This window comes from Sinocyclocheilus grahami, unplaced genomic scaffold (assembly GCF_001515645.1).
Source record: "Sinocyclocheilus grahami isolate Dianchi unplaced genomic scaffold, SAMN03320097.WGS_v1.1 scaffold5.1, whole genome shotgun sequence".
NCBI classification, from domain to species: Eukaryota; Metazoa; Chordata; class Actinopteri; order Cypriniformes; family Cyprinidae; genus Sinocyclocheilus; species Sinocyclocheilus grahami.
Genome location: NW_015505184.1, coordinates 2039961 through 2091138, shown reverse-complemented (window position 1 = coordinate 2091138; position 51178 = coordinate 2039961). Strand labels below are relative to the sequence as shown.

The 51178-nt window shown below is 36.5% G+C and overlaps 3 protein-coding genes and 1 pseudogene across 3 annotated transcripts; 3 read left to right on the top strand and 1 right to left on the bottom strand.

Moving 5' to 3' along the window:
- Positions 1-6490: 6490 nt before the first annotated feature.
- On the bottom strand, positions 6491-8552 carry LOC107586364 (cerebellin-2-like). Its single transcript, XM_016273687.1, has 3 exons — positions 8180-8552; positions 7937-8056; positions 6491-7284 (listed from the first exon to the last, which is right to left on the bottom strand). The coding sequence occupies exons 1-3, from the start codon at positions 8465-8467 to the stop codon at positions 7087-7089; spliced, it is 606 nt and encodes a 201-aa protein (XP_016129173.1). The 5' UTR covers positions 8468-8552; the 3' UTR covers positions 6491-7086.
- Positions 8553-11161: 2609 nt separating this feature from the next.
- Positions 11162-16055, top strand: LOC107585911 (neuropilin and tolloid-like protein 1). Its single transcript, XM_016273095.1, has 8 exons — positions 11162-11447; positions 12265-12330; positions 12461-12595; positions 12673-12921; positions 14679-14806; positions 14966-15194; positions 15421-15534; positions 15943-16055. The coding sequence occupies exons 1-8, from the start codon at positions 11420-11422 to the stop codon at positions 16053-16055; spliced, it is 1062 nt and encodes a 353-aa protein (XP_016128581.1). The 5' UTR covers positions 11162-11419.
- Positions 16056-18252: 2197 nt separating this feature from the next.
- On the top strand, positions 18253-38536 carry marchf6 (E3 ubiquitin-protein ligase MARCH6). The gene is made up of 26 exons (XM_016270890.1): positions 18253-18524; positions 19332-19431; positions 21177-21250; positions 22613-22756; positions 22858-22930; positions 23135-23303; positions 24053-24245; positions 24353-24414; positions 24500-24532; positions 24611-24662; positions 25408-25466; positions 25560-25640; positions 25941-26009; positions 26328-26402; positions 26611-26745; positions 26832-26951; positions 27335-27435; positions 29528-29665; positions 30177-30381; positions 30501-30570; positions 31356-31537; positions 31717-31851; positions 34364-34453; positions 35731-35863; positions 37449-37584; positions 38167-38536. Exons 1-26 carry the CDS (start codon positions 18506-18508, stop codon positions 38252-38254), a joined length of 2736 nt encoding a protein of 911 aa, XP_016126376.1. The 5' UTR covers positions 18253-18505; the 3' UTR covers positions 38255-38536.
- A 9855-nt stretch (positions 38537-48391) lies between these two features.
- Positions 48392-50512, top strand: LOC107586354 (ankyrin repeat domain-containing protein 33B-like; annotated as a pseudogene).
- The last annotated feature ends 666 nt before the right edge of the window (positions 50513-51178 follow it).

Below are 51178 nucleotides of genomic sequence, written 5' to 3'. Positions count from 1 at the left end.
TGGTTTTGCTTTGTTTCACAGAACTAATCGTTGCCTGGGTTGCATACGTATGTGTGGGGCGGAGCTATCAAAATAGGGGCAAGACCCTTCTGGGGTCCAGAAATCTCTTACCCCACCTTTAATCTAGATTTAAACAGAGAGAGTGTCAAAACTCAGACATAGACATGCATCATTGGTGCCTAAAACAATCTACAGGTTGATGGTGAGTTGTCACAGTATTGTCAATCGTTTCTTTATTAGAGCATTAGAATGAATTTACAATGAACAATTAAAATTGTTGTTCATTGAAAGTGTTTATTATTTCATAAATATCATGTTTATTGTTAGTTCATTATGAATGTATACAACTTGTAAAATGTATAGCGTATATCTACACTTTAAAAAAATAATTTTGTAAATAAAACCAAGATTATCGGAATATGTTTTACAAGAAAATATTTTAGTCTTTCTACTTCAAAATGTATGTTTTTTTAAATGCTTTACTTGCCAATTATTTGTAATTACGCTAGGCTATTTGTCAAATTTACTAGCAATTTAGTAAAAGTAGTTTCTACACCATTTTTCTTCAGTGTAGAAATTAACAATAACTACAAAAAAGAACTAAATAAATGATTTAAAAGTCAGCCTATTAGGCTTCTTATTTTTTGTGTTTTTGCCAAATGGAGCATGAGTCCACGGTGTGATACGAGCTGTGAAAGTAGTGCCAGTTTCTGTTACCCGGGTGAGCAGACTGATATAATTTTACAGTGGATGATGACGAATGCTAGGAAATGTCTGACCGCTGAATGACACGATTGATCAATTAGAGTATTCCAGAGATCTGTGTAATAATAATGTTACCGTATTAAACCTCAATGTTTCCATTAATATTAAACCAGTAAGCTAAACTGAAAGTATGGGATTTTTCAAGCATCGTCAGCGCACCATGTGCACATCAATGTGACAATAACTAGAAGTGAGGAGCGCGCTCTTCGCTCAGGCTTACTGACTTAATGAGAAGTAAGTAAAGGGTACATAACAGGAACCAGCAGATGCTCTTATTTATTATTTACATACAGCCACTGACATCCTTTAGAGACAGCTTCTCATAAGAGTTGGCATCAAGGTCTACAGCTTACAAGACAATTGGAGGCTCTAGGAACAGAGGACAAATGCTCAAACTGCTCTCTGGTGCAGTCAGTTGTGAGGTTATTAAAGAGTCTCTGAACTGAAGCATTTGACAAAATAACTAAATTACTGAGGCGACGTTTACTTTATTTGAATACTTGACACTCTGCCCTAGACGTTATTTGTTTGTATTGTACTATCGTTCAAAACTGCTCCTCTGAGGACTATTTAAAAAAATCTAGTCTAATATTACAACTGATTGTTGGACATTACTCTCCCAGAGTTGCTGTCCCACACGTTTTAAACCGGGGAAAATTTATGACCAACTTTTTCAACAGATTGGACATAAATTTTATGATGGGCCATACTCTGTTACGCAGTCTGAAAATCACAGCAGATGGGCTACGAAAAACCGCCTTAGATGCAGAAAAGTAAATGCTGTAATGTCAATATGCTCTGGCCAAGTTTGACAGAATAAACCATTGTCTGCGATGGAGCCAGCATGCAAAGTGAACTATTGCATTCAAACAACCTGTTCAGAGGCCATAAAGTGAGAATCTATTTGGGGACAGAGCAAAAGGACAAAGGATACACACTGATATATCCATGCACTGTATTTTTATATTTTATATAAATTATATCAAATTAAAAATACATGTAAATATAATAATGTACATATACATATACAAATATAATAATGTATACATTCTTTTTATTTAAAAAAATCCCATATGACGATATTTAATTATTTACATTTTTATTGTACAATTATTAACCAATGTTAATTATATATCTAATATTTAATAAAAAATTAACTTTAAATAAATGTATATTTAAAATTTTACATTATTTAAAATTATTTAAAACATGAACATGCAAATAAATTAATGATTATCCACTGCTATAAGTATTAAGCCAAAGCATAAAAACAAATGCTGCATGAGAAACATTGTAAGATCAGTCCTGTGCTTATTCAGTGAGCTAATACAGTATTATGTTAGGCTGTAATGAAGATTGATGGTCGTGTTCCAGGTGTAATGGAGGCACAGAGGAGCCTAGCAACTAATTATCCTTTAATTACAATAACCGAAAGCATCGTACCATCAGCACAATATGTGCCTCTTGCAAGCATTTTTGTATTTTCATTTTGTCATCATCTTTACAGTAAAATCATACTGATTGAAAGACAATATCTAATTTCTCATACTAATTTGTTCCCCTCCAGTTTTGTCTCATATCTCACTTAAACTGTGTGCCCCAGCACAGGAAGCCGCACGCTGAGAGCTGTTATCCTGATGCAGCTAAATGCCCGGCAGAGATGGCCGTGGGTTCTTCTGGAGACTTTTCTGTCCCTCTTGCCTGTAAAGGGCAGCTTGGCGTGAGTCTGCAGCGCTTGGGCTGATTAAGGAGCCGCGTATGCCATGTGTCAGTGGGTCACAGATTGGACCGGTGCTTTGCCACTCGGGCTCTCCCAGCATGCGTCCCACAAGGGGTACAGACATCAAAAGGCCCCGTGTTGCACTCATGCTGGAGAGACGAGGAGGCTGTGTCTTTACCATCTGAACGGGGACACACGTTACAGCCCAAAGATAGATGCAGCGACATGAAATCTGCTCCTGTTGATGGCAAAGGATGAGACAAAAGGAGAGCTGGAAAACTGATTTGCATTTGCTTAGTAGGTCGTTTAGGTTTTCTCACCTTAGACAAGAGAAGTAACACGTTTAATTGAGATAACAAATGAGGTTGTGTTTGTCAGTGGGGTGTTAAGCGTAGAATCCGGTCATTAAATCATTCCTGACAGTGCGAAAATACACACAGAAACAGCATTTTCTTCATAGGACAATACGTCTTCAATGCATAATGCTTGCTGCCAAAGATCTGAAGCATTCTAGGATGAGCCCACGCATGAATTTTGTTATTAAAGCTATTTCGGTATTGGAGAAATTAAGTAAAAAAAAACATGTGCCAGACTATAGGAGCCCAGCAGCTCTCATTATCACATCAGGCTTTTCCTCTAGTTGTGGCCTTTCATGTCTAAACTTACACAATTTTCTTGCTCTGCTGGATTCTGTAAGCCACTATGTGATCACGTCTATTTTAGTAGATCAACGTAGGGAAACCTGGAAACAAAATTAGACAATTCATCCTGATTCATCATGCTTATGCCTTGCAAATACACAGCATTTGGACAACTATGTAAACCACTGAAAATCTTTGGGGTTAATATATATGTTTAAAGAAATTAAAACTTTTATTCAGTATGGATGCATTAAATTTATAATTTTACAAAAAATTCAATTTCAAATAAATGCTTTCTATTCATCAAATAATCATGAATTTTTAAACAATAATTAAAAATGTTTCTTGAGTACCAAATCAGCATGTTTATTTCTGAAGGATCAAGACTTAAAGATGCAATAGGGTGATTGTCTTCAGAATTTTTTTTTGTTATGCTGGTTGAAAGTCTCTTCACATCCTGATAGCAATCATTAAGTTAAGTTGTCTAAATGTATTTGTCTGTATTTATATATTCTGTGGAAGGCGTAGGATCAAGAAATGTTCGTCCAATCAAAACGCTCGGTCCGAGCTTTTTAATGTGCTTTCCTACCTGCCTGTCAACGTAAGTATCTGCATACCTCTGCGCACCCTGTTCGCACAGACAGGATACATCATCAGCTTGTTCACGCACACTGTGCAAACAGCGAGAATGGCAGACAAACATCAACGACCCCATCTTCCTTCCTGGTATTGTAGTACTTTTAAAGTTTTCTCACCGGTGAATGACACATGATGTAGCCCAGCGGTTGATCCAGTCCTCGCGCCAGCTCGATAGAAGTGAGCTACTTGCATGAACTGTGTTCCGATTGATATGATCCCTACACAGTGTTCATTGCTCCCTACTCCCTTAGCGGGGGAAATCTGTTGAAGTTTACTTCACTTCGGAACATGGGCTGGAATTGGGAACCGCTGATGTAGAATATTGTAGTAATGTTGTCTCTGGTATTCTGGTCTGTGAGCGTATATGCGTTCAGGGGGCGTGGCTTTGGACGGCGATTGCAGGGAGGGTGGGACTTCGCTTTCAGTGATATCAGGCTAACGTTAGCATTTTCCAAGATCTACTGCACCTTTAATGATGCTGAAAATTCAGCTGTCATCACAGGTATAAATGGTATTTTTAAATATATTAACACAGAAAACAATTCTTTTGAATTGTAATAGCATTTCGCAATATATAATATTTTTATTAAACAAATGCAGCCTTGGTGAGCATAAGAGGCTTCTTTCAAAAACACAGAAAAAGTTATGTATACGGAGAGCTTTACAGTCAAAATTTTAGACATGCTCGGGCTGGATTTCTATTTTATGATCTTAAAAATTTTATTTCAAGGATTTATAATGAAATGCTTAGTAGATGAATTGCTTTAGAAGACAAATTCAGCCCACGTATACATTTTTTTAGAAAAATAAATAAATAAATAAATAATACTTAAAATGGAGTTGGACAGGATCGTGATGAAGCAACAGCCAACAAGTGTCTAGCTTACCAGGCCAAATGCTTAAAAAGCATCCCAGGATGCACCTTAGGGAAATGGATGATAGAAGCCCAGAGCTGTAATCTAGACAAAGGGTGGCTGCTTTGAATAAACTAAAATAGTTTTGATTTACTGAACATTTTAAAGTCACAGCATAATTCCCATTCTTCTATTAGTTTAATTTCCCTGCTCTGGTTCACGTAATTGGGCATATGTGTAGTATGATAATGATAGTATAAACAATTTAATGATAAAGTAGACTGACCTTGCCTCACTTTTGCATATGAATGAGATATAAAAGAATGCCAGCAGGCAGATTCTTCATAAGCCGGTTTAATTCACCAGCACCCAATAGTACAAGCCACGAGTAAAGCAAGAACCAAGTCTATGAAATCATGACACTTCAGCACAGTAATTACAATAATTGAATCATGAGTGTTGGGGGTGAGACCTCATATGACATGTTTCTACACATGAGCAGGATAAATATTGCTAATGATGAAAGAATGTGTGTAACACTCGCCTTTATATTTATATTCAAAGTAAGAGTTCGATATTCTTCAGCAACAAGATTTATATTCTTAAAGGACAAATGAAAGAATTATGCAAAGAAACATTTTCTGCATTTTGTTCCCCAAAACCAAAGTCATGTTTAGTGACCTAGCAGCGACGTGCTGTTGAGTCATGTTTTCATTCTTAATCATCTTTAAGTAAAAGAAAGGTCAGATACAGGCAAGAGACAGCTTTTAGCCTTTGGGCGATGTTTACTTACAAGCCAACTGAAATGACAGGAAGACAGTGGCGAGACAAGGGATTTTTTTTCTTTTTTTAATTTTTAAAATACATTAAAAAAAAATGTACAGTCTGAACATGTGGTCAACCATCAAATAAAATTGCACAATATTACCTAACATAATGACTGGTTACCCTCTGAAATAATTCACACTATGATGTGACATGGTCTTGACTAGTGAAAATATAGCATCTTTTTAAGCTCTACTCTTGGAAGGAATATTTCACTGTTTAACACTTAACACCCACGATCATTCTCGTACCTCATCACATTTGGATTTCACCTCCAAATAATGCTGTCTTCACAGTTTTTAATTGTGCCCATGGTAATAAATTACCTAATTTCCATCCCGTTTCCCAGCCATGCTTTGAAAAAGATATAAAGCTATAAATGTTAAATCTTTAAAGTTCAGTGTTGTGTAAGACAGCATCTTGAAACACACTGCCCTGCCCTAAATGGAGAGACAACAAATCTGCATGGTGTCTATATCTTTCCAGTTTTTGCACATATTGAACTCTGTAGGCGGATGTTACTTTCATCCTTCCTAAAACTGCCCCCGTTGAGAGACTTAATCAGATGTATTTGAATATTATATATGTTTACACTCTTGTTACACAATTACTCTCAAATACAACTTTTAAGATAATAAAATCCTCATGTGAATCTGTAGATATAGTCTAACTACTGAAGGTCTATGCTGTACTCAACTGTAGGTGACATATGTATCCAAAACAAATGTTACTGATAAATGCTGCACTGCTTGTTTTGATGTAAGCATTTAATAATCATTCATATGTGTTCTCAACAAGATTGCCATTTTTTAATGGAGAGCTGTTGTTCAGCACCACGGACAGCGCTGAGTTCTTCTCTTCTTTCACACTATTTTGGGACAGTTCACCCAAAAATGAAATGGTTGCTGGTAGCTTTTGACTTCCATAGTATTTTTTTCTCATACTTTGTAAGTCAATGGCTACCAGCAACTGTTCGGTTGCCAACATTCTTCAAAATATCTTCTTTTGTGTTTGACAGAAGAAAGAAATTCATACAGGTTTGGAACAACACAAGGGTGAGTAAATGATGAAATGTTCCTTTCCCCATGCCTTTAAGACTTTATATACCCTTCTTGCAAGCGAGTCCTAAAATAGTTCTTAAATACATTCCTTGTGTTTATGACATAAGTATATTTACATTCAAGTAATATAAAAATGCAAGATATCATTGCTTGCCAATGCATTAAGCCAAATAACAACGATTAAAGAGAAATGACTGTTTTTTGTACTTACTACGCTCATACTGAACATCAAATTTATAAGGGCTACAAATCAATAAAACGACAAGCACATAACAAAACACATTTCGTGCAAAATATGCTCCTGAATGCAAAAATATAATTGACAATAACAAACCACTCTTTCCCAAAGCAATATGCAGACATCAATTAGTCCTAATATTGCCACTGTCCTACTTTCTTTTGAATCGCACAAATACTTAAATGCATACATACACATACGCACATACATTTCTTCAGATCCTAACAATAAATAAAATAAACTAACGTATTCCATGTTCTCTCTGCTACATTTATTTTTGAAAGCAGATATAGAAATGTCCCTTGGTCTTCAGTCTGGGCCATTTAAAATGGGCTATATTCAATTAGAGAGGGAAAACAAGAAAGCCAGAGAATGTGGAGTACTTCCACCCGCCCATGAGGTTCCCTCTCTCCAGTTTGAGATAGAGTCTGTCTTCACGCTCCAGGTGAAGCAGAACGCCGTTACTTGCTGCCTCTCGGGTCACATCTTGATCACCGGCAAATGCAGATATTATTGGGTATTCATTATGCATCAGATTGACCTAATGACATAGAAGCACAAGATCCGATCACACGCATAACAACAAGCCAGATCTAAACTAAGCTGCACTAAATAGTATCTGTTTTTATGTTTATAACATATATTTTTAATTACTATTAAGTAATAGTGACGAGTATCATTTCCATTTCACTTTTAACTGCTAACACTTGTTAGATAGTCCTTATTCCGATATTGTGACAACCATCAATTCAATCAGTAACTAGTATTATACATACTAGAAAATAATAATGTGGTACTAGTCACTGTTCTAATAGTGAAAACTAACTATTCTGTTTTACTGATAAGAAGGTAATAATTTTTCAAATTTAATTATACAGGGATCTGTGGTTTACGTATTCATATTCTCTTGTGACTAGCTAATGAATTCCAATTGATAATTTCTAAGTTATCACAATTGGCATCTATTTCAGCTTTTGAAAGTGGCTATTTAATGTATATATATATATATTAGTATATAACTAAATGTAGCAGCAGAAATGTCAATACTTAGGCTAGACAGACATGAGTAGTTAATATACGCACTTATCGATATTTCATTGTGTTATAATTCAGTGGCAAACCACTCCATTTAAGTTTCAGTTGTTTATAATTTGTTTCGTATAAAACTCCTGAATGTTAACAAATAGACTCACCTGAATTGTCTGTCGGTTGTAGACCTTCACAACGTGAAAGCTGAAGCTGTAAATGCCTCGCCGAGGAGCTTGAAATACACTCGCCTTAAGATCGAAATGATTTCCAATGTTCACTAGTACCTGCAAAAAGGTGTTTGTTCACTTGGTTAACGTATGTTTTATAAACGTTCTCTTGGGGGAAACATGTTAAAGCCTACTTAACACACAAATACGCGTTGCCTAAATGTGAAAGCAAGGTCTGACCTGATCAAAGTAGATTGTCATGGACTTGTTACTCATTTCTGATGGTTCATGGTTAGTTCCTCTGACTGCAGAAAAAGCCACTTTAGCACCAGCAGCTCGGACAGATATCCCAAACGACGAGGTCACTCCTCCTTCGGCGGACGGGTTCGAGTCACACACAACTAAACATTTTCCTTCCAAAACTACCGGTTCTGTGTCATTCTGTCCGAGGGAAAACGCAACGCTGAATCCCAGAAGAAGGGTGGAGGCCAGTACGGCCAAAGATCCCGGTTCCCTGGCTCTCAACATGACTGTGGAAGACCTCTGCTCTGAGCAAAAAATACTAACGAGCACTCTTAGGAGATCAGTGAAGGCGAAAGCACCTCTCTCTCTCTCCCTCTCTTTCTCTCACATACACATTCTCTCATCCACAAACACCGAGCGCACGCCTTATTTGAAAACGCCCTGAATTTTTACCATGTGCTTAAGTTTCCATTGCGCAACAGTCTACAAACAAGTTCAAATGCAAAATGTATGCATCACAGCTAAATAATAAATAATAAATAAAAAGACTATTAATTAGAATAAATGTATCACTAATTGATGCTTTGACAGCCATAATACTAACGAAATCTAAACTGTAGACAGATAAACTGTCACTTGAAGGGTTTATGCGTTGAATGGATATTCGAACAAACCACATTGAACAGTTAAAAGCACTACTGTATTCAGTATACTGTAAAGGTCTTATTGTACTCATAAACTTCTGCTCAGCATTTATTGATGAAAAATTAATATTAATGTAAATTGATGTTTTGTAAGAGGTCAATGGCTGTCTGGTCTGGTGACATCCCATTGTTTGGTGTTGAGGTGTTTCAAAAACTAATATGATGTGCTATTGCACCATCCAGTGGTTGTGAAAAGATATTAAAGCATAACTTTATATGAAAAGACTTTAAACTAGCGAAGTATTTAGCACTTTAAGTAAACATTTTAATTTGAATTCACACATGCAAAAATTGTGTTAATTAAATGCAATATGCACAAAACGTAAGCGAATGACAAAATCATAACATACTGTAAATATGTCCAAAAGACTGGGAAGTTAATATATAACAAGTCGTTTTGCTTTTTCTTTCAGCAACATCAAGATTTTAGATTAAAAGTTATGAATGTATAATAGAATGTGCACATCTGGCACAAAATGTCAACAAATGTCATGCCTATATGTTTCAGAATTCAAATTTGTTCACACATAACCCTCTAAAACTAAAATATGTTTGAGCTGTAAGTGTAAAACTTTGTATGTGACAGATTCTGTGAGTCACTTCTTACAGTAACAACTTTAAGTCTGTTGTGGTAATATGCACCAGCTTTTGCATGCTGTTCAAATGTGATTACAGCCCATTCTTTAATACACATTTGCTGCAGATTAATTTTTTTATTAATGAAATGACACTTGACAACCACAAATTTATAGTACCATACCTTTTCAATTAATAATTTTGTTATTTTGACACAGTGTGCTAATTGGATCACTGTCTTGCTGAAAGATGAGAGATTTAGCCAACTGAAGCAGGTTCACTTGCAGTATTTCCCTGTGTTATGCAGCATCCATTCTTTCTTCTGTTTTAACAAGATGCTGATGAAAAGCAGCCCCACAGAGAATGCCAGTTTAGCAGAAGGCATTTGGGGCCATATTAGTGTCTTATTTTTCATTTTTCCTCCACATTTCTGTGCTTCTAGTTTCTAGCTTAAACACAGTCTTGTTGTTATGTGCATCTAATATGCAGCAATACAGTGGAACGTGAAACACAAAAGAAAAGGGGATATTTTTGCAGGTTACCTTTTGTCCAGATGCCACAGGACAGAATGTCTGTTCATGTCTGTCTCTTTTCTCTTTTTTTTTATTATCTTTGCGTTGACTGTCTGAACAAGGTGGGTGAGAATGCACAAGCGGCAAGCCCACTGATCATGTTAATTTCAAACTTTTATAGGCCTACTTTTATTTATATTGTTATCAGACGATACAAACACTATGCCAAAACACTAGTAATAAATAATAAGTGATTTTGGAGTTGAAAATTGGGATGATGCACACATTAGCCTAAAATTATTTTGAAGTTACTTGGAGTTTTGCAGGGTATCACAATGTAAGCCTACAACAGGGCTGCACCAGGGTAAAAGGCCCTTTAGAATGGTTTATCCCAAAACCAGACATGTTGTCCTTTATGCAATGTGAATTATCCTGATCCACGAGTTATCACCTGTAATGGCAAAGATGGAATTTTAAGTAATTTGTTCTAACATTTAATAATGTTTGAATATATTGTAGATGTATGTAGCTTAATCCCTGAAATTATCACTTGTTTATGATTTTGGGGGGAAATTAGATGGCAGAAAAACAGTACTTTGTTCAATTAAAAGCCTTAAATGTCACTCAAAAATATCTTGCTTTATCATGCAGCTAGGCTATTAGGCCTAAATAAAATTATATTATCACAAATTTCGCAGTAAAGAAGACCTTATTAAGGTAAAAGCCACTTTATTGCGAATGAAAACGAGGCTGTGTGCTCAGTCAGTAGGCTACTGTTCCCAAGGTCACAAGAAAAAAACTCTGGAAAAACATATTTCTGTACAACTGACTGCCTATCCGTTTCAGCCTTGTTTTAATTCTCAAAAAATGGCGTCTATCCTTACTGAGTGTAATCAATGCACTCATATTCTTTGACAAGTAGCCTGCTACTAAATATAAAAATAAATAGTTTTAAAAAAATCGTTATACTTGGAACTCAGCACACAACTCACATTTTGCACAATGTTTTCATTTAGTCCCATAGCTATTTTCAAGTAGGCTAGTTTAATCATACTCAGTTAGCAAACCATGGGTTAACATCACCTAGACAAACTTCATCTGAGGCAGGGTATCGCATATAGAATTTTCTGGCCAAATATGAATGAAGGGATCGTGTTAATCCACTCTTCGCCTCCGCAGGTCTTCTGGGCACGGATGTGGCGGATTACGCAGATGTGTTCAACCTGTACCATCAAACAAGTCTTCAACTACACCCTGAGTTCTGGGAATAGCGGCAACAATTTGTGCGATGAATCTCATACACTTTGGATCGCGTTCTTTAAGCAGCTTCTTATAAAGACGGACTGCTTTATATCGTAGTTATATTTTATCTCAGTTTCATCCCTCGCTTCGCCACTTCCATTAGCATTTCATGGAATTCAAAGTTGAAACCCTAGGGGAGAATTATGGTGCCGCGGGTGAAACTGCTTGTTGGTGAGTAAATATAATATTGCGCGAGCTTATGGAAACGAACATAAATATAATGTTTCATTTTATTGTCATCGACCGAGTAACCTCTTGAGAACAATACATGCATGATTTCCTTTAAATTTAATCCATATTCCTATTTAATGTGTTATTCTGTTAGCATGTTCATACGAAAACAGGTATATAACTATAATGTGAAAAAGCATAGACAAGACAGACAGACAGCCAGACAGATAGATAGATAGATAGATAGATAGATAGATAGATAGATAGATAGATAGATAGATTATAAACTCAATGTACAGAGTATACTGTACATTGGAGTTATCTTTGACCATGACCCTGGACCACAAAACCAGTCATAAGGGTCAATTTTATGAAATAGAGATTTATACATCATCTGAAATCAACAAAAAAAAGAAGCTTTCCACTGATGTATGGTTTGGTTTATTAGGATACGACAACATTTGGCTGAGATACAACTATTTGAAAATCTGGAATCTGGAATAAAAATATTGAGAAAATCGCCTGTAAAGTTGTCCAAATTAAGACTTTAGCAATGCATATTACTGATCAAAAATTAAGATTGGATATATTTACAGTAGGACATTTTACAAAATATCTTCATGGAACATGATCTTTACTTAATATCCTAATCATTTTTGGCATAAAATAAAAATTTATATTTTTGACCCATAAAATGTATTTTTGGCTATTGCTACAAATATACCCCAGCGACTTAAGACTGGTTTTGTGGTCCAGGGTCACATTTAAGAACTGTATAAACACTATTCTTGTCTCAGATCATTATTCATTTTTGCAGTTGTTGCAAGTCTTGTCAATCTTGGATTTTCTGGAGCACCAACAGCACCACCAAAGAGAGCTATAGGTAATTATCTCTCATTAACAATTACCTCTTAAGTAAGCTAGAAGGGCATTGTGATCGCATGCAAAAGTAGTACTGATTTGAGATTGTTTTTATATATATCTTTTAAAAAAGAAATGCTTTGTCACTTCAGTTAAAAACAACTCAGGTGTGACACCGGCAGGGTTGTGTGGTGCTTGGGACAAAGAATCTGATGGAGGGCTTTTCACATCTCCTAACTATCCTGAAAAATATCCTCCTGACCAAGAATGCATATACATAATTGAAGGTTAGCGAGCTACCATTTTGACAATTTTTAGTGAGTAACATCTGCATATCTAACTAGAGATTTTAATTATGTCATAGCTTCTCCAAGGCAATGCATTGACCTGTATTTTGATGAAAAGTATGCTATTGAGCCATCGTGGGAGTGTAAGTTTGACCACATTGAAGTCAGGGATGGCCCCTTCAGCTTTTCTCCTATTATTGGCCGCTACTGTGGACAAGAGAGCCCGACCTATGTTAAGTCCAGCGGACGATACCTTTGGATAAAATTTGTGGCAGATGGTGAACTAGAAGCTATTGGATTTTCAGCTCGGTACAATTTCACCCAAGGTAAGAGTTGTGTTTTTGTCATCAGTATATGCATTTTTCTCTATGCACCAAGTATTTATCAGTTTCTTTATGCAAGTTTATGCAAAACCTGATGATCATGTCCAGCATGATTTGAGGGTCTTGTGCTTCAATAGAAGAGCATCTGATTGTCCAAATGATCAGTGTTACAAATGTTATGTAATAAGTGACCTGGATGCAGAATCTAAATTGTGTCTTCTTATTCACCTTACATCTTGAAGTTTCTTGGCTTTAAAAGTTTAACATGTTACAGGTTTAAATAGCAATTTAAATAGCAGATTTTGTGGTCTCAAGCTTTTAAACTCCACTGTATTTATTTGGAAACAAAATCTATAGTTATAATATTGGTTTAGTGCAGTTGGTTTATTCTTAGCAAGATCCTCCGTGTTTTGGTAAATGCTGTGTTCTGTGCTCAGGTCAGATGACCATGCATTTGTAGTGCAGGCACACATGCAGCAGCTGAGTGGGGGAGGTTTGTGATGTCTCTGATCCCAGTTAATGAAAGCTTGTCTTCAGAGGAGCACACTCAGTCTGCTCCATGTCCTGAGCTCTTCCTCCTACATCAGCTTCGCCAAATCCTATTGCAAATCTTTATGCATTATTGGGTTGCAAAGGGTCATGAGTCTTTTGACAAGATATTTTTGAATTCATATTTCACATCATTCAATATATAGCAAAAGTGAAAATGGAAGTGAGTTTTTTTTTTTTTTACTAATCGACTGTGGTTTAAGACAGATGCGATGTCCGTCTTTTCTAAAGTTGGCTGGTGTTCCTGATTAAGTGATGTTACTTACATTCTGATTACACTAGTGTTCACTACAGCTGCCTAATAAACACTGAACAGCAGTGCTAATCTCCTCTCAAAGCTAAATCCAGTCAGATTCAGATTTTGATAATGAAGCAGGGTCATAAGAGGAGAGGACCAGCAATCACATATCTGTCCTGTGAATTGACAACCCTGTAATGAAGGAAGCACGCAAAATACATACATCACAGATAGAATGTCTACACACTATGGAAACAAAAACTAAAAATTTTCACATCTTAAAAAAAATTACATTTGTAACCAAGAGATGTAATGAATGATTATATTACAAAATATATATATTTTTAGGCTGCTCTAGGCATTCCATTCAAGATTTTTTTTCTGTTATGTATATAAAATACTGTAAAATATCATTCTGCACATCATAAATCAGAGATTTATTAGAAACTTACATCCATGCATCCGGTTACATTAGCATAAAGAATAATCTTAGCCAAGCTTTACCAGAGGTAAGAAAACACGAGAGGATTACTGTGAATCCCTGAATGATTTTAGATTGAAACCCTAAAGACTCTGAAATATCCTGGTGAATTTTTTTGGAAATGATAAATTAGATCTAGATATACATGATAAACTGGCCAGAGCCTATTACCTGTTTAAGCCTGAAAAACTGTGCATAAATAAAATAAATTCAAACAGGCTCCTGTAAACACACCTACATCTTATTACTTTGATTCCTGTCGCACTGGACAGCCTAATCTGTGTGAGGCTGGTTCAGGGATTATTAATCCACGTACAATCATGACTCAAGCCTCAGGACACCATTCTCATTCACTAATCCTATGTGCTTCAGTTATTATGGTAAAAGAAAATAAATGATTGTGCCGGAAGTGTTTTTTTTTTTATTTAATTGATCTCCTCTGCATAATAAAACCACTTCACAATGATACATTACTGTGCTTTCATGTTGTAGTTTGTGAATTTGAGATGAGTGGGCCAGAGGGGATTGTGGAGTCAATAATGGTTATGAAAGAGGGCAAAGCGTTGCAGACAGAGGCTGTAGACTGCAGGTGGTTCATAAGAGCTCCTCCTGGCTCGAAGGTAAAACTCCATTCACAACTTTATTTAATTTGATTAAAGCCCAGCATGGTGGCTGATCTTGTTACTTTCCACTATGTAAGGACCTAAAAAATATGAATAAGTACAAATGAAAAAAGATCTCCTAAGAACACTGATATAAATGTGTCTCTTCTTGTACAGATCTATTTGCGTTTCCTGGATTATGAGATGCAGAACTCAAATGAGTGCAAGCGTAACTTTGTGGCAGTGTATGATGGGAGCAGCTCAGTGGAACACCTAAAGAATAAATTCTGCAGCACGGTGGCCAATGACGTGATGCTGCTGACTTCATTAGGTGTGATTCGCATGTGGGCCGATGAGACCAGCCGCAGGAGCCGATTCCGTATCCTCTTCACCACCTTCCACGAGCGTGAGTCATTCCATCGTTTTTTTTATCTTAACACATTTCAGTAGCACATACTGTATAGATTTCTTTCTAGCGGTAAAGTCGTGATTTACCTCTTATTTTAACTGCATATTTGGACTAACACATTATTAGTGCTGTACTGAGTCACTTCAGCAGTTTTAGCTGCATGATATGGTAGTGTCTCATGTGGTTTCTTCTATAATTATTATCATTTTGCTCTGCTCTTCAGCTCCATGTGAAGGAGACTCTTTCTTCTGCCATAGCAACATGTGTATTAACCACACATTGGTGTGCAATGGTATCCAAAACTGTGTCTATCCTTGGGATGAGAATGGTTGCAAAGGTAAATAGTCACATGTTTAAAAATGAAATATTAAAAGAAAATAATGGCATTTATGCTGTCACCATTTACTCACCTCAAGTCATTACAAACCTGTTTGATTTTCTTTCTTATGTGGAACACTTTGAAGAAGGAATTTTTTTTTAAAAGTATCCGTGTTTTTGTCCATCCAGTTGACTCCAATTGACTTTCATTGCATGGACATAGACACATACATTTTTCAAAATATCCTTTTTTGTGCATTCCACAGAAGAAAAGAAAGTTGTACACGTAAATTATAAGATAATTATCATTTTTGAGTAAACACTTCATGTGCATGTTAACTGCTGTTCACATTTTTTAAGAAATCTTTTTTATTCAGTCTTATTACTTTTGTACTTTTGTATAATCGATTGTATCCTTATTTTTCAGCAAGGATACATTTGATCAAGATAAAGATTTATAAAGACACAAAAGATTTCTATTTTGAACGTATCATGGATTCTATAAAAAACATTAAGCAGCACAACTGCTTTCAACATTGATATTAGAACTTTGTTACCCGAATGCTTCAGTTTTCATTCTCATATCACATATTACTGATAAAAATACAAACAAGTTGTTATGCTGTCTCATTTTATTACATTTGTATTATAAAATGCAACGTAGAACAAAAACGATCTTTTAAAAAAAGTGCCTTTCCATTGGATTGCCTCCTCTTTCCTTGCTTATTGGTAATATTTTAGAGTGGTTGTAGGCATGTGAACATTTCTAATATTGCCAACCCCGTCATAATAACATGTATGCATTTAATACTATAAAAGTACTGTTTTCAGCAGCAGTCAGAGATGCGTAATGAGCGCACACATTGAGGTTTGTGAGTACATCCGCATAATAGTGCCTCCCTCTGGTATATTAAAGTAATTGCAGTGGATAAACTTTCACCACTATTTAAAAAAAACATATAAAATGACAGTTAATTAACAGGTTATAAATCTCGAACCCACAATTCGTTAGGTTTCTTCAAGTCATTTTTATTATCCCATGAACTAATAGTATGTTCGTCTCTAGTAACTTAAGGGAAAGAGAGCGGAACTAACGAAGCTTCAGTCTGTCGTCGGACAAAAAAGGAGATGGACCCGCACCGATTCTCGTCTTGTGAAATAATGTAAACGTCCTGTGGTTGTTTTATAATATATCTATAGAATATATAGACCGTATATTGACATGCTTATGCCGTTGATTTATTTAAATGTCTTGCTCATTACTTGCATATCTGATCTATTTTAATTGCAAATCTGTCAGAAGCTGCGTTCTGTCATTGGTTATTTAGGATGTCGGAATTTGGCATAGAATCAAATCACCCCACAGAGACTTATAAGCAGGGATCAGCTGGTGAAAGTGCTTTTAAAAAACGACTCGGTATTATTGCAACTTGTGTCGTCGGAGGGTCATTGGTCGCTCTGTATGCAGTGACCGGACCGTTTGTTGCACCAGCACTGAGGAAAGTTTGTCTCCCATTTGTACCTGCAACAAGGACTCAAATTGAAAACGTTCTTAAGGTTTTGAAAACTAGATCAGGGTCTCTGGCGGATATCGGCAGCGGAGATGGACGGATAGTGAGTTTGTTTTAGTAAAGAAAATAAGAATGTATGTATGTGTTTGTTTGTTTATTTATTAATTAATTTATTAGCATTTTTATTATATGACGAATAAGAAAATGCTTTTATAAATGTTCTCAAGAGATATAAAGTGATCACGTCTTCATAAGAATATACTATATTAGCGTCCACACCAGCGGATGATATCATCTGTTTATTCTAAGTGCATGCTCGTCTGCCGCTTTAAATTCTTGATTCTGATTGTGTGTCCATGTTTTTTAGCATTCATTAGCTGGAAAAAAATCATTCTGAAAGTTATTCCAATGATATTGTTTCACTGTGCCTTTATCGTTACAGCTGAGAATGATTTTAGACCTATCGTTATCTTTATAGTTATCCTCATTAGTGTGAACAGGCCTTAAAGCTTTTTCTCTATATTTATTTTTTATTAAGTAAAAGTACATCTTAAGTACTCATAGGGACGAATATATACGTTATGTAAATAATCCAACATTATTCCTGGAATAAATTGATCGACTCAGTATTAATATGTCACATTTGTTATAAAAATTATATCTCATACTGATAAAAGATGCATGCATATTTAAAACCACATTAAGACCTTAACACTAATTTCTACCTCTAATTTCCATTACAAAAAAAATCCCATTCACCACAAAGCCTTTCAGAGCCTTACACACCACCAAATCAATTTATTTGCATTGTGGGGACCATATCCTCATTCAAAATACAAAAAGTACCTACAAAACATGAGAGGCCAATAAAAAGTCAATATCCCTAATAGGAAAAGGTGTGTATGTGTGTTTGCACACGCCCAGGTGTAACAAGATTCGAAGTCTCATGCCTCACCCCCTTAACATACAGTACATACACACCAAAAAAACTGCCTCCAGTATTTTATGTTGGCATTGCGCCCTTGTTATAGTAAATTGCCCTATACCGTGATGCATTCGTATTGTATATTTGATTAAAAAACAATGATTATATCTTTAAAAAATATGCTAGCATGATGCATATCGAGATGTAGTAGTTCGAAAGTAAATTCATTCACATACAATCCAGCGCAGTCGCCACAGGAAAACGCTAGAAAGTGTCGCGTTCTCTGCGCATGCGCGCTGTTCTGCCGTAAAGCGATACCGTAGCAGCACGTTCAGAACCAAAGGCCACAAACATGTTTAGCCGAGCAGGAATATAGTCGACCAACAAGTAGCTTGATCAGCGCTATCTGTGAGCACTACACGGAAAAAGGGGTTATGCGGCGTTCATGCTTGGATCATGTTGTATTGTAGCGTTGTTGTGAGCTGATATTGTGTTTTGTTCCGCGGTGTGTGTTATGTGTTGACTGTAAAGAGGACAGTGCGTCACCGTACAAGATGGACACTGCCGAAGAAGGTAAGCTTTCTAGACACGGAGGCATTGTGGTTGCTGTCTTGTTTCCATGTTGTTGCTTTTTAAATGCGCTTTGACAAAAGTAGGTTTAATATTATGTGATGATTTAGCGGGGGCGCGCAATCAAATATGCATCTGTAACGTTAACTGATGTGGGCCTTTTTGCAAGCTAACGAGCTAAGTACAGCTGTCATCCTCCAAGCACGTCCAAATAATATGAATTTGAACTGGATTTTGACTTTAAAGGACGTCATGGAAATTGTTAAAATCACATTAGTCATGTTAAAATAGTTTTAGCCATTTTCATAACGTGTGTAACTCACGTAGAGTGGTTTATTTGTGTATTTTGGCCAGGTGTAAACGCACCTGACATATGGTGAAATAAACGAAACGTTGTATATCAGTCAAATCACGTATGCCATATTTAAAACACTGCCTGAAATGAGATCCCATTGATTTTTAAACTTTATGTGTGCTGGAGTGATAGTTGTATCGCATGTTATTCAGTATTATCTTGTTAAGGTTTATACTGTTGTAATAGCAAGAGGGCAAAGATGACCAGGAAATTGATTGGCAAGATAGCAAGCAATAATCTTGCATGTATCTACCCTTTTATTTTTTGATCAGTATCAATGGAAATTTCGAAAATCATAAAACGTATTAAATCTAATTTTATAACTCACATTCTTTCATTTTTTGGCAGGTACAGTGTGTTTGTTGCAACACTCATATCCAGTTCATTCTCATTTAATTTAATGTGTTCTGCACATATTGGTTTTAAATGTTTATTTTGCCCATCTTTTCTGGCAGCTGATATATGTAGGGTGTGTCGATCTGAGGGAACTCAGGACAAACCCCTCTACCATCCCTGCGTGTGTACTGGAAGTATTAAGTTCATCCACCAAGAATGGTAAGAACTTTGTTCATTCAGTGACAAATTCCCTGTACGACATCTTTTTTAATACTGTTTTATAAGATGCTTTGTTGGTCATAATGTGTACATACGTGTCAGATTTTTAGAGTCCATTGTTTTTAGACGTAGAAATGGGACATTAGAAGTAACATTCAATGATGACAGCTGGCTCATGTCTAAAGGCACTTTATTATTAGTTTATTGTATCTGCTATAAAATTCAGAGGATGTCATTTAAGCAGGTAACTACACTGAACCTGGTGTCCTGCAGTACAAATTCTAGGTGTCCTACTCAAGATGAGTCAGTAATGGCAAAAAAATGGGACGGCTTGAAATGGAAAACCACATGCAATGTAAGAAGGAGATCCAAGCTCTGACAAACAAGAATATGATCTGATCTGACAAAGGCCTTGCTGTTCATTAGTAAGCTTACAAGTCAGCAAGTGCAGGCATTAAGCATAGTTAAGATGATTTAGTGGAAGTCTGGTTGATACAATACTGTTCAAAAGTTTGGGGTCAGTAACATTCCTAAAAAGTTTTTGAAAGAAGTCTCTTTATGCTCACTAAGGCTGCATTTATTTGATCGGAAACACAGTAAAAAATATTATATATTGTGTATATATTGTTATATTGTGAAATATTATTATCCTTTAAATAAACGGTTTAATATTTTGTAATGTTTTAAATTGTAATGTAGTCCTGAGATCTGAATTTTCGGAAACTATTATTCCAGTGTTTAGTGTTGCATGATGCTTCAGAAATATTTTGCATTGTATTGTAATTTGCTGATTTGGTGGTCATGTAATATCTCGTATTATCAATGTTGAAAACAGTTGTGGAAACTCTGATGCTTTTTTTTTAAGGGTACTTTGATGAAAAGAACATTTTATTTGAAAAAAATTATTTGATCGGAAACACAGTAAAAAATATTATATATTGTGTATATATTGTTATATTGTGAAATATTATTATCCTTTAAATAAACTGTTTAATATTTTGTAATGTTTTAAATTGTAATGTAGTCCTGAGATCTGAATTTTCGGAAACTATTATTCCAGTGTTTAGTGTTGCATGATGCTTCAGAAATATTTTGCATTGTATTGTAATTTACTGATTTGGTGGTCATGTAATATCTCGTATTATCAATGTTGAAAACAGTTGTGGAAACTCTGATGCTTTTTTTTAAGGGTACTTTGATGAAAAGAACATTTTATTTGAAAAATTTTTTTTTATTTTGTAATATTATACATGTCTTTACTGTTACTTTTGATCAGTTGAATGCATCTTTGCTGAATAAAAATATGAATTTCTTTAAACAAAGGTAACTGACTGCAACTTTTTGAATTGTAGTGTGTATTGCTTTGGCAAAAGAAGATAATAAATAGAAAATAGTGTTTTAGTTGTATTGCACATTTCTGTAACACCCTAAATCGGCTAATTTGGCATTTTCTAGAACTGAATATCTGTCAGTAGTTCTAGGTTAACCTTTCTATTGGGGCCAGTTATTTTTGTAAGGCTTTGTGTTCCGTTTTTTTGTTCTTTTCGGTTACTGAATGGAAAGCGTCAGTGACACCCATTTGACTAACTTATGAGCTCAGGGGTCCTCCTCAATGTAACCGTTCCAGCTGTTGTTATTCTTCCCGTGTGGAAATGGAAAACGAAGCAGGATTTTCTGTGCTTTTTCACACAAGTCAGGTCATCATCCTCACTCCCGCTTCCTGCTCCCCTCTTGTGTTTTCACAGCTTGGTGCAGTGGCTTAAACACAGCAGAAAAGAGTACTGCGAATTATGCAAGCACAGATTTGCTTTCACGCCAAGTAAGTAACCCACTCTCATTACATTCTTCAGGGGAGGTAAAGCCACGAATGGCTCTATAGAGTCACAACAGCCTCGAATGGCCTGTTCAATAGCAGCGATTGTGTGCTTCAGAGCGAAAGGGTTCTATGGGTTGATCATGTGACGTAAAAGCTTCTCGTGTTGTCTGACGTTGCTGAACTGAAACAAGGTTTTTACACCCAGAGTAAGTTGTTGCATGGCTTTACTACAATGAAAGTGTTTTGATTTAGTTTTGGTCTTTGGTTTTCAAAAGCTTTGGGAGGAATGTAAACCCAAGCCCTTTGGAAAGTATTACTTCCAGTTTTCTTTGGGAACTTAATGTATTACTTAACATAGAATGACACGATCAAACAAAAAAGCAACAAAATAGCAAAATGGCTTAGTGAGATTATTAAATCACGACGCCTGTGATTTAATAAAATAACTATATGCGCTGTGTGTTTTAGAGTGAAGCGCAGCACTGTGTTCTGGTACACATGAGCAGCTCATGATTCTGTGCTTTCAGTGTGTCAAAATGGCTCGGTTCTCTGTTAAAATCACTCCAGACGAAATCCTCTCTGCATGTGCGTTGAGTTTGGGTTGTTTATGGCATGCATTTGGGTATGGAGCATGCACCAATCATCTTCCCAAACTTATAAAAAGGACTTATACCAGCTGATGTTAACAAAAGAGAATCTTAATGGGCTTCCTGTGGTTTTCTGCCAAAATAAAAACTTATGGTTTAAGGTGAATGAAGAAATGAAGACCGCCATAAATATTAATATTCTAATTTTACAGTTGTAATATAAAATAAATAATTATAATATAATTTTTTTCATTGGAAGTTTTACGTTGGAATGCTACAGTAGTAATATTTCTTATTTATGTAATTTTATTATATTATTTTAAATAATTTGAAGATCACAATGTTCATCAGAAAAATAAAAAAATCCCTAATATGCTTAAGTGATGGATCATTTTAGACAATTAGATACAAGCACCGCATCCTTGTTAACATTTTGTTTGCTCTTAAATGTTGCCATCTGTGTTTATGTGGACAATAATTGTTTTGATTCTCAGAGTTTAAAAGAGATGCTTTAGAGATGCCTCTTCTGTTTGTAGTGTTATGCTTTTGAATTCTTTTCAGAGTCATGATCTTTATTGTAGAGTCAGATATTTATTAAACAACTTTGAAAACACCCAATAATCTTATTAATTTGTTTAAATAGTTTGCAAAGGATTATGATCATCTTAAATTTGAATTAAATTAAGTTTCTAATCCCTCATTTTCAGTACTGTATGATGCACTTCCAATTGGGAAGAGCCCAAAATGTTTATCTACAATTTATCTCTTTTTCTTTCAGTTTACTCTCCAGACATGCCTTCACGGCTCCCAGTGCAGGACATTTTCGCAGGACTGGTCACTAGTATAGGCACGGCGATCCGATACTGGTTTCATTACACGCTTGTTGCCTTCGCTTGGCTGGGGGTTGTACCTCTAACAGCATGTAAGTGATGCCCAGAGGTCATAGTCTGGTATGCTGTATTTTATCCCCATGTTGTGCATTTTATACTATGTTACTCACATAATGTTCTCCTTTTCCTGTAGGTCGCATCTATAAGTGTCTGTTTACTGGATCCGTAAGCTCTCTCCTGACTCTGCCGTTAGACATGCTCTCCACGTACGTACCAGACAGGAAAGCTCTCAAGTTTTCTCCTTAAAATATTCATTTACATTGCGGATCGGCTCATTGTGAACTCTGAGCATGATGGGTTATTTCAATCCTCGCTGCAGTCTGGGGTTTAGCCGGGGATGTGGTTGCGTGCTGAATAGTAATGGATGGATATTTCAGAAGTAATGATCAGTGAATGTTCATCCTCTGCAGGGAGAACTTGCTGGCCGACTGCCTGCAGGGCTGCTTTGTGGTGACCTGCACCCTCTGCGCCTTCATCAGTCTGGTGTGGCTGCGGGAGCAGATTGTTCATGGTGGAGCCCCGTTATGGTTGGAGCAGAACCAGCAGCAACCTGCTAATGCAGCAGGACCACCTAATGAGGTATAATATCTATGTGTCATTACATCACTTTTCATCTGACTGAATGCATATCACGCTAAAAATTTATTTAGAATAGACAATAGTGATTCACTTATAAAATTGTGTGATTAAAAAATGAACATTACAACACGCTTTGTACATTGGCAAGTACAAGTTTGGGGTCGGTAGGAATTTTTTAAAATTATTTTGAAAGAAGACACTTCACCAAGGCTGCATTTATCTGATCAAAAATATAGTAAAACTGTAATATTGTGAAATATTTTTACAATTTAAAATGACTCTTGTGACTCAATTTTTTTTTCTTGTGGCTTAAACTTCTGTTTATGCCTAATAAACTTTCTATTTTCATTTTTATTTTTCCACAATTTTCCACACCAGCAACTTCTGTACAGCAAAAATGACATTCCTGTTACAGCTTAAGGCAGCAAAACTTTCTGAAAGCTTGATATTAATTAGAGACCAATTATACAGGTTGCGCCTTGACCCTCTTTGTTTACTTTGCTTCCTGCTTACAGTAATTATCATTTTGATTTGAGCACAACACCGTAGCCTGCCTGACCTTCTGTCATTTTCAAATCCCTCATTATCCACTGAATCTCTAGAAACTGCACTCTTACCAAAATAGCGGCTTATTTTTTCTTGGTTTGAACCAGATGCAGTTTACCACTACTACTTGACAAACCCTCTTATGTACCGACTCCACCATAGTTGATTCCAATTTTCTTCATTATTAATATCCTATCCATTAGGCTGCTGGCCAGGGTAATGGGGGTGCTGAAAACCAGCCTATGCCCGCACCGGCTGAACCTCCAGCAGAAAACGCTGCAGCGGCTGAAGCTCCTGACCTCCCCGCTGACCCTGCGGAAGAGATGGAGCTAGATAATGAAGATGAGGAGGATGGAGGAGCCGAAGATGTGGCGGATGCCAACAATGGAGCACAGGGTATGACGGCTTTAATTAAACAAATGAGAAACTTGTTTTTAAGTGGGTATAAATGCAAACTGGTGCAAAAAGCTGTTGGGCTGCAACTTTGTGTTTGTTCTGTGCAGATGATATGAACTGGAATGCTCTGGAATGGGATCGTGCAGCTGAAGAGCTCACTTGGGAAAGGGTGAGATTATGTGCTGTATGGCACTGTATCAAACATCATACCAAAATCTTTCAGAGAAACTTTAAACCTGTTCTTCCCTCTTTAGATGCTTGGGCTTGATGGGTCCTTGGTTTTTCTGGTAAGTCACACAAATACTTAATTTCTTAAAAACATCCAGATCAAAAGAACTAAAAATTAATACTTTTTTATGCTTTAGGAACATGTGTTCTGGGTGGTCTCACTCAACACACTCTTCATCCTGGTGTTTGGTAAGCATCACTGCAGATTTGTTTAAAACAAAATATTATAATATGAAAACATTAGCTATGTTTCCATCCAAAGTTTCTAATTAAACTTATGTGCAAAATTGGAATATCGCATAAAACGCATCGTTTCCATCCAGTGAGTTGAAGAGAAAAAAATCGTCACTTCCTGATTAACTTACGCTAAATATCATGAAGAAAAAATTAATTTGCTGCAGTGGGGGAAGGCATTGTATATAATAATGTTTGTATACAATAAATTACGAGCTTCAGAGCACGCAGATGAAACGCGGTGATGTTATCTTATTTTCGGAGCTTGCAGTTTGGGAACACAGTTCTGGGAGTTAATAATAGTGGAGCACTTTGACAAGACTTTGCTCAAGCATTTTAGAATGATAAAACTAGCATTTTAGATGCTGTGCAATGAGATCAGTCCATTGGTTGATCCAGTTATGCTGTCCCATCGCAAAATCACATACCTTTTTGTGATGCGCATTAAGGAATTTATTCGGAAAAAGTGTTTCCATCGTAGTTTATGCACATGTTTCCTTACCGGATAAGAAATGTATCCTACTTAGTTGAGCATTTTTAGATTTTGTGCGCATCTTGGCGTTTCCATCCAGCGGGGTTTTTTTTGTTTGTTTGTTTATGCGATTTCCCAAAATGTGCATAAAAATAAGTGGATGGAAACATAGCTATTGACTATGTTTTTCAATTACAAACTTCAACTCTTAAAATCATCCATTCTCAGCTTTCTGTCCCTACCATATTGGCCACTTCTCAGTGGTTGGACTTGGTTTTGAAGAATATGTAAGTATCAAACCTTTTATCCAGATTTGATTAAAAAAATTGATGTAAATGCAGTTTCAACATTGACAATTGTCAAATCTCATCTGTTTTCAGGTTCGTGCCTCGCACTTTGAGGGACTCGTCACTACTGTAGTTGGATATGTCCTTTTAGCCATCACACTCATCGTGTGCCATGTATCCTTAAACATTCAGTAACATCTGAAATAATCACAATCTAAGTAACTACCTTCTCACAATTACCACGTCTTCCAGGAAGTTACACATGAAATATTACTAGCGTCTTTTTAAAAAAAAAATTTTTTTATGAAATTGCCACACATCTACCTCCAAGTCATCCAGTTTCAGTTTATGTTCTCATCTACGGCAGTATTACAGAAATACTCCTTCTCATATGTTAACTCATATATGTTATCTTAAAATGGGAAGTTTCTGTAATACGGCCCCTGATGTTCCTTTCCTTAATTCAGATCTCAGGGATTAGCAGCACTGGTGAGATTTCAAAGATCACGCCGCTTGTTAGGAGTCTGCTACATTGTCGTAAAGGTCAGTTACATCAGCAGTTTATATGCACTGTTCTGTAAAGCCATGTTTGCTAAACTTGTTTAGTAATTAGAAAGGTGGAAAACAATGACTTAATAACATTGGTTGCAACAACTGTTTTTGCCAAAGATCTTTGGGATTTACTGTAATTCTATGTTCTCAGTCACATTAATGCTATAATTAGGTTGCATTATCTAAGCTTAGATTACAGGCCTGGGTCTAATACACTTATTTATGCTGCTATGTATACGTTTTATATTATATTCGTTTAGTATCAGTCATGTACTTCTTTTATTGAGGCACATATTTTGTTTCTTCCAGGTGTCTCTTCTAGTAGTTGTAGAGATTGGCGTGTTCCCCCTCATCTGCGGCTGGTGGCTTGATATCTGCTCTCTGGTATTTACTTTCATTTTATCAAACTAATTCAAGGTATGCATTTCTGTTCATGTTGGCCCAAAAAGGTCTGTAATAAATTGGAGAAAGCTATTGGTTAGGAAAAGCTAATGAGTGCACCAGTAAGTTTAGTTCAGGAACCTTAATCTTAGTATTTGTCATACAGAACAGGTTAACATTTGTTTATCTCTCTTTTATCTTATCTTTGTAGGAAATGTTTGATGCCTCTTTGAAAGACAGAGAGTTGAGTTTTGAGTCAGCCCCAGGGACCACCATGTTCCTTCATTGGCTGGTGGGGATGGTCTATGTCTTCTATTTTGCCTCTTTCATTCTTCTACTCAGAGAGGTGGGCATTTCTATATCAGTTTAATCATGCAGAAGATTTTTCAGGAGATGTTTGAAGGATGCAAGCGCTTTCCTTGTATTTCTTAGGTTCTAAGGCCTGGAGTCTTGTGGTTTCTCAGAAATCTGAACGATCCAGATTTCAACCCAGTGCAGGAAATGATACACCTACCAATATATAGACACTTGAGACGATTCATATTATCAGTGGTGAGTAAATGTTCAACTATTTTTGAGACCCTTTTCAACGGATCCCCTTAAATTTCATGGTGATGGTAAAAAAAATGGAGGAAAAATGTTTCAATGGTTTTGCATTCTCTTGCAAAAGTATAGTTTTCCTCCGAGAAACTTTTGCATTCACTCGCAAAACTTTTGTGATGGAAGTAATACAAGGTGGGAGGAAAGCTATGTTTCAATGTTCAGGTTTCTCAAGGAACGCAGTACTTTTGTGAGAGAGTGCAAAAGCATTTAATTTTTTTTTTCTTCCATCTCTTATTTTTACCATCACCATGCCCCCCCCCCTACCCCCCTTAGTGCTCCGTACTTTTCTGTTTTCCATGTTCTTAAATGAAAAGGTTTTTCTCTCTTTTCAGGTTGTATTTGGCTCAATCGTTCTTCTCATGTTGTGGCTTCCTATCCGGATAATCAAACACATCTTCCCTTCATTTCTTCCCTACAATGTGATGCTTTACAGGTAAATAAAATGTATTTCCATCTCATTGTCATAAAGTCCTAAAGCTTAATATTCCTTGAGATAATTGCCTAAACTTTGTGTAAAGATTCAGAGCTTGAGGACAAGGTGCTTTTGCTTGTTTTACTGTGTAAATCCTGTCAGAGATTACAACCAGAGGAAGCAAAGTTCTCTCTCTCTGTGACTTCATGGTTACAAGGGCCATAAATGTGAAGTGCTAATTACTGGGGTCATGGCAGACCTTTGCTTCGTTACCTAATGAGTGTAAGGACTCTCTGTAGTGTCAGGTGGGCCTGTTGCATCATTTGGCAGGTGTGTTACACCTGATGTCATCATTCACAGCAGAGCATTACTACAGTCTGATCTTGCAGAGAGCTATTAATGTAATGTCCACAACAATAATGCCATAGAAAGTCTCCTCATTCTGTGTTTGTGTAGAGTATTTTTCCCTATGTAACCCTCTTGTCCTCTCAGCAGTGTTGAGCTTTACAATCATCACTAGGAGAGTACTTTGAACAGCTGTAGTGTTTGTTAGGGCACTGACTCAGACTTCTGCGGAAAGAGGCCATCTTTCACGTGTTGGGGGCTTTTAAATATTGTTTGAATGACTGAGAAAGCTAATGTTTGAACTTCCAAACCCATATGAAGATGTTTGGACAAAAACAGAGAGATTATTCAAAATATCTTATGTAGTCATGCATTTATGGGTCATAAGGGTGAATACATGATGTCAGAATGTTCATTTATTGGTGAACTATCTCTAATTGTTTTTTTTGTTTTTTTAATAGTTTTAACACTACATAACTTCCTGTTCTCTCCTGGTTCACTAATTGAGTCCTGTTGTTTAACTCCTCGGGTTAACTCTGAAATATATAATGAGTTTTTAGAACACTGGTTTTCAATTTATGTGTAGAATAAAGGGCTGTTCACACCAAGGACGATAACTATTTCGATAATTATAACTGCAAAGTTTTAATAATCATTTTGGGGAATGGGGAAGTGCACACCACAACTATTATAATGTACAATATAGTTAGAATAACTTTCATAATGATTTTTTTTCATGCTGATAAATGATAAAAAACTGACAATCTATCAAAATTGGCTAACTTTAAAAGGCTTGAGTATTTTAAAGCAGAAAACGACACAACGTCAGTGTGTGCTTAAAGTAAATAAATAGAATGTTTGTTCATTCTTCATTGATGTGACTACAACGGTACTTAGATAAATTACACAACAGTAAGTTCATGCACACACTAAAGGGGCAGTAGTGTTGGCTCCATTTAAAATGTTCATATTAGTATTCAAGAATTGAAAGGATGAAATAAAATGAGCTTGTCTGGGAGTCACAGTGTGAAATTGTTATTTAAAGAGGACCAAAAGGGTAGTGTGAGGCCAGGAAAAATGCTACAGATCTTACTATTTCGATAATTATAACTGCAAAGTTTTAATAATCATTTTGGGGAATGGGGAAGTGCACACCACAACTATTATAATGTACAATATAGTTAGAATAACTTTCATAATGATTTTTTTTCATGCTGATAAATGATAAAAAACTGACAATCTATCAAAATTGGCTAACTTTAAAAGGCTTGAGTATTTTAAAGCAGAAAACGACACAACGTCAGTGTGTGCTTAAAGTAAATAAATAGAATGTTTGTTCATTCTTCATTGATGTGACTACAACGGTACTTAGATTACACAACGGTACTTAAATTACACAACAGTAAGTTCATGCACACACTAAAGGGGCAGTAGTGTTGGCTCTATTTAAAATGTTCATATTAGTATTCAAGAATTGAAAGGATGAAATAAAATGAGCTTGTCTGGGAGTCACAGTGTGAAATTGTTATTTAAAGAGGACCAAAAGGGTAGTGTGAGGCCAGGAAAAATGCTACAGATCTGATTAGATGACTCCCAGGCCATTTTATTCTAAAAACAAATTAGATGTTCCATAGGGAACTTTTGGAGGTTTAACATTATGGGTGGCAAATATGACAAATTGATGTCATGCTCTATTGCTAAGTGAGAAGAGTGATACCAGTAGTTTATATACAAATGTAATGAGTTCCTCTCCCTCTCTCTCTTTCAGCGACGCTCCAGTGAGTGAGCTGTCTCTGGAGTTGCTTTTGTTGCAAGTTGTTCTTCCTGCTCTGTTGGAACAGGGACATACACGGCAGTGGCTCAAAGGTCTGGTGCGAGCGTGGACCGTGACCGCTGGCTACTTGCTGTGAGTCTCACACACATTTACCCTGTTGCTCATTACGTCCGTTAACCTCATGGACTGAAATGACTTTTCCTGGTTTTCTCTGTGTTGTCCTAAAAAAACCTGTCACTGGAACTGAAATTTGTGTTAGGGTAGCACAATCATGACAAATCATAACTGTCGAATATTTCCGTTGATGTTACAATAACAATCATTAGTTTTGATTCAATAGCTCTTGGATTAAAATGTATTTTTATGCCCATTTTATTCCATTATAATCAATGAATTCTGTCACTTCAGAGTGCAACTCTTTGAGCCGGGCAGTTCAGCTTGAGTTCACGTGTACAGAGTTCTGCACGTTCACTAATGCTCCTGTTAAAGCTGTCCACGTTGTGGAATAAATCTCTAATTTACATTATGCCTACACCTTGATTTTAATAGGAGGGTTTAGTTCACCTTTTTTAATCTCTTTATTGAATTTCTTGAAGCTCTAATGATAATCTCAATCAACGCTACGTTGTGCCACACCTTTCAGAGACTTGCACTCTTACTTGCTGGGAGACCAGGAAGACAATGAGAACAACGGCAACCAGCAAGCCAACAACAACAACCAGCAGGCCCGAAATAACGCCATTCCTGTGGTGGGAGAAGGGCTGCACGCTGCCCACCAGGCCATACTGCAGCAGGGGGGCCCAGTGGGCTTTCAGCCCTATCACCGGCCCATAAAATTCCCTCTAAGGGTACTCCCAAATCTGTTCGATTGACTTTTATATTGCAGTGAATGTCGAGTTTGTGAATCTGATTTTCAGATTGAGGGTCTTTTAATGTTTATTTTTCTCTTTTGGCCCCCTTTATATAGATTGTGTTGCTGATATTGTTCATGTGTGTGACGCTGCTTTTGGCCAGTTTGGTGTGTCTCACATTACCAGGTGAGAGTCCAACAAATTGGGATCTTATCATTTGCGCACCCTCATATTGCTTTATAGAACATAAATGAAATAGAAGTTTAAAGAATTGTGCTGGTGGCATTGAGCTTTCAATATTCAAAAAAGATTCAAAAGCAGTTTAAGTGGTCAGCCAATTAAGTTTCAAAGCTTGTGTTAATCAAAGCTATCATGCAACTTTGCAAGATTTAAAGCACAATAGTCTTATGGACTATTTTAATGGTGTTTTAAAGCTGTCTTTAAACTTTGAATAGTCAGTCCCTGTTCCTTGTAATTTCATGTAAAACAGTGACCCACACAGTCTTGGAAATAGAGGTTACACTTTATTTTAAAGGGTCTTTGTTACAGTATACTTGCATTTAAGTACTGAGCAATAAGAATTAACAACATATACTTACTATAGGGTTAGGATTAGGTTTTGGTTTATGGTTAGTTGCATTTAATTATCCATCATTTTGCTAGTATTACTTACCACAGTAAATACATGTAGTATGTAACAATGACATGTTAATGTTCAATGTTACTGAAATCTCTCCTTTTGTGCTCCATGGAATAATAACAATTTATATTCCTTATTATTTTTGTTAAAAGAAAATGCAGCCTTGATGAGCATAATAGACTATTACTTTAATGTTTAAAAAATATTAAAATGCTGTTATTAAATGATATTTTCCTTAAAAACTTTTATTTATTTATTTTTATACTGATCCGTATGCTTTCAAAGAGAGAGGGAGCATAGAAAACTTTGTCTCACTGTCTGTTTGTCACAGTGTTCACTGGACGCTGGCTGATGTCCTTCTGGACAGGCAGTGCTAAGATCCATGAGCTGTACACTGCAGCGTGTGGGCTGTATGTGTGCTGGCTCTCCATCAGAGCGATCACAGTGCTGCTGGCCTGGATGCCTCAGGGGCGGAGAGTCATCCTGCTCAAGGTTCAGGAGTGGACCCTCATGGTAATGAATGCAGTGGTTTCATTGTGGCTTTAAAGGAATGGAAAAAAGAGAGGAATATATTAGGATTTTGGGGTTATTTTACTGCAACATACATGACTTAAAAACTATTGATTACATACAAAGGAACCAAAGACAGATGATTCCATAATGAGCCGTGTTGCTGATTTGTGTGAACTCAGATTTTGAAGACACTGATTGTGGCTGTGCTGTTGGCTGGAGTGATCCCTCTGCTCTTGGGACTGCTGTTTGAGCTGGTGATTGTAGCTCCTCTCAGAGTGCCGCTGGATCAGACGCCGCTGTTCTACCCCTGGCAGGTAAAGCACCAATAGGAGTCCTGCTCTTAAAGGCACAGTTCACCCAGAATAGAACAGATGTATACGGGTCCTTTATGCTTTTTCACTTTTTCAACTTTAGTTAGTCTGTAATGTTGCTGTTTGAGCATAAAAAATATCTGCAAAGATACAAAGGTCAAAGTCCACTTCAAAAGAAAATATTTAATTTAACAGAAATCGCTTTTCAAAAACTACAACGAACAACTCGTTTGGACTACAACGCCTATTTTCTGGGATTTGTGATATCACAAATATCGACGAATGGGACGAGAGACCTGGTTGAGCTGCACTAGAGAAGGCAACGAGTGTTATCACAATATTGGAGACACGCTAGCTTTCCCAATGCAGACAAACTTAGAGTGGTTACAATCATCCGGGTTTAAATTGCACTCAAATTGATTTGATTTTGACGCAATATTTGCACTGAAGCTCGCAGGCGACCAGGCGCCGAGTGGTGCCAATCACAACACACACTGGCCCAGCTAACCAATCACAGCATATTTGATACAGGAACTATTCGAGCCGTTCATGCCAGACTGGGGAGAGAGGTGTTGTAATAATGTAAAATATGTGAAAAATAATGTTTTTTTTCTTCTAAACAACCTAGTATTGGCACTTTTCCACTGCATGGTACGGCACAGTACGGTTAACTTTTGGGGGGGTTTTCCACTGGGTACAGTACCTGGTACTTTTTTTAGTACCACCTCGGTTGAGGTTCCAAGTGAACCAAACCGTTACCAAAACATGACGTGTAAACTCTGCTGATCACGGATTGGCCGGAGAGAATCGTCACTACCTGCGTCACTGAACTTGCGACTCAAACACAACAAAACCGCTAGATTTAAATCCGCACAGCCAGTGAAGGATTAAACGCAACTGTTAACAAAAAAGTGGCTGTTTCGTTGTCTGTTGAGGAAGTACAGACATTCCTCTCGTTGATAGCAGAGGAGCGGATCCAGCGAAAGCTTGATGGGGCGACGCAGAATGAAATAGTTTTTCAGGAGTCGCGGCAGTATAGGCGGCGCAACTAACGACATGTGAATAATCCCGCCCACTCTAAAGCGATACTAAACTGCAGTGGAAACGCAAACTGAGCCGTGCCATACCACGCAGTGGAAAAGCGCCATATGAGAGCCTGTTCTAGTACACCTCCAAAACAAAATCAAGACTTTGTAAAAGAGCATAATAGGACCCCTTTAAAGTATCAAAAGCAGACCATATGACATAGTTGACAATTTTCACACTGCATGTTAGAACCAATGGCTTTCAAAGGATATATTTTTTCTTTTCTTTTTAAAGACAAATTAATTTAAAATAGTGCTGGGCATTAATCGCAGCCAAAATTATTATTTTTTGTGTGCAAAATATATATGTGTACTGTGTATATTTATTATGTATATATAAATACACACACATACATGTATATTTTTAAGAAAAATATGTTGTTTATATGTTGAATACATTTATATATAATGTAAATATATACATGTAAATATTTTCAAAATATATACTGTATGTGTCTTTACATATCCATAATAAATATACACAGTTCACACAAACTATTATGGTAACACTTTATTTTAAGGACCTATTCTCACTATTAAGTAGTTGTTTATTAGCATGCATATTGGCTGTTTATTAGTATTTATAATCCACATATAAATACCTCATTCTGCATGACCATATTTTAGATCCCTTAATCCTACTCCATACCTAAAATTAACAACTACCTTACTCTAACTAGTAATAAGCATTAAGCATATTTAATAAGTAATGAGCATATTTTGGATGCAATTCATCATTGCCCAGCACTAATTTGAAATCATAAGGGTGAATAAATGACAATCTTGGAGTATGTCATTTATTGAACATCACCCGAAAAAACGTTGAGGGTCACAATGTATTTTTTTCTCCCATTAAGACGCCACCTGTGTGTTAAAGGCATTCTCCACCCAAAATGAAAATTCTCTCACTATTTACTCACCCTCATGCTGTCTTAAAAGTATATGACTTCAGAAGAACACAAACCTGCTTGCATTGCATGGACTTATAGAGATGAATTATTTTTCTAAAAGTCTTTGAATTAATCTGAAGAAATATTCAGCATGAGGGTGAGGAAAATAATGAGAGAATGTTCTGTTCTTTAGTGTTGTGAGTTCTTTATACACAAATAGTTTAAAAATAATCTTGACTTAGCAACTGTATTCTCATCTGACATGTCCACTGTGTGTCAGTATTTATCTGACCCAGCTTTTGTTTTTGTGCCGTGCACTGTTCTCTGTTTGAGCTAATGAGCTGTGTCACTGATGTACCGGAAAACAGATTTTTGTTGGATTTACTCCAGTAGCAGGCAGTTTTTCAACAGACTCCTTTTGCCCGACTAATCTAATCCATCCTGTTTGGAGAACTTAATTTCCTGCTAAGGTGCTAAGTGGGGCACAGACGTATGGCCGTGTCAGTGGTATTGACTCTTATTTTTCTCTGTATTGTTAAGGACTGGGCTTTAGGAGTGCTGCATGCCAAAATCATTGCTGCCATCACCCTCATGGGTCCCCAGTGGTGGTTGAAGACCGTTATTGAGCAGGTTAGTGGCTGCGGTGACTATCGTTTGTTCATGATCTCTGTGGTGCTGTTAAGGGTCTAGATCAGTGGTTCTCAACCCGGCCCGTCACGAATTCAAATGCGGCCCACCGTGCTGAACACAATAAAAAAAAATAATAATAATTTTTTACAATTAATTTTAGTTTTTACATTCATTTAAAAATGTACTAAATAAATATGAGCTATAGCCTAATATTTTTATGTAAAATAATTGTTTTTCATATATTATTTTCAGACATGAGCAGTACTCGCATAGCCCAATTAACGTTATGCATTTAAAGTAACGACCAAGCGGCAGACAGTGAGCATATGTTTGATCAATTTAGCCTTCTCAAATCATCACGACTTGACTAAAATAAAATCTATAGATATAAAACAGTTCAAGCATATAACAATGTTTAAACGTTAAACCTAGATAAATGTGCGTTATATTCAATAGTTTGTGTGGAGAGTGGAAGCTGAAGCGCGCGTTGCAGGACATAGAGACGCCAGCGCGATCACTTGCATTTTTTTTCAGTGGATACACCGTCATTTTTGCTCATAAAGGTAAGAATAATGCATCATTCGTAACTGTAAAGGGTCTACTTTTATTTGTGTGCACTCACAATAGGATGTCTAAAATATAAAAATAAGGAGAAGCTAAAACAGGCCTGAGGCCCGGCCCGCGTCTGAACTATGACGTGAAAATTGTCCTGAAGCCCGGCCAGAGGGGTGTAAAAAAAAAGTCGGGGTCCGTCGGGCCTGGGCTGAAATGCAGGGCTCTAGCTCTGATCTTGCACACAGAAAACGATTTGACTGAAAATTTATCAGAAGAGATGAAAGAAAGATAGTGGTCATCTGCGCAATTCGAAAAAAGAGGCGGCTTTTCTGCATTTCAGGTATGGGTTTTTTTCTTTCTTTTTTTTACTCTTTGTACAGCAGTTATTGTTGGGTGCCCCCCCACACATAAAAGTGAAACTCCGCCTATGATTGTGCTGTTACTCCTTTCGAGCCGAAGTTCACAAAACTGGGTGTTATTTATGGGGAGTAAAATTATTTATTTATTTCAATGAATGTAATCGATTAGATGCTATAATAATATAAATCAGGTTGGTTTGTATTGCTGACGTAGTATGTAAATGATATGCGTGCGGCCCGCGAGACTTGCACTTGGACCATAGTGCGGCCCGGTGGAAAAAAAAGGTTGAGAGCCACTGGTCTAGATGCTTGACTATAGACTATAGTATACACTCACTAACTGAATGATTTACTGCTTTTCAGGTGTATGCCAATGGAATCAGGAACATTGACCTTCATTTCATCATCAGGAAGCTTGCGGCCCCAGTCATTGCTGTACTGCTGCTTTCTCTCTGCATCCCCTATGTGATTGCTGTAGGCATCGTCCCCCTTCTAGGTGGGTAGAAACAATGCTGGTGTTAGTCAAAACTCTGTTTCTCAGAACATGTTTGTATTAGGCTTAGTTGTGTTTAGTGTAAATTTAACTTTTATCTGTCATAGTTTTCAAAAGTCTGATTTTGTAATTGGTCAATCAAAAAGCTTAATGTTTTTATGCCAGAAAAATGTGGCTCTGGTTTAATGCTAAAATATGAAATTAAATAATTACATATATTTTCAACCATAAAATTGAACTATATGAATTATAAATGTGAGGTTTTTACAGAGGTTTATATATTTAAAAAAAAAAAACATTGACTGAATTTACTGTATAACATGGAATGTTAAGAAATTTGCCAAAATTTGGATGGATAAATCAAAAGTAGGTCAGTACACTTAAATCAATATGCGATATTTTCTAATGTCGATGAATATTAAGCCGTTTAAATATGAATCCTGCATGTTTCTGTGTGAATGAATGGCGCAGACAGTGTTTTCAGCCTCTGCCGCCTCAATATATGAGTACATGAACACATAAACATAATCTCCAGAGGTGCTCTGAGAGTCACTTCATGAGAATTTTAGCATTTATTTTGAGAAAAACTACAGCCATATATACAAACAGAAGCCTAAAGGTCTTTACAGCAACTTGTCAAAATAAAAGTTTGGTTTAACTTGAAGTAACTGTGACAGAAACATATTACTTAATGTAATGATAATATTACTACTACTAATAAAATTATTATTAAAACATCATTTTTAAGGAATATTTACAAGAGAATTTATTTAGCAGAAAAATGTAAATACACAACACAGTATTTCTGAAAAACACAGAATTTGGTGAAAATAAAACTAAATTTGAGAAAAAATAAAACTGATTTCATATATATGTCCCTTATATATAGTAAGTTCTTTGATTCCTTTCATCCTGGACATCCCATAATAAGCGACAGTGTCATTGAAGTTGGACTTTGTTTGATTCTCATCTTTTAGAAGAGGTTTTAGCACTCATTCGAGTGGCTTCATCATGTGGAGATTTGAGTGGTCTTCAATCAAAGAGGACAAAGTAGTTGTAACAGCTGCATTGTAAATGACTACTTGAGCTTTTTAAGTGCAAAAATTCAGATGAAATCTGAATAGTTAGGCGCCCTTCATACTGCATATGGGAGTTGTATAGTGACATTTAAGATTCCAATAAATACCTGTTTGTTCGTGTCGGGACACTTCCAACTCTCTTTGTGGCTCAATAAAGAGCAAATCACCATCGTTCTGCATATGTTCACATATACTGACTCGTTTCGGTTACTGCACCACTGAAAGCATTCTGGCTGTGTCAGTAGCTGTTGTGGGAGTAGTGTGGTAAAATTAGCTCATCACCGGCTGTGCTACCGAACATTAGGGATATCTTACATGCCTTAAGAAGGCCAGGTGTGTTCTCAAGGACAGTCACCCAAAATAGAACTCTCTTTCTGCCTGAAATCGTAATTAAACCGTCAAAAACCATCATATATCTTAAGACATGTTTTTCTTGCAGAGGATTTCTCTCATGTTACAATACTTTAGCACAGTTATCCATTCTAACCAGCTCTCGTCTCTCTGAATAGGGGTCACTATGGAGATGCAGAATCTGGTGCAGAGGAGAATCTACCCCTTCCTTCTGATGGTAGTGGTACTGATGGGTATCCTCTTTTTCCAAATCCGACAATTCAAGCGCCTTTATGAGCACATCAAGAATGACAAGTGAGTCTTCAACAGGATTTTGAAATTAACTACTTTCTTTAGAGTCAATATTTGCCAATACAAATGCCTAGTGGATTTGATTTTGTACCTTGAGAGAATTTTCAATAATGTGCCACCCATTTGCTCTACCATTCAAAGATTTGGGGACAGATTTTGTTTTATAAAATTAAATTAATACTTTTACTCTGCAAGGATGCAATACATTTATAAAAATTGATAGCAAAGACATTTATAATTTTATAAAAGATTTCTATTTCAAAGAACTTTTTATTGATTAAAGAATCCTGGAAAAATGTAAGTAACGTGATCAGTTATGGCTATTACCTAAAAATCATACCTAGTCAATATGATTAAATTTTAATATAATACAACTAATATAAAATGGCATATATATATAATTAGATTGCTTGATACATAAAAACTTGCATTTTAGATATTTGGGGCATTTTTTTATCATTTTTAATAGAATTTATGTCCCACTTTTGAATAAGAATCAAGTCTGTCACTTCACACTTTACTGATAAGCTTGTTTATCTGGGCTTTGTGTTGATTTGTGTTTTGCTCTTTTTTTCATCCATGCAGGTACCTTGTTGGACAGAGACTTGTGAACTATGAACGAAAAGCTGGCAAGCCCAGCACTACCACACACAGCAGTTCAGTGCAGGAGTAAAGAGCTTGGGATTGCTTTGGAGTCACTGTTTTTGTGTGCGAGTGAGCGAGCATGTGTGCGCATGCGCGAATGACTGAACAACCTTCCTCTCCTGCTCCCTCTGTGTGCGTCCGTACATTCAGCATGTCCACTAAGACTCAAAAAACTGACCTCTGGCCTCTCTGACCCTGCCAGCAAAAAGGGGCAAAAGTGTTGTGTACATGAACGGGGTGAAAGAGAGAATCCCTACAGCCTGCCAACCGTGGATTAAAAAGAATGTTTCACTCCTAAAAAGAAAAAAAAGATTGTGTATTAATTTATTAAATCTAGTTGTTACCTTATTTGTGGAGATTTGTTCGTGGCAAAACTCGACCTACATGGTTCCTTTCATCACCCTCACGGAGAGGCCAGTCAGACTCCAGGGATGAAAAGTCTCAACGTCTGGGTCATATAATGGAGCTGGACTGTCACATTAGTACCTTTTTATTTATTAGGTTTAAATTTTCAATGAAATATGATCTTGAAGTTTTTGAATGAGAGGGTCTTGTTTGATTTGATGCTTTCGGTAGTGTCTTACCTTCATATCTCGATGCTTTAACCTCCCTAATTTTATGTGCAGACCAGAAGGGGATGGAGGCGGATTTTATGGTTACGTCACACTCATCTGCTTCCTGTCATGTGGAAAAGAGGGAATTTCGTTTCACCCAACAGTTCGCATGCGACTGTTGTTGACCAATTCTAAGAAGCACAGAGTCAGTATCTAGCAGCCGAAGCGTAGTTTGACGGTAGAGTTTATGGCTCACAGTGAGTCGCGAATCTGATCTCTGCCTGCTAGCTCGGTGTTCAACTCTGAAAAATCATTTCGAGTAGCTTAGAAGACCGTTTAGAGTGCTAGTTGAGTCAGTGGTTGAGCTAGCATATTTGTTTGCTGTTCAAGTTGATATCGACCGTTGTATGTCCGTCTCGTGCTCAGCATGGCCTAGCAACACTTTCTCATAGATGTAACTCTGGCACGTACACAGGTTGTTGCACTTTTTTTAATTTAAGAAAGCGTCTTTTAAGAGCAGCGATGGTTCAGAAACCCTTTAGACCAAATTTGAAGTCCTTATGCAAATGGGAGCTCACTAAAATTCGTTAAACTGATCAAATTTTCAGCCGAAATGTGGTTTATGATTCTTGCATCGGTCCGGTAGAAGAGTTTCATGTCTGTAGGTAAGGAGGAGATCCTCAACTCGTTTGTAAATAAATAATGTACCTTTTCGATTGTTCGTAGCAGAGTATGTTTTTCTCCATTTCAAATTTGCTGCGTCTGTTACAGATTGACGATTCACCGAAGAATTAGTCTCAGACGGCTTTAGAGATAGTGTTAATCAGCGCTGAGATTCTATAAGTGACCTTATAGTATCTTATTACACTGAAACTGGATACTGTATGCTTCTCGATAGCTTGTGCTCCTCTGAAAGGCAAATGCTCTATTTTTATATGTGCAACTAGTGACACCGTTTTCATGTTTGCTCAGCCATTGATTTGATTTCCTCTGAAGTTTTCTGAGGTCAGCTAGAATCCAGGTAAAGTGTCTGGTTTACTAAGCCTTTTCCTTTTCATCGCATGTTTGTGTGAAGTATTCAGTATTCTGAATGTTTTCAAACCTCCTAGGAGGCTCTCGCTGTAACAATTACATCCTCATAATGGCAGACACATTTTTAGTTTTGTTTGTTGAAAACTTTTATTACAAATATTAAATCACAAAGTGTAGTACTTGCGGTGCTTTGTGTCTTTAATCAAACTTATCATTCGTGTGCTTATTTTCATGCAGTTCACTGACCAAGTGAATTAGAAATGTAATAATACAAAAGATTACTGTCAGTGTAATATAAGGATGTTTAGTATACAAATGACTTTTAAAGCATGTTTGATGTATCACAATAATACGTTTTGGAACATCTGACTTTATAAGACCGATTATTCACTCGAAGCTAATAAACCGGTTGGATGTTTGTGGTACAAAAACAACAAAATGCAGAAAAAGCTACTAATTGCACAATTCATTCTGAACATACATTTAGAACAGGACAATTCCTGTAAGCATGTAGAATAATAGCATCAACCTTACTAAGTTTTCCAACTCTTTTAGCAAATTTCTTATGAGCCAAACTGCGTTCTGTCTAAATATGCTTTAATCCCGTTAAATGTTTAAAAGAATAGTTCACCCAAAAAATGAAAAACTGCTGATTTTACTCACCCTCAGGCTATCCAAGATGTAGATGAGATTTTCTTCATCAGAACAGATTTGGAGAAATTTTGAAGCATTACATCACTTGCTTACCAATGGATCCTCTGCAGTGAATGGGTGCCATCAGAATGAGAGTCCAAACAGCTGATCAAAGCATCACAATCGTCACAAGTAATGCACGTCTCCAGTCTGAAATTAACATCTTGAGAAACACAAATGTGTTCGAAAGAAGAAGAAAAAACCATAAGACGTTTCACTTTAAGTTATTGCTTCCAGCCAAAATAATCCATAACAATGCTTCCTCCAGTGAAATAGTTGTCTACTGTCATTACTTTTTTGGACTTTTTGCTTGTAAACTGCTTGATCTGTGCATATTTCTTTCTTCGTTTTAACGAAATGAATTTTTCACTTGTGAAAGCAATATTTTGTAGGTCTGTAGGCTTATATTTTAGCTGTAAGCAATCATTTAAAATTAAAACACTTTAATTATGGACAAACACAGCTTTTCACTTCACAAGCTGTTAATTGAGGACTGGAGACTGGATTACTTGTGGATTATTGTGATGTGCAGACAGTGAACAAGTGATGTAATGCTAAAGTTCTCAATTTGATCTGACAAAGAAACAAACTCAAACATCTTGGATGGCCTGAGGTTTCATTAAGAAACAACATTAAGTTGAATTTAAGTTGAAAAACTACTGGGACTCTTCTTGCTTTCTTTTTGCTTGCCATGGTTTCTTATTATTATATCACACTAATTTGTTTGATGTGGCCATTGGACATTTTGTTAGCTGAATTTCTTGTCATACTGTATATGTTGTTGGCAAGATGTACAGTTAATTTGTATTCCTACCAAATTTCTTTTTGGGATGCTCAATCAAAGTTCATGACCTTCAGCCTTAATGTTTATTGTGTGTTAGTCACACAATCTCTCACAGTGTACAGTTGTGTAATAGATGTGTCATGTCTAAGCTACACAATGACCTGCCTTTAGTAGGCCACAATATTAAGTTGTACAGGTCTTATGAATCAGTGTTGTTACTGTTAACTAAAACTATTCAAATGGTTTTCATGAATTAAAATGCACTCTAAAAAAAATCTGTAAACATAGGGCACAATATACTGTATAATTTGAAGGAGTTTTTCTGTATTTTTCTTTTTTTACAGGTGTTTTACCAGTATTTAGAATTTTACACTTCTTTGCATTGTGTTTTAGAGTTAACAGAAATGTCCATATAATTATTGGATGATGTCGCGTGTAATGAGCTGCCAGTACTCTTTCTGTTATTTTACGGATTTATTTTTTTACAGTGTATAAATACTGGATGAAGAATGTAATTAGAAATGTTGCCTTGGCCGAAATAAAATGTTTAAAGACTAAAACTGAAATGACAAAAGCAAAAAATTACTAAAGCAAACTCAAAAAAACTATATTCTTGACTGGCAAAAGGCCTTTCACTCCCCTTAGCTCGGAGAAGCTTACAGTTATGACAATGTTGGTGATAACAGTGTCATGTTTATGCAAGGCTATTATCATATCAAAGAGTCTTTAAGCATGCATGATCCATGCAGTGCTCCTCAGGGAATGAGCTCATGCGCTGAGGCTGTCTCCTTCCTCCATAAATATCGACATTGCGCTGAAGTGAGGCTGAGACTTTCATCCGTACATAAATATGACATTAAAAGCACAGTCTATAAGGAAAGAAATCTGGCTTGGATGGCAACTCTTAGAAAAAAACGTGCCTTCTTGACACATGGTGGAATTGTTGAGTATATAAATATTAGATCGTAGTGACGTTTTCATTGACATGACACCCACCACATAGTCAATATACGTAGATGGAATGGTCTTTAAGTCCAGGAGTTTACAAACTGCTGTCCAGGGGCCTGCAAGCTGGTGTTAAGGGATCTGTGGAAAAGTTCAGAGATAAAATAAAAACAAATAAATGAACACAGGATATTAATAGAAAATAAAGAATTTCACATTATATTGTAATCCTTGTGCTTTCTAAATAATGTAATCATGAGATTAAACACAATTCAATTAAAAAACTTCATAGAAAGTAAAATGTATTAAAATTTGTTCAGAAATTATAGGCTATATGTTAATACTTTACACACATTGATATTTTATTTGTTTTACCCAGTATGAGTGACTTTATACATTAAAATATAGAGTGGCCTTTATATTTTTGGGAAGAGGGTCCCTCTCAAGGGAATCATCACATTCTGTGGCATCAAAAAGTTTGAAACCCCTATAAAGATAAAGTAATATTAAACCAAATAAATGGATAAATAAATAACATGAAAAAACAAAAAATGTTTTCTTGGCAAATGCATGATATAAGTTGAATTACTAAAAGCATATGCTATAAATATGAATTAAAGCTAAATAGAATAAAACAAAACTATTAAAACAAAGCACAATTACTAAACGTGAAAATGAAAACAAACTATAAAAATAAAAGCTAATTCAAGATATTAATAAATACTATAAAATACAGCTAAAATAACACTGATCTAGGGCTAAATGGGATTATATATATTCACAAAAGATTCAATAGATTTCTAAGTCAAATCTTTGTCTTGACTTGATGTCCATGCAGTAGTGATGATCTCCAGCTGACATCTCTTGGGTCTGCACCCAGCCAGCTAAGCTTTTTGTTGGTTTGTTTTATTTGACTAAATTTAAAACATAATACAAAAAAGTCTAGAAAGACTGATTCATACACATTTCATAACTGTCAAGGATAAAATACACAAAAAAGCCTTTGGTTTATTTCCATTGTGGTCCTTGGTATTAAAAAATAATAATATGGACGAACAAATCATAAATGGAGTGCTATCCACATCAAGTTCAGAAACTCACCACACAAACTTCAAAACATCAATGATAAAACAACCATTTTTTAACTTCCCTTCTAAAAATACTATCAACTTGTATCTCTGGAATACGCTCAGGTAATTTATTCCAAGCAACACAGCTAGTATATAAAAAATATTTTTTTCCCATTTCACTCTTAAACCTACAAGGATATACAGTATATCATTACTACTCACCCTTGTAGAATAACAGTGGACCTCTCTTACAAATACATAATATTCCAACAGATACTTTGGAACCATTTTCTTTAATATCTAAAACACCATCACCAGTTTTTAAAAAAAAAAGTTACCCTTTTTTACTTTTAAAAAATTTTTCCTATAATGTTCATCTCGCAAATGCATCAGTGGATGTACTTTCAAAATAACCCTACACATCTTATTTTGAGCAGTCTGCAATTTATTTTTTAATTTCTTTGAAATATTGCTATACCAAAAAACTGCAGCATAATCAAAGTGTGACTGCACTAATGCACCAGCCAACATTTTTAAAGTTTCAGTATCTAAGAAAGCTGCCTGTCTTGCTAAAAATTGTATTCGATTACAAATTTTTGAATGAGCTAAATCTTTTCTCCTGCCAAATTACTGTCCAAAACACAACCCAAATATTTTACTTCTCGTTTAGGTGTAATAATTTGATATCCAACCTTTACCTCTAATCTAAAGCATTTTTTTTCCCATTTAGCAGCCGAGCCAAATAATATAACTTCAGTTTTCCCCAAATGTAAAGACAGTTTATTATGGCAAATCCATTTGGAGACCCCTTCAATCTCTCTACTTATTTCATTTTCAATATTTTCCTTCCTCTCATGAGACACAATTATTGCTGCATCATAAAAGCTTATTTGAACAGGCCATTTTTACATCATTAACATATAATAAAAAAGTTATTTTTAATAACTAATACACTCCGTTGCGGAACCCCATATGAAATGGTCAAACAAATGGGACAGAAAGGTCAAACAGATGGGAGTTTGGATTGCAGTCCGAGATGCAGCCCAAGCAGATCGTAATCATGCCTGAGCTTTTAAAAGGCTCTCAGAGATGACAAAATACTGCTTCGACAGGGATTTTTTCATATGAAGAGAGAAACCCTAATTTGTCCATTAAGCGCAGAACTTATAATGAAAGCGTAATTCCACTCAAAGGAGTCTGGCTGTAGGCCATAAAATCCTAAATTTGAATCCACCAAACATTGTCATGCTAAATTATATGCGAGAATTGAGATGTCTTCCTTCCTCAATGAATCATTTGAACTGAAATTGCATTGACTACTGCTAAACGGGTCTGTCTTGCTGAAAATAGAGCTATAATAAATGAAGCATCACCTATTGCCCCCTCCTTTGTGCCTCCACAGTCACTGAGACCATGTCGGTATTGAAAAAGATAGTTTGCCGTACTTTGCCGCCTGGTACAAGCATTGAATCTGTTAATAAACATCTTTTTAAACTATTCATCGTTGTTGAATGACGCTCTATCTAGGATTGTACGCTTGGTCTATGACTCACTCTTAACTTAGACAGTGCAGTTTGAAAACTCAATGTTCTGAACGCAAACAGAAACAACACATGCATAGAAATTAATGGTTACTCACACAGAGACAGAAAAACACTTGTTTTCCCCAAAGCAGAAGACTCTTTGGCAGTAAAAGACATGTAGTCGTCTTTTAAGATTCTACGACCCATTTGCATGTAAATGTCTCCTAACTAACACAAGCCCTGATCATTTGTTTAATACAAATCTTATTCTACAGCCATCAGTACAGGGGAAATTATATGTGCTGCACAGTTAAACAGCACCATTAAGTGCTAATATTTAATGATCCTGTTTATCAGTCTCGGGAACGATCAACCTGTTTGCAGCGCTGATAATTAAAACAGAAAAATTGAAGGTTTTTGGTTGAGGAATCCTGCTGTCTGTGGGGATGCACATCCGATAGCTTAAAGTTTTAGATTTCACCTTGAAGTTTGTATTCACCTTCACTGTTGAACTCCTGTTGATCTCAGGAGGGGGAGCTTTAGGAGGTTAGAGAGGCTTTCCTTTACAATCATCTTACGACAGTGTGACATTTCGCTTCCCTGTAAAACTGTGTTGTGTAATCTGATATGATCCCTATGAAGTGTCACTGGGATCCACCATTAGGTAGAAATGGCTACATCTCATATAGTACTGGCTATGGCCTGCAATAACCTTTAAAACCGATCTATATATTAAAAAAAAAAACAATTATAAAAAACATTAATATTTGCAAGGGAGCCTTGGTGACTAAGAGAGACAGACAATGCGTCCTAAATTGTGTTAAAAAAACTTTTTTCCCCCTTAGCTGCACATCGATTGCATTATAGCAATAATCATATTCAGTTTCTTGATATTCTGGAGTTAAGAACCATAAATGCCAGCAGACAAGCGCTCTGAGCCCAGAGGGAACTCCATACTAAATCTTAGCTAATAGTCTTTATGGGGCTTACCATCTGCCTGTAGTGCTCTATAATCACTCACAATCTGGAGACACACAAGAAAACCAAACTGCTCTGTACTACTCAAGTAATGCCTCTGACCTCATACATTTGTTTTTATTTCCTCGTAACCCTCACTCATCTGTAATTGCAATTTTGGGCCCTATGAAAGAATATGAGGTTGGGCCCCCTACCGCACCAAACATACACTATGCTGTCTCTAATGAACAGGTTTGACTACTTTAGTAATTTCCATGAGTACAAATCTTAATGTTTAAGCATATAATGATATTCTATGGAATTGTGTGTTTCTAATTTTATACCAATAGTTTGAACAGGACCATTTTCTATTCTAACACAACAATGCCTCTGTGTATAAGGCAAAGTTAAAAAAAAGATTGATTCAGTCAATCCGGAAGAACTCGACTTTAAATGCAGACCTTGAGCCAAAAACTCATCACCAAACACCAATTTCTGCTCATGAAAATTACTAAAGTAGTCAAATCTGTTCATTAGAAGGGCGTGTCCCAATACTTTTGGCAATATAGTGTACAAGCCAACCTAGCTATTCAAAATGTTGGTCTGCAATTTAATAATATTGACCAACTACTTTTGCTATTGCTTTTGACCATTACGTATCTTATAATTCTACTTTATCTATATTTATCTTTTGAATTTTTTTGTTCTTTATTAAAAAAAAAAACAACAACAAAAAACAAACACTAGCTTTCTATTTTTTCTATTCTATCTACTTGTTTTTCTTTGTTTGTGTGTGTGTGTGTATAATATATATGTATGTATATATATATATATATACACCTTGCTACGTGTACTGCGTTAGGCTAACCGAGACTTGTCATTTGCACTTATATATTGTTGCTCTTTTGTTAGTTTTGACTGCTTTTATTGTCCTCATTTGTAAGTCGCTTTGGATAAAAGTGTCTGCTAAATGACTAAATGTAAATGTAGTGTATCTGGTTGCCATGACAACCACACACGCTTTCTGCTGCTGCTCTATGTAATCAGAGTGTGAATTTGTAGATTTTCTATAGCAAAAAATTTTTTAAAAGTGTAACTGACCAAATCGTCCTGCTCGGTTTGGACCCCCAAAGATAATTTTGCCGGAAATGCAGAAATAAGCGTAATTTTGTTTTATTTGTAACTCTTTGGTAGATAGATTTATCATTTCTATTACATCACTACTACTACTGTTACTACTAATAAAACAGATTATGCTTGATTGTTAGACATTGCAAAGAATATTTTTGTCTTACATTTTACTGTATTTAGATTCAGTGACTTATTTACAGTCTAAAATAAATTTTCAAATATTAAAATACATTCTTAATATGCAATAAAAACTACTACAAGTCGTTAACTAGATTTCCTTGAAACATGTAAACACTGGCTCTGTGGTGCTTTGAAAACATTGTTTGAGTGACACACACATACACAAAGTACATTGGTTTAACCAATGGCATGAGCTTAAAGGAGGGGCTATCACATGTCCAACCAATAGAAGAAGAGGGGAGTGTTCAGGAAACCTGCTAGCAACAATCACTGCCTCCAAAATGGTGTATTATGTATTACATTTGATGAAATTATTTACTTGTCTACTGTTAATAAACTATGTTTTACAAATACGACATGGTGGAATTGTCGTGTGGCCTGGCTATTTACAAATAATGTTGACAGTGGTGTTCCAGAAGTAAAAATCCCATTTATTTTCTCCAAAGGGGGGTTGATTTTTAACAATAACTTAAAAAACTTTAAAGACCGACCTTATAGGAGCTGCAAGGTTATTTAATGGAAGTTATATGCTTTTGTTGAAGCCATCAGCCCGCAATATTTCAATTTTTTTTTTTAATTATGTAATGTTCAACAGTGGAATTCCTAGTGAAAACTACATAATCCAGAAACCTCTACCAGTCAGAGAAACAAGCGAATCAATAACCAAATGAGCTCTGTAGTCCCTGCCCACTCCCATGAAGCACTGCGAATGATGTAACTGACTCAGTCACTATTTTGCAATAATCGTATAACTTTTAAACAATTACCTTTTAAAACCCCTATGGGAAAAACACGGTCACTTTAGTTTGGAGACCAATTCTCACTATTAACTATGACTTTTCCCTCAATAAACTCCTGCTTATTAATAGTTAGTAAGGTAGTCGTTAAATTTAGGTATGGGGTAGGATTCAGAGATCTAAAATATAGTTAGTCATGCAGAAGAAGGCATTAATATGTGCTTTATAAGCACAAAAAAACAGCAAATATGCTAGTAACAGGTATGCTAATAAGCAACTAGTTATCAGTGAGAATTTGTCCCTGAAGTGTTACCAAAAATACTTTCAGAACCAAACCCTACTGAAAACATTGGGAGGCACTGTTGCACACTATGCTTTTAGCATGCTAGCCTATAAATTTTTGGTGGGAAATGTATTTGTTTTATGAAAATTTACTTAATCTGTAATACCCATAGAAATATGCAGTAGTGACTTTGCAGTAATATTGACTGATCTAACTATAGGCTCCACTTACCAGTCTAAATATGCTTCTGCATTTACTCTGAAGATCATGAGCTCATCGACCTCATAAATAAGACCACTCAACCTCTCCTACCCTCAGAGTCCCTCCAGAGATGGATGTGGAAACTCATCCTCCAACAATTCCTGTCCTTAAATGAACTGCTGTACAGTAGGGTTCAACCGTTTCAATGTCTCTGTGTTAAACACTTTCTTCACTAGTAATGATGCACATTCAGAAAAAAATGACTGTTGAGATGACTCATATTTTTCCTCTCCACTTACAGACGGGTCTGATAGTGGCGTGTTACCAGGGCTACGTGGATGTGGTCATTGCACTCTCTCAGTGTCCATATGTGGACGTGAACTGGCAGGATAACGAAGGAAATACGGCTCTCATGACTGCTGCACAAGCAGGTAAGGGAAATTAAGGCATAAAATTACAATCAGCAACTCCCAGTAGATCCCCCTGGGCCTTCATTTGGCTGTTCTATGAAACAAGAGCCAGTATATTATCCTTTATCATACTTAGGGTTAAAGTCGTGATGAAACAGAAGTAGCACCAAATCTTCTCTTCGTTATTGAGGCATATATCCAAGTGAAAGGGATTGTTGAAAAAGACAAAAATTAGGATGAGGTCTTGGTTCAGACAGGAGGTATATATAAATGAAAGATTGCAGTCATTTGTAAGAAAGGGACTAAATGAATGGAGAAGTCCAGCAGTGGAAGATCCAGTTGACATTTTGATAAAAAATAATGAGGTATAAAAAGAAATGAAACATGCATAGATTAACCATTCCAAAATAATATGTTGCTTTGTATAAGTGTCTGCCAAATGCATTGTTGTAAATGTATTCTATGTCCTTTTGAATTATAGGTCACAGTATGATTACCAACTACCTGCTGAACTACTTTCCCAGGCTTGACACTGAGCGCAGGAACTGCCATGGCTTCACTGCAATGATAAAAGCAGCCATGCAGGGTCGAGCCGAATGCGTACGGTCTCTCATAATGACATGTACAGTATTTATCATCAGCTGAAAAATTCATATGGGTTCCTAATTTAGTTCATGCATACGTAATAATCCATTTTGTTCCTTCATGTGGGCATTCATTTTCACTCATTGTCTGATGTTTTTCGTTATGCAGGAGGAGACATTGAAGCAAGGGACTTTGGCTGTAAGCTGACTCCACGGGAGTGGGCCCTGTTCACGGGCCGCTACGAGACCGCCAGACTGATGGCCCGACTAATGGAACAGACGTGCGCCGAACAGTTCTGTGACTCTTACCACATGGAGTGGCCTATGCTAAGCGAACTGGTAGCTCGTTCAAAGGAGCCCAAGTCCTGCTGGAGTAAGTTCTCAGAGTGCGTCTGTAACTTGTTTACCATCAGCATGAAGACCAACCCTGTGGACAAAGGCGCCATGGACTACATGGTGCGCATGACCACAGCGCTGGCCAGCCCGTTCATAGCCACTGCCTGCCACACCATGTGTCCGGGCAGCCCTCCGTGTGTGGGAAAACGTCGCCCTGCTGTCCAGGACATCATCCGTAAACAGCGTTTGGCTGAGCTGAAGAACCTCGGGCCCGAGCGCCTCAACAACTATAAGCAGCTCTTCCAGAACTCCAGGGTGCTGCTGGTGCCGAAGAAGCAGGAGCGGCGCGCCAGTCTGCAGCCGCAGTTACTGCAAAGCATCGCGATGGCCTCCACCATGGCCCTGCGGAGAAGCAGCCTCCTGCCACTTCACATGATGCGCAGGAGCAGCGTCCGTCCTGGGATGGTGGTTCCTAAACTCATGCTGCGCAAAGCACCTCCTTCCACATACATCCCGGAGCATCCGCCGCGCAGGACTTCAAAAGACTTGTAGCACCTACAGATCCCTAAATGGAAGTACAAAGCTCTGAAGGAGGAGAAGAAGAAAGCTGAATGCATGGATAGGTCGAGACTGCCTGTTGGGAGGAAAAAGTGATGTGGCTTTTGATGCCTTAGTGTTTTTAAGGATGTTTTCTACTGTGAAGGCTTGTGGTCAGTGTGAGAGTTATACACTACTCTTTTAGACTGCTATGGACTATAAAATATGGATTTTATAATATTTGCTCTTACTGATACATTAAGGCGTAATGATTCTAATTTATAGAAACAGCTAACAAATTGAATAACTTTTTTGGTTCATTATCTCGAGGCAAGTCATACTTGAAAGTTTATGCATACTAATTTCTGTTTTTTATATTGCTCTCAAAGACTGAATTTTTGAAAGGGGGTGTTATATTAAAAAACTGCTAAACATTCAACATAACAATGAAGGACTTTCATAACAATGAAATAGCCTACTATATTTGGTCTCGACATGCTCTCTTCTATTACCTCTATTTATCTCTTTGAAAGTTATTAATCCAGTATTGAGTCTGCATTACAAAACATCACTTGTTTTGTTGACATTCTAAGATATTCACACAGAAACTATTTCCGTGAACTTAAACGTGACTTTCGATTCATTGCTGCCATAGGTAAATAACTAAAATAAGAATTTGCGGTAACACTATTAGCGCTTTAAACCAGTTATACGATAATAAAATAAAAACAATGTAAATTACCTGTTTGTAGCAGCATAACAGACTGTTTTGTACAGCTTTAATAACTGGAATGCACAAGCCTTCCGTTGTCAAACACTTAAATTTAAGTGTCCGTTCCCGCTCTTACGATAAGATTTTTTACGTGCCTTAAAGGGGTCATATGATGCTTTTTTTTAAAGATCATTATTTTGTGTATTTGGTGTAACAGAATATGTTGACATGCTTTAATGTTCAAAAAACATTCTTTTTCAAATACTGTACATTATTGTAGGTC

Excerpts from the sequence above, each read along its gene's own strand:
- marchf6 (XM_016270890.1), top strand. Across the intron at positions 24,533-24,610 it reads ATGGGTCCTTGGTTTTTCTG|GAACATGTGTTCTGGGTGGT; the intron begins GTAAGTCACACA and ends TTTATGCTTTAG. Across the intron at positions 26,403-26,610 it reads GGCTTGATATCTGCTCTCTG|GAAATGTTTGATGCCTCTTT; the intron begins GTATTTACTTTC and ends TTATCTTTGTAG.
- LOC107586364 (XM_016273687.1), bottom strand. The coding sequence starts at position 8,467 with ATGTTGAGAGCCAGGGAACCGGGATCTTTGGCCGTACTGGCCTCCACC. Across the intron at positions 8,057-8,179 it reads TGACAATCTACTTTGATCAG|GTACTAGTGAACATTGGAAA; the intron begins GTCAGACCTTGC and ends ACCTTTTTGCAG. Across the intron at positions 7,285-7,936 it reads ACAACCGACAGACAATTCAG|GTCAATCTGATGCATAATGA; the intron begins GTGAGTCTATTT and ends CTATGTCATTAG.
- LOC107585911 (XM_016273095.1), top strand. The coding sequence starts at position 11,420 with ATGGTGCCGCGGGTGAAACTGCTTGTTG. Across the intron at positions 12,331-12,460 it reads ACCACCAAAGAGAGCTATAG|TTAAAAACAACTCAGGTGTG; the intron begins GTAATTATCTCT and ends TTGTCACTTCAG. Across the intron at positions 15,535-15,942 it reads GGATGAGAATGGTTGCAAAG|CAAGGATACATTTGATCAAG; the intron begins GTAAATAGTCAC and ends CTTATTTTTCAG.